This window comes from Triticum aestivum, chromosome 7B (assembly GCF_018294505.1).
Source record: "Triticum aestivum cultivar Chinese Spring chromosome 7B, IWGSC CS RefSeq v2.1, whole genome shotgun sequence".
Classification (NCBI taxonomy): Eukaryota; Viridiplantae; Streptophyta; class Magnoliopsida; order Poales; family Poaceae; genus Triticum; species Triticum aestivum.
In genome coordinates, this window is record NC_057813.1 from 9,585,186 (window position 1) to 9,657,274 (window position 72,089).

Consider the following 72,089-nt stretch of genomic DNA (forward strand, 5'->3'; position numbering starts at 1 on the left):
GGGTTCGTCCGCCGGCCGTGTTGGCCGGCTGCCCTAAAGAGTCTTTTTCCCGATCCTTTGATCCGGGTTTGTCTCTCTCGCCAGTCGTTTTGATCGGCGTCTACTTTTTGGTTTCCCGATCTTTTCTTGATCGGTTTGCGTCGCCCACCGCCGCCGTCGACACCTCGCGCCTCTACTCCGACATCGGCGCAACTGGTCGGCTACTTCACCAACCCGGCGGCCTCGCGTGACTGGCAGCTCTCAAGGCCGTCGTCCATGCGCCGACCCGCCCATCGATCTACGCCGGCCGTCACCGCCCTGCTCCGATCGGGACTCCTGCATCACCCCGACCCGGCGGCCTCGCGCCATGCGGCGGCCAATCATAGCCGCCCCGCCGCCCGCCGCCGCCGGCTTCATCTCGGACTCCGCCGCCACCACGCCTCCACCGAGCGGCGTCCCCGACCTCGTGCGCGATCGGCTTGATCACCCGCTCGCCGCCGTGATCCGCCTCATCTACGCCGCGCGACCGCCCTGGCCCGTCAGTTACGCGCGCCTCCGCAGGTCCCGTGAAGATCGTCTCCGAGTTCAGCGCGCCCCTCCGCCGATCGAGCAACGGGCTGCCGCTGCGTCGCCTCGTCGGGCCGCAGCGCCGCCGCCCCATGGTTCTTCTCCCGACTGCACCGACCCGCGTCACCGCTGCGTCGCCCCTTCGGGCCGTAGTGCCGCAGCCCACGGTCTACCGCCACCCCGAGGCCGTCCGCTCCAGGCCGTCCCCGTGGCTGCACCGACCCTCGCGCCGCCGCTGCGTCGCCCCGTCGGGCCGTAGCGAGCGTGGCACGCGGTCCACGTCGCCGTCTCGAGGCCGTCCACGCGGTTGCACCACCCCGCGCTTCGCCGTTGTGCCGCCCCTTCGGGCTGTAGCACCGCGGCCCGCGGTCCCTGTGACCGTCCCGAGGTCTTTCGTCGTCACCCCGACCTGCCCGCCGCCGCTGCGTCGCCCCTTCGGGTCGTAGCGCCGCGGCCCGCGGTCCACCGCCGTTCCCGCGCGTCGACTTCCTGTGGCATGCGCCGCACCACCTCCTTTGGCGCGGGAACGCCACCGTCCGCGCCGGTCTTCGTCACGCTGTCGGGTTCTTCGCCTACTTCGACCATCGTCGCCGCGCTCCTGACCTAGCCGCCGCCGCCGCCGTCAGGCCGCCGCCGCCGCTCTTCTTTTGTAGCCGCCGCCGCAGCCGCCCGTCCACCTCCTTCGTCTTCGTCAAGCACCAGCCCGTCGCCAGCGTCGTCGTCATCTACCCCGACCGCTTCATTTACTCCGATAACCGCGGGCGACATTGGCCCCGTGCCGATTGGCGCCGCAACCGTCGTCGAGTCCTTCTCTGCTGGCCTCTCCGACTTCTTCGACATGGCGTACAGCTCGTGCAGGTCCCTGTCTACGCATGCCCGATGCTGGCAACACCGCCGTGTGCCTTCGTCCACGACGTGTCCCCGGGCCCGGCAAGCCTGGTGCAGCGCTTCGTCAACTTCGTCTTCGTCCGTCTACGCATGCCCGGTGCTGGCAACACCGACGCGTGCCTTCGTCTACGATGTGTCCCCGGGGTTGGCAACCCCGGCGTGACGCGTCGTCAACATCATCTACTTCCTGACGCATCACTACTTCGACACCACTGCGCCCACGACTAACTCGGCGCCTCCTTGCGCCCGCGGCTCCACGGCGACTTTCTCGACACCGGCTACCCCGACTCGACATCGACCACGGCATTCTTCGCACGGCTACCACGACCACGGCTCCACCACCCACGCTCTCGGCTACCTCGACAAACGGCACAAAGGACTATCGCCTTGCTTTAGCAACCTCGTCGGTTGCCACTCCAGCCACGACTCCGCGATGCGTCGACCATTACGACTGTGGGGGAGTGTCCGTCGGCTTGCCTTCGGATTCTTCTCCAGTCTCACTGTCTGCGTCGCTACCGTTGTGACTGCGGGGGGATGTTGAGTATAATGTTTATTAGGAAAGACGAGATAGACTAGGATTTGTTCTGACTTGTCTTGTACTCCAAGTAGATCATTGTACTCCTATATATATGCCCACGAGGCTCAAGCAATACACAACAACTATTCCACCAATCCCTCTCTCCCTTCTAACAAGGAGCCTGCTCTTTAGTCCCGGGTCCAGCCACTAACTGGGACTAAAGGGCAACAGGCCCTTTGGTCCCGGTTCGTGTCTGGAACCGGGACCAAAGGGGTCATACGAACCGGGACTAATGACCCCCGAGGCCCGGCCGGCGCCCTGGCCTCACGAACCTGGACTGATGCACTCATTGATCCCGGTTCGTAGGAGAACCAGGATTAATGCCTTTTTCTGGCTGGAGCAAAGTCCTGTTTTCTGCTAGTGGTACAAGTTGCACCGCTTATCTATACCACGAAATAATACATGAATAACTTAGAATAACAAGATGAAGCCTAGGCATCACTTGGGCTGCATTTCCCTAAAAAAACAAAACTTAGGCTGCACAGAGCCTAAATATTTCGAGGCTCATATGGGCTGTGCACCAACTGTTCGCTGCTTCTCACATGCATGCAACAATGAAACATTGGCAATATTTTTCAGATATAATTAGCGAAGGACAAAGCTGCAAATGACGTGACATTTTCTGTCCATAGAATGAGAATAATCACGAGCGCTTATTTAATGGCAATCAATATGTAGCGTTTTGGACTGAGCCCTCTTTTGGACTTCCGGAGCTGTACCTAGACCTAGCGATTGCATTAACGTTGAAGTCATATTCAACGAAAGCAAATCTGCCAAGTTAAAAGTTGCCGTCAATCACGAATCAAGTAGGGAAAGAGACTTCTTAACAGTATCCTCCAATGATTTTCTTCTAAAAGTTGCTCGAGAGGGAGCTAATTAATACTTCCTCCGTCACAAAATAATAGTATATTTTAGATATTTCAATCTCTACTCCTAATGGAGCAGTTGGTAGTCTCGCTTCCAGGTTTTTTTTCGTCCCATCATTTTCGTCCGGTTTTTTTTCGTAGGTTAACCGTCGTAGATTTTTTTCGATGTTGGTTTCTTATTCATCGGTTTATTTACCCCTCAGCTCTTTCCTTGCAAATCAGCACTTTCCAAACGTGCACGCAATCACGGATCTAAATTTACTAACTTATCCAAATCAACCGATACCTTCCATTATTGCAAATTTTTTTAGGAAACAAATAATAGATTTTAAGGAAACAAATAAAAGATTTTAAAGACGCATCATACTTTACTAACAATCACTAAAAATCAAATCTAAATTAATTAACCTTACCTTAAATCACTCAATCACTTTAATTAGAAAACATTTTCTTTCCTAACTGCACCCCGCTTAGTGCGCACATAACAATCCGAAGTAATTAGAGTCACATGATTGAATCCATTTATTTAGAGCGACATGATTGCGTTTCGGGATGGAGGTCATGATTTCGTCGAGGTCGTTGCTGCCTCCTACACTCAGGGTGTGTCGCCGAGATCGAGGCGAGCATGAGGAGCTGTGGCCACCGCCATGGTCACCCCATCGCAGGGGATGGAGCACGCCGTCGGCCTACAGCTTGTGGAGATCACTGTTGCTCTTCAGGTCGCGTGGTGACCGGATCTTGCCGATGTGTCCCTCCCCGACGACCTCCTCTTCGCCCGGTTGGCTGGCATGGATCTCGCCACTACTGCCCTCAACTTCTCTGCCTCGAGCTCGACGGTCAGCCACCATGGATCCCCCAGCTGGAGGGTCACGTGAACCAGCCGTCCTCCCATGCTGCAGCGGCAAGAATGTGACATGGCTCTCCGTACACGAAGAGTGGAGTTCGGTCAAGTACTTATATACTTGGCCTCTACTGCTGATCCATGTACATGGAGAAGAACAGGCAACCGCTCATTCATGCTTCGTTCCACTCCTTTGCGCTACATTACTGGAGGTGACATTTTTCTATCTCTCTATGTTGTAACAAGCCTGCTGTCTGCATAGTTAATGGATTTTTTATTTAAATTTATCGCTGCTTAGTGCTTTGTTGCAATTGTTCACCCAAGATTCTTATATATAATCTGAGCGTATGTAGGCATACTTAGCTTTGCTATTCCATTTTTTTCTGGCGCATAGAAATAAGAGTATTGTCCAGGTTAGGTATTCAATTGAGTATGGTATTTGGATTGCTATCAGAATGTCTTTTCTATGCATGTGATTTCTCATATCTGATTATAATATTTGTGAAGTCGTGCATTGCACGTGCACTTGGAAGCGGGCCCGTGGCCCGCGTTGGACGGCGCCGACGCCGACCCAAACCACCTCGTCCGCGTATTCTTGGAGTTGTGGCTGGTCGATTTACATGATTCATATTGTTATGTACTAGCGTGTATGTGTGAAATAGATGGATTATGGTCCCGTACCCAATAAGATGGATATGTGTGTGTGTTAGAGCGAGAGGGAGACGGGGATAGAGAGTGAGGAAGAGGGAGGGAGAGTGTGGTTCTGTGTGTGTGTGAAGATTTGATGGTAAAAAAAGTCGCCAATGTCGTAATATTGAACTCTTAAAGTTAATGTGGCCCCGTTGCAACGCACGGGTGTTCTTCTAGTATTTACTACATACAAACTAAACTGATTGAACAAACACACAAAAACGTGTTTATATACATCTGACCCATACAAAAGTTAGAACATCTTATATTTGTGAACGGATGGAGTATTTTTCAAAAAAATTACGATGAACTTTAATATATTAATAATATGGATAAGATACAGATTACACGCGGACTAAGGCCCTGTTCGGTACCCCTCCGCTCCACCAACTTCGGGAGCGGAGTTGGTGGAGCTGCTGCACAAATCGAAGGAGTTGCGGTTTTCCCGCTCCGCAGATTCCCGGAGCGGCTGATTACCGAACAGGCCTTAAGTTTCTAAATATTGTTTCCGAGTAAACAAGTCCTACTTGCGATGATCTTTATTCCAAAAATCATTACAAGCTAGATTATTCTTCTGTTTACTCTTTGTGAAATTAAAAAAAGGAAAAAAGAAAAGAAAAAGAAACACAAATATGCCCACCACAAGTCTTGCAAGTCATCTTATTCGATGCTCTTTGTTAGGCGCCATAATTAAGCCGATTTCTCAATCAGCTCGTGGAATCCTGAAAAGGGACTAAGCATTTTTATCTGTTCACTTTATGGAAAACAAATTATGGACACGATTATTGAAGCATCTGGCATGAACAAAGTTTGGAGCACGCATGTTTTCTCGAGGTACGTACCGATAGCAGTCGAAGTCGTGGGTGGTCGGGAGGAAGGAGATACGGACGCCGCACCTGGCAGGGAGCGTGGCGGCGCGGCGAGTGAGCACCTTACCGGCGGCGACCATCTCCTTGTGGATGCACGCGCAGAGGGCGCGCCGCCGGTCAAAGGTCGGCGCCATGTCCCTGATGTCGGCGAGCCCCCTGCAGCAGCGCGGCGAGAGCTTGTCCTCCACGCCGGCGATGTACCCGGTGCAGTCGCCGAACGCCGTCTGTGCGACGGCGCAGTCGTTGTCTGCCGGCCCCGCTTTGACGCCGCGCAGGCCGCCGAGCATGAAGAGTAGCGAGGCGGCGGCGGCCAGCGCTGCGAGGTAGCGGGTAGGCGTCATGGTGGTTGCGCTGCACTTGTAGGATACGACTACGACTACGAGACCGACTACGAGTGCGTGTCGACGTGCGCACGGTATTTATAGGGAATGTTCTCGGGCGGAGATGGGAACGTTTATCTTCTGCTGGATCGGCGCGACGAGTGGCACTGGATATTATGGAATTTCGGCAATTTTCTTCTTCGCTTGGAACGCCAAGATTTCACAGTATCCTTTCTCAGTTTCTCTCTTCGAAAAGGCGCAATATATTAAGAGTGAATTTCATTTATTAGCTTCTAATTTCAGGTCTGTGTCGGCAATTACCCATTTAGTAGTTTTGCACATTTACCCCATTTAAACAAACTTGTGACATTATTTTTTCTTTCTGCAAAACTTTCGATCTATTCAGTTTCAATCATGACAATACAAAGAATTTCAGAAATAATAAAAGTTACATCCAGATCTATAGGCTACCTAGCGATGATTACAAGCATTGAAACGAGCTGCCATCATCGCCCTTTCCTCGTCGGAGCCAGGTAAAACTTGTTGTCGTAGACAATCGGGAAGTCGTTGTGCTAAGGCCCCATAGGACCAGCGCACCGGAATAGCAACCGCCGCTCATGAAGAGGTGCGTAGGTCGAAAGGATCTAACCTGAAGACACGTGAACGTAGACGAGTGAAGATCAGATCCAGGTAGATCCACCAAAGACAACGATCGAAAAGAATCCTACAAGATCCGTCGGAGAAATACCTTCACACACGCCCTCCACGATGCTAGACGCACCATCGGGACGAGGACGCTAGGCAGGGAGAACCGCATTCCATCTTCTGACGAGTCGCCGCCGTCTCACCATCCCGTGCAGGACACAACCCTAACAAAACTCAAAGAAACCCACTACGGCCCCATGGACCTAAGGCCACTCGAGACGAGGCGGACGGGTGGCGACAATGGAAGGTGGAGGAACCCTAAGCTTTTGTGGAGAGGAGGCAGCCGCTACATGTGGAGGCTACAACTAACATGTGCCATTAGTTGCCCCATTTATTTATTTTGATTTTCAATGTTTACTGTGTATGCCCCGTTGACCGGTTTATTTTATTATTTGATTATTTTTTATTTCTGCTCTTGTTTTGGCAAGGATGGGTCCTACCTGTCAGTGAGCGAGATAAAAAAGAGTGAAAGAAATACTCAAGGCCTAGCATTCAAACATAAGACCTCCTACACCTGGTCAAGTCGCAGACGCCACTATTACAAACGAACATTCGTGTGTTTTGAAATAGGCTGCATCCTATAGATTTTTTTTTCTTTTTTTACTCAATTTGTATTTTTTATTTTTGCGTGTTTTCAGTTTTTCTATTTTTATGATTTCTTTTTTGTCATATAAATGACGACTTTTTAATTACATGTTGGACATTTTAGGTATACAGGTTGAACATTTAATCTAATACATGTTTTTTTATCTAATCTGAATACATGTTGAGCATTGGTTTTAATAAACAAGGAACATTTTTAAACACACGACATCGAATACATGGAAACATTTTGATTACGTGTTACAACATTTTTCTAAATGATGCAAACATTTTTGTATATTACAATCTTTTCTAAAATTGAGATAATTAAATTTGATATTCCCTGAAAGAAAAGTCAAGAAAAAATTTGAAAACATTTTTTACGTGTTACAACACTATTATAAATGGTAAAAACATTTTTGATTTTTTCTAAAAGTGAGCGAACAAATTTAGATATTCAATGAACATTTCTTTAAATGTCATGAAACATATTTTTAAATATACAAACATTTTTTTGTGTGCTACAACATTTTTCTAAATGGCATAAATTTTTTTAAGGGTAATGATTTTTCTAAAATTGGGAACGAAATGTTTATGCCAATTCATTCCATAAACATTTTAAACTATGTTATGAATTTTATAAAATTGGGAACAAATTTTTTATGCCATTTCATTCGATAAACATTTTTTAAGTGTCATGAAAAATATTTTTAACATGTGGACATTCTATAAATGTTATGAACAATTTTGATTGCATGGATATTTTTTTCCAAATTAACCAAGCATTAAATTTTACATTGTCATGAACACTTTCGATAAAATGTAATGATCATGTTTTTTAACATGTGCACTTTTTAAAATTTGACACCATTTTGTGAATGGAATGAACAGTTTCTTAAATTGCACGAACAAGGTTTTACATTTCATGAGCATTTTCTTAATGTAGAGTGAGCATTTTTATAATTCATGTAAATTATTTTTTGAAATATATGTTCATAGTGTTTCAAACTATAAATAATTTTAAAAAGAGAGCAAAAAAAAATAAAAGTTACTAAAGAAGGAAACTAACTACTTTTTTTAACACAGTATAGACGCAAGCGCTCATACATACGTGAACACACTCAGCCCCATGAATGCACACACTTACACGCACTCGCTACCCCTATGAGCACCTTTAAGTGACTAAGCCGGCATATCATCTTGAGAAGGCCGAGAAGACGCTGCCCTAGAGGCGAAGCAAGCTACTGCCACACCTAGGGTTATGTGTCGCTTGTAGTGAGAGGTATTACCTCTCCCCTACAGCAACACGGCTACTGTGTGGCCCAAATCCTGTAGCTTCTCAATTTTTTCCTGTAGTTTTTTTTAGTTTTTTTTCAAATTTTTTTGCATCGATTTCTCAGGTTTTTTTCCTACTGTTTTCTTTAGGTTTCCTGTTCCATTTTTATTTTTCTTTATTTTCGTTTTTTTGTTTCTTTCTCTGGTTTTCACGTGTTTTCTTCAGATTTTTTCTTTTTTCTTTTTATTTTATAATACTTGTCATTTGTTTCAAATATGTTGTACATTATTATATACATCAAGAAATACTTTATGCATGTATACTAGTTTTCAAAGGCATAATTAACATTTTTTAAAATTATTTCTTGATTTTTATTTGATTATACACATTGTACATTTGTGGTATACATATAAAGATTTTTATAGACGTTTAACATTGTTTAATTACATGATTTTTAAATATTTGTTTTTGAACTTTTCTTAGTATGTGCTCAACATTTTTCAAAAAACATGTTAAAACGATTTTTTAATGATAAACTCATTTTATTCTCGCTATGTGTATATTTGTTTTTTTAACATTGTATTGTTTAAGAAAACAAAAACAAAATATTGAAACTCGTGAACATTATTTTATAAATATAACGTACATTTTTTTGAATGGTCGAAAACATTTTTGTTGTACACAAACATTTTTGTACATTGTGTGGACATTTTTTAATGGTGTTTACTTTTTAAATTTTTTCACCATGCTAAATATAATTTATGTAAATATAATTTTTGGGGTATATGAATTTACAATTTTTTTTAGAAAATTGAGAAAAAAGAATGAAAACAAAGAAATCCGAATTAACCTGGATGCCATGGTCCAACTGGAACGCTCGATGTGGGCGAGTGTCTGCTTGGTCTCGTACAACATAGCCGCGCCTCTAGTGTCTCGCTAAAGACATAGGCCTGTTTGTTTGGGCTTTTGCTTCTGCTTTTACAATTTTTCCACTTTGACAAAAAAGCCATAAAAGTTTCTAAATAGGTGCTTTTGAAGCTTTTATAGATTTTGGAGCCAAATATTGTTATATTAATTCATCAAAAGCCATAAAAGCTCCAAAAGCACCTATTTAGGAGCTATTCAAAAGCCATGAAAACTCAAAAAAAAAACACCTATTTAGGATATTTTATGGCTTTTTGACCAAAGTGAAAAAGCTGCAAAAATATAAGCAAAAGCGTAAACAAACAGGGCCTTGATCTTGACAAACCTCCCTGCTCGAATTTCTGGTTGAGACGAATCACAGCACTCATAAGTCACACTTTGTAGTAATTTCTGAATTCTTGTTTTACGGCATAACGTTGTAAGTAGAAATCCACGAAACCAAACGTTAAGTTTCTTTTTCAAACCCACAATGAATGTGAAGCCAAAGCGAAAAGGAGATTCTTCTAAACCAAACGTGGGTCATCAATCATCACGAGGCAAAACGAAAAGGAGATATGAAGTTTGCGTCGATTTTTATTGCTGCAGTAACTGAGCAGCAAAACATATTCTTCTGCCCACACTCGTCGCAAAAGAAAGGGAAGGGCAAAATAATCCAAGCCCCGCAAGCTTTTCGTGCCTTCTCTTCGATCGGTTCGGCCGTGATATATATGGTTCCTTCGGGCTCACAGATCCTGCAACGGAATTTTATTTCAGTCAAGAACAGAGTTTGATTCCTTGTTACACTAGGGTGGTATATATTATACAGACGAGCGTACGTACCGGGAGGCGGGAGCAGTTGAAGTAGAAGTTGGTCGGGAGGAAGTCGACGCCAAAGCCGCACGCGGTGCGGAGGAGCTGGCCGCGGCGGGGGATCACCCGGCCGCCGGCGATCATGACCAAGTGCACACACTCGCAGAGCTCCCGCCGCTGGTCCGCGGTGGTCGCAAGTCCTTGATGATGCCGAGCCCCTTGCAGCAGCGGGGAGTGACCTCGGCGCCCTCGAGACCGGCGACGTAGCCGGCTCAGCCGCAGAACGCGAACCGCGTGAGGGATGTAAGTGGCAAATAAATGATGTCCGCAATTCCGTTTAGTTAGTTTTTACTAGTTTGATAGTTCATTTGTCTCAAACAAACAAAAAACCTTTTTGAACTATCATATCATAAATGGATTTTAAACGGGATTAAACGGGACCCGGTTGACATCCCTACGCGCGACGCGTCAGTCAATCGTGTCCGCCCCCGCCTCGGCGCCCCGAGCAGGGGGAACGCCACGACGGCGGCGGCAGTCGCCGTCGCGAGGTGGCAGGCAGGCGCCATGCGGGGTCGAGTTGCACGCACCTGTGTTGAGGTTGATGGATGGATACAGAGATACTCCCTCTGTTCTAAAATAGATGACTCAACTTTATACTAACTTTAGTACAAAGTTAGTACGAAGTTGGGTCATCTATTTTGAAACGGAGGGAGTAGGAGGGAGCGAGTGTGCATGCGTGTGTGTGTGTGTGGCGACGAGACGTGCAAAGTTGGGACACGGGAGTACTGTATTTATAGGTCCAGGGAGATGGGGAACGTTTCTTCTCTGCGTAATAACGTACCCATGGATTGATTTTCACACGTTGGCTGCAGTAATTTTTATGCGTCAATTTTTCTTTAGGGTTAATGTCGCTGCTTTATTTTTATGCGTCAGTTACAAAACTTACTTTCAAGTCTTAATCAAGTGATATAACATGTACTCCCTTTGTACCTAAATATAAGTCTTTTTAGACATTTCAAATGGACTATAACATACGGATGTATGTAAACATATTCTAGAGTGTAGATTCACTCATTTTGCTCTGTATGTAGTCATTTGTTGGAATTCCTAGAAAGACTTATATTTGGGAACAGAGGAAGTAAAAGAGAAGAAGAAAAAATTGCATGGATCTTAATGTAAAATCTCACGAATAAAGTATAAGTCTCACTCCACCGAGCTTTAGCAACACTATAACTGGTTACCTGGGTAGGGTATCGTAATGGGAGTTTACTGCCTCGTTCTTTTTTTTAGTGCGAAATGCGTTTCCAACTAGCAGTAAATTGCCAAAAGAACAATACGCCTTGCTCTGTGATACACATTGTGTTTTCTACCAGCAAAAATATAAAATGATTAACTGAATTCAAATAGAATTTTAAGTTCCTGCAGATCCTTTGTTGGTGCATGAGTAGTGTTTATGTTTAGGTATAGATTACTCAAACAAAGGTCTTCTCAGGACAGCACAAATACTCCCTCCGTTCCATTCCATAATATAAGAACGTTTTTGACACTAGTTCTTATATTATGGGACGGAGGGAGTATATTTTATGCCCCATTTACAGGAGTGTGCGACGTGTATTACTCACCACAAACAAAAAACGATCAAGCATACATACTGGCTAGATAGCTCTGTATCAAGGTACTCTGAAATATCAACCGAGGAACATATATCAATTTTATACTGGCGTGAGCAAAACAGCTGAATTTTATGTTTCTTGCTTTTTCAAATAAAAATTGCATTCATTATTCTCAGATATATTTTTTATAATAATACAAGGAGGAATAGCCCTGAGCTGGAAAATTTCTCATCAAGCACGGAAAAGAATTTTCTGATAACAGATAAAAAAGATGGAAGATGAAGATAGAGCGTTTCGGTGCCCAGACTCATCTGCACCCGGTTAGAAAAAATTCATACAAAATTCATGCTTATCCTCCTTCTCACCCTCGCCGGCGATGGCCTCGGTGTTCACACAAAACAACAAAAAACGTGTGTTGAATATGGTTAATTCTAAGGCGTCTCTCTCCTCCCTCTCTCTCTCTCTCTCTCTCCCCTCTCTCTCTCTCGCTCGCTTTCTCTCACTCTCGCGATGAGAAATTTGTTGTTTTCCCTTGCGACATTTTTCAGAGGTATGCACGTGTAGTTATCGATGTTTTCTTTTCCGTATATGGTTATAGTGGGGTATTTATTTGCAATCCGGATCGCCGCCGGTATGAAAAAACGGATCTTGCGCTATAAATTATAAGTTTGCTTCCATAACAATATTTTAAAAATATTTAACAAGTAAAATTAACATCATATTTAGATTCCACGCATTTTTCTAATAAAATTTCATATATAATATGTTAAAATCGAAGTTACGGTTTAAAAGATACATATAATTTAGAAAATTATTTGGTTTGACTCAAATATATTCCAAAATAATATTTAAAAATACTTAACAGGTAAAAATAATATCATATTCATATTCTACATATTTTTCTAATCAAATTTCATATATAACATGTTCAAATCGAAGTTACGGTTTAAAAGGTATGGATGATTTTAAAAAGCATCTGTTTGACTTAAATATGATCCGCGGATGAATTACCTAAACATGAGGGGGGTTTTCAAAAAATGTAAAATAACGGTTCGGGTGTGACTTAAATCCGGACGGCGGGTTGATTTCAAGAAAAGATAGGGACTTTTGTGTAAAATACAAAAATAGCGCTTTGTTTTAACTTAAAACGGGACTGCGGGTTGAATTCTCTGAAATAGAGGGACTTTTCTGAAAAAATGCCATGACGGACGAAAGAAACCCAATTTGCTTTATTATTAGGTAAAGATAAAGAGGTAAAGATTGTAGGGGCCTTTGCGACACCTCTATTCCTGAAGAATCTTCTGGCCTCGATCTGTCTGCAAATAATCACAAGCAACTATAATTTAATAAATTCAGCACATATACATAACCGTTTCAGCATGCACAGAGCAATGATACACATTATCCCATTAAAACTCAACCACCATCTTGTGTGCATGCTGAGCTTCTACTATACAGCTAGCTTGGGTGAGTCAAAACAATTCCAGCATGCAAGTAATCTATATTCCATAATAAGAACAGAAACATATCAGGCGAAGGTACCGGAATTAAAAAAACAAAGCAAGTCTATACTGTTGTCTTCTATCAAAATTAAATATATGTGACAAAATATCACACAACAATTTGCGCACAAAATAACATGGATGCTCTAGTAGAACTGAAGTATACTGATGCTCCAACAGGAAGAGTGCACTCTACAAGGTAGGAACTCCTAAATACTCCCTCTGTAAACTAATATAAGAGCATTTAGATCACTAAAGTAGTGATCTAAACACTCTTATATTAGTTTACGGAGGGAGTAGTTGTGAATCTTTTAACATAAGTAGTAACAAGCCACTAAACTGTACATAGGGGAGGGTACTGTTAACAACTTGGATTGTCCCAAACTGCAGCTAATGAAAGTGCAGCTGCGGTGGACAGTAAAAAAGAGGAAGGACTTTTTTTCTCTACAACACATTTTATATCCTCTCTCTTTTGCTTCTTTATTTCCTTTTACTCTCAACTGAACCACACTGTAACTAAACTGCAACTCTGCAAGCCCAATTTTCTGTATCACACAGGAGCAGATCATATGTGACATCTTCTTTCTTCACTCTTTTTTTTTTTGGAGAAAAGTTCTTTCTTCAATCTGAACTGAACAACACCACGCACTGAACTACGCCCAAGTTCCTGTCTCACGAGAGCAGGTCACGCTGTGTAGAGCACTCAGAATAGGTGAGGCAGAACGGGAAGGCAACAAGGGTTGACGCGGCCTGCTAGCTGCGGCATAGAGCTGGGTAGGAGGGAGAAGGCTGGTGGGGAGGAATAGATAGTTAGTGAAAGAGGACATGCCCTTTAGAGCGAATTAAGACTGAAAAAAGTTTAATTATCTTTGGGATTAGTTTTAGTGGGAATAAAAGAGCTACATCTGCAGTTATGTTTAGAATATAATGGCTTCATTGTTTTCCTAATTCCCAATTCAATTTTTTGCCAAAGCAACAGGCAGGTTTGTTCAGAGCTTCTACGGAAAGAGAAATCAAAGTGGGGAAATATTAGTGATTACTCTTGATATGCTGCTACCATTAACCGTCGACCGTCAGCAAGGTTCTTGACCATCAGTACCATAACAAGAATCTATATTTCCTCTCTCATCAAGCATATAATTTAGGTCAGAATTTGAGATATATTTACCAATGCATGGCTGTTGTATATGGACCTGAACCAAAATCACATCAGATTTAATGCTGTTCCTATGGTTTATCTGTCAAATGTATAGATAGCTCGAAAACTTTAAAGATGACAGGCTTATGGTTTTGGGTGCAGGATACAGATTGCTGCAAGTGTCATGCCTAACATCAACGATGGAATTATCTATTTAATCACAACAGTACTCTACATCCTATAATATTATTAGTTCTCACAGAACTAATGACAACCCGTATAACCAAAATTTCCCTCCTAGGTTGGTAAATCCCCATGTAACTTCCTTTCTAACATAAATGCATCTTGTGTGCTCCAGCAAATCATAGGGCCAAGGCATAGGCGAGCTCGAGCCAGCTCAATTGAGAGATCAACAACACAACAGAGGAAACCAGATCAAGTAAATTGCATGGAACAGGGGATTCTTATCCTATCGGGCGATGCAGTTACCTCTTGCTCATATGACCAACCCATTCGGCTGGGGGAGAGGATGACAGGGGCCAAGCTGGTAACTGAGAAGGGAGCTCCGCAGCCGCAGACCTACCCTTAACGGTTAACGCCAGTGGCGGATCTAAGATTTGAAAACAGGGTGGTCCACCTAATTATTATTTTTGACAACAAATATGACATGTGAACGTTCTAACTAACTTTTTTTAGGGGAATTCTAACTAACTACCAATACCATATGGAAATAGATCGATATGGTCTTACAAACATACTAAAATTCTCAATTAAGTCTCAGTTTTGCATAAAAGAAGACTTACAAACATTCTAACTAATTTACTTTCTACTCCCTCCGTTCCAAAATAGATGACAACCATAATGACATAACTGGCCACAAATTATGTACCGGATGGTGGGTGGCAAAGGGAAGAGCAAACCCTAAATCAAAAATTGGGGAACCACTGAATGGGCAGTGGACGAGCTGAAATGGTACCTCAAATCGACAAGGATTGTTGCTGGCTTGCTGCTGCCTGTCGGCCGAGCGCGTCCTGGGCGTCCGGCGGGCGGCTGCGCAGGCGGGGACAGCAAGCGGCGAGCGGCGAGGGGCGAGCCAGCGAGACGGCGAAATGGGGAGGTAGCGACGGGAAGCGAGGGGCTGGCTCGATGTGTCCCGGCGGCTAGGGGCTGGCTACGTGAGGTTTTTCTCGGCCTAGGCAGAGGTGGGTCGGGCCTCAGAATAGCTATTGGGCTTTTATTTTATTTTCTCTGGCCCATCTCTAATCAGATTTTTTTAAGCAAAATCTCTAATCAGATTTTTTTAGACACTAAATCTCTAATCAGATATGGTATTATAGTAGGCACTAGGCTGGAACAAAATTCGTCCTCCTGTAACTCCCCCCACGCCGCCTGCGACCAACCAGGCCAAATCGGCGCTAAGTGCGTGTATCTAGACGAAAACACAGTTTACAGTCCATAACTAATTGATAAAGGAAACTTAGCAGCAAGAAGCTAAGCATCAAAAGTACACGGCATTCATTTAGCACACTTTTTGGTAATATCTGAACTTTTTTTTGCAGGGATATTTGAATCGTTATATGTCCATAACATTTAAGTGATATAGTATATACTCTCTTCCACCAAACCAAAAGTGAAGTCAAGTTGGCATCACTTTACATAGCTTGCGATGATTTATTTATTTTGCTAAAGTATAACTGAAAAGACAAATCATTCTTCTTCACAGCTCATCGCAAAAGAAAGTGAAATGAAAGTAGTTCGAGTCCCGCAAGCTTTTCGTGTCTTCTCGTATTGGATTCCCTTTGTTTGGGTCGTGGAATGATTTGTTATTCAGTTCACCAGATCCTGCAAAGAAATTATTTCAGTAAGAACAGAGTTGACGGAAGCGGTGATTTTGGAGCCCGGTGCATTTGCAGCTAGGAGTGAACTGTACATTTAAATAAAATTGCAAAAAAAACTGTTTTTTTCATCAAAGATGCTCTAGTGCACCAGCTGCATGCAGAAATTCATAGTGAAATGACATTCAAGGAGCTTTCATCAAAAGTAAATTAGGTTGTGAAAGAAACTTTCAAAAAGAGTGCCACTTAACCCTTTTATTTTGTTGAGAGCTTCTCAAATGTCATTTAACCACAAAATTTTGCACACACTTAGCGCACTTGAGCGTATTGAATGCCAAAAACCTTATGATATTTTTGATTGTTTGCCATTTATTCTAAATTTACTGTTCATCAGAAGCATATGAGCTTCGACTCATATAGCAATTACCGAGAGTTGACTCCTTATTATAGTACTCCTCGTTATTTATTATAGCAAAGAAAGGGACATACTACCCTCTGTTTCTAAATATAAGTATATTTCAATACAGACTATGAAGTAAAATGAGTGAATATACATTCTAAAATATGTTTATATATATCTGTGGTTTTCATTGCAATCTCTATAAAAACTTATATTTAGAAATATTTAGAAACGGAGGGAGTAGATATATAGCGACTATATGTAGTAGAAACGAACACGTACCGGGAGCAGCGGTAGTTGTAGGAGGAGGATGGGAGGAAGCTGGCCCTGATGCCGCACCCGGCGCCGGTGCTGAGCATCGCAGTGTGGCGGGGGTTCAAGTTGCCGGCGGCGACCATGACCGAGCGCACGCACTCGCAGAGCTCCCGCCGTTGTTCCCTGGTGCTGGTGGTTGCCAAGTCGCTGATGGTGCGGAGCCCCTTGCAGCACCGGGGCTGGGGGAAGACCAGGAACGGGCCGTCCGCGAAGCTGGTGATGTAGTCGGTGCATTCGCCAAACGCGATCTGCGCGACGCGGCAGTCGCTCGTGTCCGCCCCCGCCTCGGCGCCACGGCCGCCGGCGAGCAGGAGGAGCGCCACGACGGCGGCGGCGGCCAGCGTCGCCGTCGCGAGGTGGCAGGCAGGCGCCATGCGTGGTTGGGTTGCACCTGTGCTGGGATTGCTGGATGGATGAAGAGATGTGAGCGAGCGAGTGTGGATTCGTGTGTGTGTGGCGACGAGACGAGAGGCGCGCGAAGTATTTGTAGGGAGGAGATCGAGACGTTCCAGCGGAGATTGGAAACGTTCTTCTCCGCGTAACGTACGTACCTATGGATTAATTTTCACGTTCGCAGGTTATGGAGCGCGAAGATTAACTATGCAACCGGCTATGGTAATGGGAGTTTACAGCGTCGTTTTATTTTCAGAATGCGTTTCCAACCAGCAGTGAATTCTCAGCTCTGTGTCACACATTGTGTTTTGCACCAGGGGAAATATAAAATGATTTTTTTTGCGAAAATGAAATATAAAATGATTAACCGAATTCAAATAGAATTTATCGATGCGTTTGGTTCACGGAAAAAAAGGGCGGCTTCCGATTACATCGGTTTCTGAAACCGCACCGAGGGTTTGTTTCGGCCACGATGGTTTTCATAAGCGGGCTTTCCGATATAGCGCTTCACGAATGTTAGAATAAATCCAAGACGCTCCGTCGATCTACCGAGGACTAAGCAATCACACAAGTATGACACCGAGATTTGTTAACGAGGTTCATCATCATGGCTACATCTCGGGGCCTGACTACGAGCGCTCCTCCCCGTGACACCGTCACAATACCGCACCCCGGCCGCTCGAGCGCCGGCACACGCCGCCAGCTCCCCCTGCGTGCCTGTGCTATTATGTTGACGTAGATTACATCGTGTGTCTATCCCCTCATATATAAGAGGGCTAGGATATAAGTGTCCTACTTGGACACGACTCCATATCCTATCTCCACACCGTACAACTGAGAGTCCAACTGTAACCTACCTTGTACAGCAATATTCGACACAACTCTAACAGCGAAATCGAAACCACCCAAATTGGTCGGGGTTAGAAATCGGGACTCGGATGAAGTAACCAAACGATCCACGTTTTATGCAAGAATATTCGGAAGCGGCACTTCCCGGATACGATACAGCAAATACGTTACCGGCACGGTACCAAATGCGTCGTTAAGTTCTTCAAACAGTTTGTTGGTGCATGAGTAATGTTTATTATTTTTAGATACTGTATGGGTACTGTTATTTTATAACCTCCAAAAAAATAAGAATAGTACTCTTATTTTGTATTAACTCCTTAGGATTACTTTTTTTTATGGAATGACAGTAGGTACTCACACATGTAGGGTGAAACTAGCAGAGCCCTCCTATTTGACACTCTTTGCGTCACCCGAGCATTTTCTTTCACTGCAATTTTTCTTTTCAGGATTTACAGCCGGGTTTCCTCCAAAACAATGCTTCTAGATTTTTTCTATATATTAAAAATATAGTACCGTAGGATTAAAAAATATTATGGAATTTTAAAATGCACACACAATTTTAAAATGTGCACGAATATTAAAGGAATATCCACAAAATTAGGGACAAAGTTAGAGAATTTAAAAATGTTTATGAATTCTGTTTTTCAAATATATATTTTTTACTTACTTTTACAAATGTTCACGAATTATTGAAATATGTTCTTGTAATTTAAGAAATTTTCGTGCATTTTAGAAAACAGTGGGAAAGTTCAAATATTCATGATTCTTTAAAATAAGTCACGAATCTTGCAATTTTTCTTTATATTTTAAAAAATTGTTTGTCAGTTTCAAAAGTATTTACAAATATTCAAAAGAAAGAAAGCAAAAAATAAAAATAAAAGTGTTCATCATACATCGTTAAAAATGTTCATGTATTTTTTACGGAAAAATTAAAAAAATAAAAGGATATAAAAGTAAATAAAACAAAATATTAGATAAAAATAAAGTAAAAAGATAAAATAAAAAATTGAAAAGGAAGGAAAAAAACTAAAATGGAAATGGAAAAAGAAAGAAAAAGAAATCAAGCTGAAGAAGAAGGAAACCCTATTTTAAGGAACCCTAAAAATTGTTCGAAGAAGTAAACCCTAGCCAAAGGAGCTTAGAAATTGTTTGAACAGAGACCACTAGTGAAAAAACAAGGAAAAAAATATATCTTCCGCCTTGCTTGGGCTCTCCTATGGTGGGTCGTGGGTGTGAATCTTCGACCTCTTGATGCAGTGACTGCCATATATGTTTTGTCCTGGGCATCAAGGGCAGCCAAGGATGTAGCCAGGTTTGGCTCATGTTGTATAAGGTACTTATATAGTAATTTATTGAAAAAAAAATAGAGTCCATGCTATTCATATTCTGCTAGCCCCGGTACGACGATGCCGAGCGTTATGATGTTGGGATGGAAGAGCCCGTTTGGCCTTTCCCACTTCCACTTGATCGCTCACCTCCGTAGTTACTGGGCAAGCACACCGTTGTGTTCCTCTTCGGCAGCTTGACCATGCCAACACATCGCCGCTTGCCAGGCACTGGAGTTCCATGGTCAACTTCCTTGGTTTTCCCTATTGCTCTTTGTTCCTAATACTAAATGTTTATTTTTGTATTGTTGTTTCTTAGTGTCTTAATATCCAATTCAATCTTTTTTCTTTAGTACTTTTTTCATCAACTCAAATCCGAGTGATGATGGCACCAATGCAACACAAAAGACCACAAATTCGAGTTTGTTGGAAAATACTGAAAGATTTGTATTCGTCTTTTAGTGCATACTAGAATTCTAGAAAGGACTAATGATCTATCGTAATGCTTACAATGAAAGGATGAGAACATTGTGCGTGATGTGGGCCTTAATGATACCACATCGAAAACAATCGAGGAAAAAAGAAAACAGTGGTTGGGATGATATTTTCGAGGAGGCATAGGGCTTTTGTCTTCTTCTTTTTTTTGACGGGAAAGCCTTCATGTCTGCTTTATTATCTCAAATCAAACTTACATCATTTGTGAAAGCATTGAGAATAAAACTAGGAGGTGTACATGACCACACCGTCTGTGGATTACCCCTCCCATAGCTAGCTAAATCACGGGCAACCATGTTTGTCTCTCTAAAACAATGTTCAATAGTGACCTTCCCGAAATCTTGTAGTAGACTACGACAATCGTCTAGAATTGGTGCAACCACCAGTGTGTACCCTTCATTCAACTTCAGAGCATCCGTGACGATCAAACTATCAGACTGAATCATGATTTTATCTTGTACATTACAATGTTGTGCCAATTATGGAAGATGAAATGCCAGTTATAGATCAGAAGGGTCGTGGCAGCCAGTTAGTAGCTTACTATGATCATTTCCATCTTGAAATATTTAATGTGGCGCTTGATCAAATTATTGTTGAGTTGAATAGTCATTTTGCTAAGAGATCTACTAAGCTGAGGTGCATATCTTGATCCGATAAATCTTTTGCCAACCATGAGAACGACAAATTAATTAACTGAACTTGCAAGAATGTACGCTCATGACTTCCCCCAACTACGTAGATTATTGAGAAGGGCGTTAGAGTTCAGCCATTCAGCACTCAACTGAGGCAGCCGCTTGTGCATGTGTAGCTTACTAGGTCTCGAGTCCCGGCTGGGGCACGCGGCAACGGCCTCATCCTGCGTAGCTCCTTCCTCTGCCACAGGTGCTCACGCAGGAGGAGCTCCTCGAGCAGCCAGTCGGGCACGACGTAGGCTATGAACCACGCGATCTGGTGCCGCAAGTTGGGCACGCAAAGCGCGCCGTGGCCTATCCAGCGCACCGCTGCGCGCGCGTAGTCGTCGGGCGTCGGCGTCAACGGCGCGAAGAGCTTGGCCTCCGAGAAGCCGGACGCCATCGCGCCGGTCACGAAGAACGGTGCCTACATATAGCATTGTTATTAGTGGCAGTGTGGGACCGTGGCAGTGCATATAGATTTAGTATGCATGGGAGGTGAATTTACTGTACCTGGCATTGCACATCGATTCCTTTGCTTCTATACTCGACGTGAAGGCACTTGGAGAACCGAGCAACGTAGCTGCATGGAGTGAAACAAAGTTGCTTCATGAGTGCTCTTTTGCCATGGAGTACGTACGTGCATATGCTTAGCTAGTGCTGCTGTACTTGGCAGTTGGCACGCCGTACCGTTTAGTGGCGGCGTACATGGTGTAGAGTGGCAAGGAGGGGAGGGCCTCCGATGACATCGAGCCGAAGTTCACCACAGCTCCCCTCCCGCGCTCCACCATGCCCGGAATCACCGCCGCCGTCACCTCGGTCAGCGCCAGCAGGTTCACCCGTATCATGTCCACCCACGCCTCCACGCCGGCGTCATGCAGGAACGCCGCGGGGGGCTCCAGCACCCCGGCGTTGTTCACCAGCACGCCTACGTCCAGCGCCTCCACGGTCTGCCGTAGCCGCCGCAGCGCCTCGTCGCCTGCCGGATATCCATTTTAGTAGTACATCAGATGAGCTTAGATGAATGATGGATGCATGCATTCTTGTGTGCGTAGTGTTAATTTCTCACCCTGAGCGGTGGAGACGAGCGACAGGTCCAACACGACGGTCTTGGTCTGGACGGCGGGAGCGGCCTTGGATATCGCCGAGGAGATGTCCCGCAGCTTGGCCGGGTTGCGGCCGACGAGGACGAGGTTCATCCCCCTGCGCGCGAGCTCCAGGGCCGTGGACCGCCCCATGCCGGATGTTGGCCCGGTGACGACGGCCCACGCGCCGTAGCGGCGTCGGAGGTCCTTGTGCCCGCGCAGGCAGAGGGCCAGGTGCGAGAGGAGGGGGAACGCCAAGGCGGCTACGTGGAGGGCGCCAAGAAGGGCCAGTGAGGCGAACCATGCCATCCTCCTCTCGACTCTCGACCACGAGTGTGTGTTGGTGCTACCAGCTCGTGCCTCAACTCCTCGTCTCAATTGGAAATTTATACACTACTAGTGCAAAAGTAAGTCAAGTTTATTCTAAAAAAAAACTTCTGAACTATTTTGATTTTTTTAATTATTAAAAAAATTCTTCATATAGATTATACATACAACCAGAAACCAAAGTGTATTTCCCCACAGCACCTGCCTTATAGTACGTCCCCCCAACAAGTCATGATACTGCTATATACAAGTCATAAAAAGAAAACAGCATGGTACGATACCTCAGCCATTTATTAGGTTTGATTCTATATGACCGACAACCCTCACCAATAAGCAAGACCTATTAACTCGATGGCATTCTCAGCCGATACTAATTGGAATTCTAGGACAATTGGATCTTTATTAAGGTCTTCAGTTTTCTTAGGGCACCTACAATGCGGACGCTTAGGCTAGTCATAGTGGAGAGTATCATATACTACTATCATGCATATAATACTAGTGCATGATACTACTTTCATGGTGCATAGTATCATAAAGTACTATCATAGATGATCATATTTATTGCCATGCATGACACAAAGTAGCATAACATTTAACATGATATGGTATCTACCTATGTTACTCTAGCCCTCTCTCTCTTCTTTAATTGTGTGCCACATAAGCATGTTTGCTAGTCCCAAGTATATGTTACCGGTTATGTTACCCCACTATGATCAAATACGAACCCGAATGTATGACAAATACGAAATAATGAATTGTGATGGAAAATTCCTCACCCTCATCATCTTACTTATTGATTGTGACATAGTTCTCTATCTCCGCATTTCCAAATGGTTATTGACGGGTCTTTTGTTTTCTGGGCGAGCTGCAGAGGTACTTTAAGTTGTAAAAAAGGCTTTAGTTATCAATCTGAACCGGGCATAGTTCTCAATTTTCACAACCTGTCGGTGTCATGCGAGGGCGTCATGTCAAGTTTCATGCTTTTCGGAGTTCGTTTGCATTTTTTGAAATGAAAAAAAAACATAAACTCCATGTTCTGGGTCGAGTCTTGAGATCCTTATGTTTGAAATTCCTTTTGTTTTCTTGGATAAGGCCTAAATATGGACTCAAGAACACAAATATGATTTATCAACCCAATTTTATCAATATTTTCTTGCATTTGATGTTAAAATTATTATTATATTGACTAACAATCTAGACATACACTTAATGTCTTATAAATATAAAAAAAGGACCACGAAAGATGCCAAATTTTGACATGGATCATGTAATGATGTATCTTGAGTGTATTTTTCTAAGGCCAGCAAATGAATTATCGGTCGTATCGCCTTGAACCCAACTCATTCCCTCTTGAAACCATGTCTCTTACTCCAAGGTGGTTCGGTTTTAGCAGTGTATGTCACAACTTTTGCAAAATCTTCTCAATTTTTTACATAGCCTTTAGGTGTCATGCGAGAGAACCATATCAAATTCCATGCTTTTTGGACTTTGTTTGTATTTTTTGAAATTAAAAAATAATATACTCCATGTTTGTGGTTGATTCTTGGCATCCTCATGTTTGAAATTCCTTTCCTTTTCTTGGATAAGACCTAACATGGACTCAAGAACACAAATAAGATTTATTGACCCAATTTTGCCAAGTTTAAATTTTAATTATATTCACTAAATGTCTTATGTCTAAATGTTCACTTAATGCCTATAAAGGAGATAGGGAGGTTGGAAGATAATAAATAAATGATGTAGAAAGAACAAAACATAGAGGAAAAAAATAATGCACAAAAGAAAAAGAAAACGGAAAAAAGAAGTGTTTGCCTAGTGAAAAAAGGCACTTGCCAAAGAGAAAGAAGAAGAAGAAAAAAACACTCGGCAAAGAATTTTTATGACGAGTGCCAAAAAGATGCACTTGATAAAGAGTTGTTTGCCGAGTGAAATGTTTACCTACTAGTGCCCGATGAACTGCACTCGGGAAACAACCTGATAGTACTGGGCACCATTTCAAATTCTGATTGCACCTGTAAGCAAGGGAGATTACTCTTGGATATGCCAATCAAAATTCTAATTGGGTGCGTTAATGACTAGTTGGTTGGATACTTCACTCTTAGATTTAGTGTTGCCATGTTACACACCCTTAGAAGTACCCAAGATTTACACACCCTTATCAGGTTGGTACTTCCAAGAGTACCAAAGTACCAGGTTAATAAGACAGTGAAGTATCAGGTTGGCATCCAGAAATAAGAAACCGAGGTACTACCGAGCTCTCTCAGAGTTTAGCGACTTCTGGCCGTCCGATCGTTTTCCTGATGTGTTCTCGGCCGTAGGATCTAGCTGCCGATCGATCTCGGTTGTCTGATCGAAACCGAGGCCGTTTCTATCAAAAATGTGCGCCCCGGTCATGCCACCGTGCGTAAATAGCCTGCCCCGCTGGGGGCATTTTCGTCATTTCACGCACTGGGGGTATAAAGGGTCGGCTCCCGTGGTGAACCCTGGCCGGCTCCTCTCCCGCTCGCGCCGCCTCCTCATCCCCACCCGGGCCTCCCTCTCCTCCTTCCCCGCCACCGCCTGACCTCCTCCCCACCCGCGCCTCCCTCTCCTCCTGACCCGCCGCCGCTCGGCCTCTTCCCCTCATGGCCTCCTCCTTCCACCCCTTCGATCTGGCGTCGCCCAAACCCTAACGCCCCGGTTCGGCCCCGGCTCCCACGGGAAGGAAGGAGGAATGGCGAGGCGAGGCAAAGGCGGCGGCGTATGGGACGCGGCGCAGGCGGCGTGGCCCAGGGGGTCGGCCTCCTCCTCCCCTACACCTCTCTCTACCCCCCAGTGCATAGTCGCGCCGCTCGTCTCTTCCTCTCCCGCGTCCGTCCCGGCGGCGGCGACGAATGTGCGAGTCCCTGTAGGAGGGAGAGAGAGAGAGAGAGAGAGAGAGAGAGAGAGAGAGAGAGAGAGAGAAAGAGAGAGAGGATGAGGGCCTCTTGCGCTCGCTTGTGACCCTCGGCCGTGGCTAGGGTTTCGGGCTAGGCATTGCCTTCGTCGCCGGCGCAGCTCTGGTGGACTCCGGCGGCTCCTCTTTGTCTCCTCCCTCGTCCCCACGCGAGGCAAAGAAGAAACGAAGCACCTCGCCTGACTCCTCAGAGCTCAGGCACTTTCGGCCGTCGGAACCACTTCTCCGGTAAGTAACTAGAGAAGTTTGGTCCTTGCTTAGCCATATAATCATAGGACAAATATGTCGTGGTTGCAGTTGTTTTCCAGGTGATGTTTTTAGGAGCTAGATTAAATTCAGTACAGTGATTTGGTCATCAACTGTGTGAAAATAGCTACAGATTTCTGTTTGAGATGGGGATATTTGCTAGATTAGCAAATGCACATTTCAGTATGATGTTATGTTGTGTTGTTAGCATGTAGAAATATTAGTATAAGCTCCGCAGAGAAGAAAAACCACGAATTTGTATGAGCTGGTTACATCATTTATTTGTGTTGTTTATGGTTGTAGTGATTGACGGCGACTAGGTTCTCAATACCGGTTCCGATGATTATTGAAGGCTATTATGTCAAAATTAGGATGTGCAAGTTGACGACGGTGACTATGGTTGTAGTGGTAACTGGTAGGGTATTTAGTCTTCTAAAATGATATGCATCATTGTTAGATGTCGAAATTAGGCAGTTCAACAAGAAACTTGATGGCAACATTCCTCCTAGGAATAATAAGGCATTCTTTATATAGTGGGAAAGCAAAGACATAATTGTTTCTTCTGGTTTATTGTTACTTCTTATATGTTGAGGCGCGACTAAATCATTTATGAAATGCCATAATAAACCTTTTATTTCTTACTATAGAAAGATAAAAAAAGGTTCACCATTATGCACAAAACAATCTGTCTTAAGGATTGACAATTAGGATTTGCAGGCATACTCAGCCATGGCACCTTGCTGAATGAAAATATTATTTTAGACTCCTGGTAATATATGCTTCCTTGCATTTGTTGCAATTTTTCCCACTTATGTCTTGCATTTATGGATTTTCCCCTATGGTGTAATTGTAGTTGCTGCTGTATGATGCTTTTGTGGCTTAGGGATTGATGCTACTCCCTTTAAGATTGTTGCTTCCTGATTTTTCTTACCAGGGGTTGTCATCTAAAGTTGATTTTTATAGGAATCAGGACCTGTTCTTTTTTTCTTCACCAGGAACTGGTTCCTGATTTGGCTGATGATCCTTCTCTTCCTATGGTACGCGGGCCGGAGTGTCAGTTTGATCATGTCGTTCTGTAGCTCAAAGGTTGATGACTACCATGAGGCACTGCCCAGTTAAGTCTACCACGCTGTAAGCTCCTCCATGTTATGTTCCTTCGGTTAATTCCTATACCACCAAATAATTCCTCTTCGTGGCTCACAGTATGGTTGTTGTGTTCGGCTGCACAGGGTTGTGATTAGGTTTGGTGTCGTGTTCGTTCCTGCAGTCATTGATGGGGTTGGCGCTGCTCCTCCTTTGGATTTGGCTGTTCCGTTCGTGTTCATCTCCTTCTCAGGTGATCTTCTTCACCGTCCACGGAGAGTATAAAATTTGTTCTTTGTCATAGATTGTTTTTTGTGGAGGCATGTCGTGTTGCTTCCCTGGATATATTCCTTTGGTTGTTTGATTTACTGTTGTGGTATAGCTAGCTACTCTGTTGTTTCCCTAGACTATTATTGTGCATTGCTCCATGTGATCCTTGAAAATAGACATCTTGAATGGATGCATGTGTGGTCAGCTGGGTTTGGTCCAATCATGCTTTTGATATGGAAATTAGGTTCATCCATATATGGAGGGGTACTATTTTAGATAGTTGTTTGATCTCTGTATGCTTTATAATATGAGATGTTGATGGCTTGTATTGTACTGCACATGACTATCAGTATTTCAGTGTTTCTTTACATATGTTTGAAGCAACTCTGATTCTAGCTATCCTTATGTTCATGTCATTCTTATTGTTTATATTGTTTGACATGTATTGTTTATAGCCTGTTGTGATAGCATATCTGAATGTTTATATTGTTTGACATGTATACCGTGCACAGAGTCACTTGGTTGTGTGATACGCTTGTGCTCGTCGGCGGGGCGGTGCAAGGCGCAACTCCGACACGGTTCCTCGCCGGTTGGACGGCATTCAGGCGCAACCCCAGTGCCCACTGAGTACTACCTCGGCTACAACCTCCCTTGGTGAGCTCCATCTTCCTCCTGCTCATCTGCTTCGGCTAGTGTATTGGACATGGCTGTGGCTATGTTGATGTGGTGCTCGTGTGGTTGATGCTCTATGCCCTACTCATGCATCGATTCCTACTTGAGCTCTGTAGTTGTGGATGCATGATATTCTAGGGTTTGCAGGCTGAGTTCATGTTTGGTTTCTATCATAGGAGTTCCTGCAATGATCTGGTTTACGTGTGGATGCCCTGGTCGTATAGCTATGCTCCTGGATTTGCTAAATTGATCAACAGTGTTTGTGCTAGGGCGGTGATGATTAACCTTGACTGAAATAAGTGTGCCTTTGAACAATCGAGGCACCTGTGGGTATCAAGCTGGATCCTCCCTCTTGTCTCTAGAATCCTTTTTGATCCTGTGATACTTGTTGTTCTGTCCTTGGATGGTCATTCTTGTTGAGTGATAACCAGGGAAGCTCCAATATATAAACAGATTGATCTGGTGATAAAATATGATGGGGGTAGGTTATACAATCGAGGAAAGGCGAATCTGAGCCCACTATCCTATCCAAAAAGAAGAAACGAAGCAGCCGTCAGACGCTCTCAGAGTTTAGCAACTTCTGGTCGTCGGATCATTTTCCTGATACGTTCTTGGCCGTAGGATCTAGTTGTCGATCGATCTCGGTCATCAGATCGAAATTGAGGCCGTTTCTATGAACAGTGCGCGCCCCGGTCGTGCCACCGCGTGTAAATAGCCTGCCCTGCAGGGGGCATTTTCGCCATTTCGTGCACTGGGGGTATAAAAGGCGGCTGCTCCCATGGAGATGACCTAGCCGCCTCTCTCCTCGGCTACAACCTCCCTTGGTGAGCTCCATCTTCCTCCTGCTCCTCTGCTTCGGCTACTGTATGGCACATGGCCGTGGCTATATTGATGTGGTGCTCGTCTGGTTGATGCTCCTGGATTTGTAGGCTGTTGTTCATGTTTAGTTGCTATCATAGGAGCGCATGTGATGCTCTGGTTTACATGTGGATGCCCTGGTCCAATAGCTATGCTCCTGGATTTGCTAAATTGATCAGTGGCATTTGTGTTAACCGTGGCTGAAATAAGTGTGCCTTTGAGCAATCCAGGCACTTGTGGGCTCTGCTTTCAAGGCGTCCCTAAGGCATCGCCTAGGCGACGCTTAGGCGTCAGGGCACCCTGCGAGGTTGAGGCGTCCACCTCGCCTTAGGTGGCTCTCTAAGGCGTCTGAGGCATCTGCCTAGGCGTCCAGGTGGTTGCTTTAGTCCATTTTGGATGCCTTAGCTTGCCAGGCAGGCAGGGGAGCTGTTTTAGGCGGGAAACTGGAATGATGTTGGCACCAACAGGTAAGAGGGGAGAGAGAGAGAGAGAGACATCCCCCAATCGACACACTCCTCCCCCTCCTTCTCTCCAGTGGCTCCTCTCCAGCAGATCTAGTTCCCCCTCTATAGCAGATCCTCTCCGGAAGCTCCTGCCCCTCCTCTGCAACGGCTCCTCCTCTCCAGCAGCTCCTCCTCCTCTTCCTCCTATCCTGTAGCTCCTCCTCCTCCTCCTGTCCAGAAGCTCCTCCTCCTCCTCTCCAGTACAACATCAACAAGCAACAGTAAGGTATACCTCCCTCTCCCTTCTCCCACACCCTCCTCTGCTCTCTTTCTTCTTTGTTGGACTGTTTTGTGCTAGCTGGTTGGTGGTTGCTGATGTCTACTACGCAACCTTCTCCTTGTAGACGTTGTTGGGCCTCCAAGTGCAGAGGTTTGTAGGACAGTAGCAAATTTCCGTCAAGTGGATGACCTAAAGTTTATCAATCCGTGGGAGGCGTAGGATGAAGATGGTCTCTCTCAACAACCCTGCAACCAAATAACAAAGAGTCTCTTGTGTCCCCAACACACCCAATACAATGGTAAATTGTATAGGTGCACTAGTTCGGCGAAGAGATGGTGATGCAAGTGCAATATGGATAGTAGATATGAGTTTTTGTAATCTGAAATTATAAAAACAGCAAGGTAACTAATGATAAAAGTGAGCGTAAACGGTATTGCAATGCTAGGAAACAAGGCCTAAGGTTCATACTTTCACTAGTGCAAGTTCTCTCAACAATAATAACATAATTGGATCATATAAGTATCCCTCAACATGCAACAAAGAGTCACTCCAAAGCCACTAATAGCGGAGAACAAACAAAGAGATTATGGTAGGGTACGAAACCATCTCAAAGTTATCCTTTCTGCTCGATCTATTCAAGAGTCCGTAGTAAAATAACATGAAGCTATTCTTTCCGTTCAATCTATCATAGAGTTCATACTAGAACAACACATTAAGACACAAATCAACCAAAACCCTAATCTCACCTAGATACTCCATTGTCACCTCAAGTATCCGTGGGCATGATTATACAATATGCCTCACACAATCTCAGATTCATCTATTCAACCAACACAAAGTACTTCAAAGAGTGCCCCAAAGTTTCCGAAGAGTCAAGACGAAAACATGTGCCAACCCCTATGCATAGGTTCATGGGCGGAACCCGCAAGTTGATCACCAAAACATACATGAAGTGGATCACGTGATATCCCATTGTCACCACAGATAAGCACGGCAAGACATACATCAAGTGTTCTCAAATCCTTAAAGACTCAATCCAATAAGATAACTTCAAAGGGAAAACTCAATCCATTACAAGAGAGTAGAGGGGGAGAAACATCATAAGATCCAACTATAATAGCAAAGCTCGTGATACATCAAGATCGTGCCATAGAGAGAACACGAGAGAGAGAGAGAGAGAGAGAGAGAGAGAGAGAGAAAGAGAGAGAGATCAAACACATAGCTACTGGTGTCGTGGTTCTAAGTCTGACAGTAGAATGGGGGGGTAGGTATGGAGAGGCAAGATCCTAGCTATGGAGCAGTTGTGAACACAAGGATGTATGAGTTCAGGCCCTTCTCGGAGGAAGTAACAGCCCTACATCTCGGAGCCCGGAGGCGGTCGACTGGATTATGTGTGTATGGATTACAGGGGTGCGAACCCTTTACACTGAGGAGGGGGGTGGCTTATATAGTGTCCGCCAGACCCCTCCGGCCCTCAGTAATGCAGGGTTTAAAGTACGTTAAGTCTAGGCGTTACTGGTAACGCCTCACATAAAGTGTCCTAAATGCCATAAAGACTACTTAATTACAGACCGTTATGATGCAGAGTGGTTCTTGATCTTCTAGTGGTCGAGTGAGTCTTCATGGTCGACTCCTTCGAGTCCGTCGAGTGAAGTCTTCTCTTGGTCGACTGGAAGGCAGTTTCTTCTGAGAGTGTCCTTGGGTAGGGTACTTGGATCAGGTCTATGACCCTACCCTAGGTACATGACTTCATCATTAGCCCCCGAATGGATCGAGGTTTGAGTGAGGAAGGAGTTGACAATATTTCCGACCTGCTTTTATGTTCTGGACATGTATTGTCTTGGACCAATAATCTCTTCGTTGATAATCACCAACTTTTCTTTCAGTCGCCTTGATCCATTCTCTTCTTTCGTCGAGTGAACTTTTGAACTTAGCAATCTCCGAGTGACGGATCGCAGGAAATCTCTCGTCTGACAGATCGATCTGCTGTTCGCGGATTTTGTGGGATCCGAATTTTGGGGAAGTGCACGAAGCGGGGCGGACCGCGGCGCTCGGATAGGATAAGGCATAGACGCCTCGATTCCCACGCCACCTTTTTCACCACGTATTGCGTACGCGCGACTGTTTCGGGATGTGATTGGATTGCCTGGGCCCACTTGTCATCCACTCGGAAGTGCTCTTATAAAGGCGCCCGGCGAGGGTTTTTGAACAGTATCTCTCCATTCTTCTCCCTGCCCTCTCCGCCTCGGCCCACTGCGCCCGCTCTCGCCTCCGCCCAATCGCTCCTCGTACGCTTTGCCGACAACAATGGTGAAGGAGAAGACGGCGGCGCTGGAGCGCGCGAAGAAGGCGACGGCGACGGGGAAGGCGAAAGGGAGAGCGACCAGTCGGGGCGGGTCTTCGTCAAGGTCCCGTCTGCCGCAAGGCTGGGTCCAAGGGGATTGGATCCGGTCGACCATCACCGAGAAAGATCTCACTGAGATGGCCAACGAGGGTTTGATCCCCCACGGAGCAGCGAGGCTCCCGGGGAACGAGTGGCAACCACAGCCGGAAGAGGGTGAGTGTGTTCTTCTGGCTACCCACGTCGACCGTGGATTTTCTCTGCCTCCGAGTGTTTTCTTCCGTGGTTTCTTGAATTTCTTTGGGGCGCAACTCCACCACTTCAACCCGAATTCCATCGCCTACCTTGCTGCCTTCGTGTCCATGTGCGAGAACTTCCTGGGTTGCCGACCGCATTGGGGTCTGTTCAAGCACATATTCACTTGTCGTTCTCAGACAGTGAAAAAGCGAGTCCAGACGATGATAAGACCAAGGTTATTTAGATGTGTGGAGGTCTGGGGATCCAGATGAGAAACAAGAGCACCTTTCCGGCCATGACTCTCCCTGAGTCGGTCAGAGGATGGCAGTCGACTTGGTTTTACTGCCAAAACGAGTCGACGTCGGGGCTGTCGAGTGGTCTCCCTCCGTTTACCATGGACCGAGCAAGCAAACCCTCTTCTGTGAAGGTGCTCCCTGAGGAGAAAGCCCAAGTGAAGATGTTGATGGAGCGTGTAGTCCAGTTAGTTCGGGAAGGAGTGACGGGTATGGACCTTCTGGAGGTCTTCCTTAGGCGACGCATCCAGCCTCTCCAGTACCGAGGCCATTGTATGTGGTTGTACTATGGAACCGAGGATGAAACTCGGGTCCATCCAGAAGTAGTCGACGATGCCACACTGGAGAGATGGATGGCCGCGGTCACTGGGAACAAAGACAACCCTTGAGAAGCCAGGAGGATTCCTCCACTCGACCATTCTAGCACTCCAGACAAGGTATGCCCACTTTATTTCCAATTGTGATCTTGCCATACTTATTCTGCTTCCGCTGCAAATAGGTCGATTGATCTTTATTTTGCTGTCTGTCAGGCCCTCACCAAACTATACTCGATGCCCAATGCAGCACAGACGCCGACTGAAGAAGGGGAAGCAAGTGGGGGCGAAAGCCAGGAAGAGTGGGACTCGGACGCTGCTGATGATGACGATGATGACGATTCTGATGGTGAGGAAGAAGAGGAGGAGGAGGAGGAGGAAGTTGTACCGCCTCGCATGGAAAGGCGATCGAAGCTCGTCCATGACCCTGCGACTGAACGTGGCAAGGGGGTCGCGACTGTCGTGCAGTCGACCAAGCGCCCTCGGACCACTTCTCCGGCGCCGACTGAGAAGGCTCTGAAGCAATCTCGAATGGCACCATCGAAGCCGGCGAAGGTCTTGCCGAAGATGAAGGTGTCGATCCCCACTATCTCAGGGTAATGATGTTGCTTGAGTTTTTTCGTTCCCATGAACTTATCTTTGGTCGACTCGTAAATCAACCGACTGTCTTTTGGAATCGCAGTGCTGCTACTTCTGACACCTCAGCTAAGGCTGACGATCATGAGATGGAAGACGCTGCCACTTCAAAACCTGGTATGACTCGTAATTCCGTCTTTTAGTCGATTGGCTCTTAGTCTCTAATTCTGATTCTTTTCTATGGCCCCATCCAATATCGTTATCACCCTTCCTGACGACGACGACGATGAGGAGCCGCTGAGCAAAGGAGGAGTAGGAAAGCGTCCGCTGGCAGGGTGACTCAAGACGTGCCAGCACCCGAGACACTGATCGCGGAGGAAGAGAACACCACTCGGCACACCGTATCTTTCGCGGTGCCGTTGACGAGTGCTCACCCCGCGTCGTCGAGTGCTGCACATCCTTCACTCTTCTCGACCCACTACGTCCCAGAGGACCAAGCCAGTGCTGCAAAGGAAGCGATACGCCAGGCGGGAGTCATGATGGAGAAGGTGAAGGCCATCCGGGAGGCTAGCCAGGCAGCCTATGACGCTAGTTCCGCTCTTCAAAGCAACATTCAGGTCAGTCGGTCATCGCCTGTTCTGTTAGGATATGATATCTGAAAATTCTTCTTTCTGAAATCCGTAGTAGTCCTACGCCCACTGGGTGTGTCGATTGAAATTCCGGGTTAGTGGGGGCACGCTGAGTGCACCCACTGGGTGTAGTCCCCAAGGCTATGGTGGACTGTTGGCAGTCGACCATAGGCTTTATAAGTTAAGTTCTTCTTTCATTCGACTAGGTCGAATGGATTTCTCAAACCGGTGGGGGCACGCTGAGTGCACCCACTGGGTGTAGTCCCCGAGACTGTGGTCGACTGCTGGCAGTTGACTACAGTCTGAAGAACACTTTCTATTTGTTTTTTTTGGTCGACTGGTCGACTCTATCTTGATAGAACTAGTGGGGGCACGCTGAGTGCACCCACTGGGTGTAGTCCCCGAGACTACGGTCGAATGTTTGTATTCGGCTGTAGTCTTAGAAACGTATGATTTTTCCTTAGTCACTCGGAAGTGAATTATCTTTGACATTTTGTCGATTGGTTCTTCGTAGAAATCCTGCGACCTTGCGGCTCGTTACACCGAGTTGGAGAACAAACATATCCAACTCGAGCTTGATCTGAAGCTGGTCCAGGAGAATTTGGCAAAGGCAAAGGAGGAGACCAAAGGTATGTTTGGTGAGGCCTCGACGACTGCTTTTGCCCCTCATTTGTTTCAAAGTCTGATCTTGCTGTAACTTTGCAGGCAAAGTGAAGGAAGCCCAGAAGAAAAAAGACCTTGAGCTAGCTGAGATGCAGAAGACAGCTTTAGAGAAGACCAAGCTCGCAGATGAGAAGTTGGCTTCGGTCACCAGGCTGGAAGAAGAGAACACCAATCTGAAAGCTGCTCTTGCTATTGCCAACAAGGAGGTCAGTCGACTGAAAAGCGATAAAGTTGTTCTGAATGAGAAGGTCAGTGAGTTGGCGGGGAAGAGGAATGATCTGGAGGCTTATCTGGGCGGACTCGCCAAAAAGTTGTTCCTCATGCTCGAAGGTAATCCTTTGAACCAAACAATTGTTTTTATAGTGAACTTTCCATTCGACCATCGCCTTGACTCGGCGATTGTACTTGCAGAGTTTTGCCAAAACTTTGAAGAGGAGACTGGTCGACTGGAACCAAACCTGGACCCCATCAACTCTCCGGTGAATGATGAAGTCGCCATGAACGTGTTCCGGCTCGAGTCTCGTGTTTCTGTTGTCATTGACTATCTTGCAAGGCTGAAGGTCGCCACTTCCCGCATTGACACTACGCTCTGGCCCAGGGAGACGCTCCAAAATGACCTCGAGTCTCTGATGACTCGACTAAACACAATCCCTGGTCGAGTGCAGGAGTGGAAGAAGTCTTCTGCCAGGTGCGGTGCAGATGTCGCTCTGTGTCTGGCTCGAGTCCATTGTAAGGATGCACAAGAAGACAAGTTGGCGGCTCTTCAGGTGGCCAATACCAAGAAGCATGATTTCCGGTCTTTCATGGAGACTTTCATCGCCACTGCCACTCGGATCGCGGATGGAATCGACCTTGATGAGTTTGTTGCGCCTTCCAGCCCTCCACAGGAGGGGTAAAAAACTTCTTGAGCTCGACACTTTAAATTTGCCTCGGTATGCCGAGTGATTTTGTAACCGATAAACCTTAATAGGCTTAGCGCCTGAGCACTTTCGGTTCCATTAGGTATTTATCCAAACTTGGATTCGACGTTTGAATATGCTTGCATTTGGTTTGAAATGTCTTTTGCAGGTTAAAGCGAGGTGCTTACTGCAATCGACTTATTCCCCAATTCACTTAGGCAGGCCTTGGGCTGCGGCTAAGCCCCCGAGTAGGAGGCATGCTCTCCACTCGGTAGGATTTTTCAAAACTTAGGCGAGCACTGGGCTGCAGCTAAGCCCCCGAGTGGGAGGTGTGTTCTCCACTCGGTAGGATTTTTATAACTTAGGCGAACACTGGGCTGCAGCTAAGCCCCCGAGTGGGAGGTCTGCTCCTCACTCGGTAGGATTTTCAACACTTAGGCGGGCATTGGGCTGCAGCTAAGCCTCCGAGTGGGAGGTCTGCTCTCCACTCGGTAGGATTTTTATAACTTAGGCGAACACTGGGCTGCAGCTAAGCCCCCGAGTGGGAGGTCTGCTCCTCACTCGGTAGGATTTTCAACACTTAGGCGAGCACTGGGCTGCAGCTAAGCCTCCGAGTGGGAGGTCTGCTCTCCACTCGGTAGGATTTATACGTTGTACTTGTGGCGTAGTTCGAAGGAGAGGGTCGCAGTCGACCTGCACCTCGTCTTCCTTGCTACCGCACGTTGTACTTGTGGCGTAGCTCGGAGAAGAGGGTCGCAGTCGACCTGCACCTCGTCTTTCTTGCTCCCGAACGTTGTACTTGTGGCGTAGCTCGGAGGAGAGGGTCGCAGTCGACCTGCACCTCGTCTTCCTTGCTACCGCACGTTGTACTTGTGGCGTAGCTCGGAGGAGAGGGTCACAGTCGACCTGCACCTCGTCCTCCTTGCGGAGCGCATGTAGAATTTGTACTTAGGCGAGTACTTAGACTGCAGCTAAGCCCCCGAGTGGGAGTCTGGCTCACCACTCGGTAGGATTTTATTGAATCTTAGGCGAGTACTTGGACTGCAGCTAAGCCCCCGAGTGGGAGTCTGGCTCACTACTCGGTAGGATTTTATTGAAACTTAGGCGAGTACTTGGACTGCAGCTAAGCCCCCGAGTGGGAGTCATGCTCTCCACTCGGTAGGATTTTATTGAAACTTAGGCGAAACGGATTCGCAGCTAAGCCCCCGAGTGGGAGGCTGGCTCACCACTCGGTAAGGATTTTCTACAAACTTAGGCGAAACGGATTCGCAGCTAAGTCACCCACTGAGGGGGAAATTTTACTGAACAAATAAAAGTGACAAAAATCATTGGGGAAATTATGACACTATTATCTTTCAAAACATGGACTACAGAAGTACTTTTATTACAATTCACCCGAGTGAAAACTTAAGTGTAAAATGGGCGGAGTAGCTCCGCGTTCCAAGCTCGGGGCTCGTCGATATTGTGCTTGACGTTGTAGAGACGGTACGCTCCATTGTGGAGAACCTTGGTGACGATGAAGGGTCCTTCCCAAGAAGGAGCAAGCTTGTGTTGTTTTTGCTGATCCACTCGGAGAACCAAATCTCCTTCCTGGAAGGCTCGACTCTTCACGTTTCTAGCGTGGAAGCGACGCAAGTCCTGTTGGTAGATGGTCGATCGGATCAGAGCCATCTCTCTTTCCTCCTCTAAAAGGTCGACTGCATCTTGCCGCGCTTGTTCCGCTTCAGCCTCGTTGTAGAGCTCAACACGAGGAGCATTGTGGAGCAGATCACTCGGCAAGACCGCTTCAGCTCCATAGACCAAGAAGAATGGAGTCCTTCCGGTCGACCGATTAGGCGTGGTCCTCAGACCCCAAAGCACCGAGGGAAGTTCATCGACCCATGCTCCAGCCGCATGCTTAAAGTCACGCATCAGTCGGGGTTTCAACCCTTTGAGGATCAGGCCATTGGCTCGCTCCGCTTGTCCATTCGACTATGGATGGGCGACCGAAGCGTAGTCGACTCGTGTGCCTTGAGAAGTGCAGAACTCTCTAAATTCCTCCGAGTCGAAGTTTGATCCATTGTCTGTGATGATGCTGTGCGGGACTCCATATCTGAATATCAGGTCCCTGATGAAGCTAACAGCAGTACCGGCGTCAAGGTTCTTGATGGGTTTAGCCTCAATCCACTTGGTGAACTTGTCGACTGCCACCAGCACATGCGTGAAACCGCTTCGACCTGTCCTCAAGGGGCCCACCATATCCAATCCCCATACTGCGAAGGGCCAGACGAGTGGTATAGTCTTCAGAGCTGACGCAGGCTTGTGTGACATGTTGGAATAAAGTTGGCATCCTTCGCAGTTGTCCACTATTTCCTTTGCCATCTCATTTGCCCTTGGCCAGTAAAATCCGGCTCGGTATGCTTTGGCCACGATGGTCCGAGAGGACGCATGATGGCCACAGGTCCCCGAGTGGATATCATCAAGGATGATTCGACCTTCTTCTGGTGTTATACACTTCTGACCAACTCCAGTCGCGCTCTCTCTGTACAACTGTCCTTTGATCACGGTAAAGGCCTTGGATCGACGGACGATCTGTCGAGCCTCTTCCTCGTCCTCCGGGAGCTCTTTTCTCAGGATATACGCGATGTATGGAACTGTCCAGTCGGGAGTGATCACTAAAACCTCCATGACCAAGTCGACCACTGCTGGGACTTCAACTTCAGTCGGATCTGTGGCACTCTTGGGCTGTGGGGCTTCTTCGGTGAAAGGATCTTCTTTGACTGACGGAGTATGGATATGCTCCAAAAATACACCACTCGGAATGGCTTCTCTCTTGGAACCTATCTTTGCCAGATCATCAGCCGCTTGATTTTTCAGTCGGGGTATATGATGGAGCTCTAACCCCTCAAACTTCTTTTCCAGCTTCCTCACTGCATTGCAGTATCCAGTCATGGCTGGGCTTCTTACGTCCCACTCCTTCATCACTTGGTTGACCACCAAATCTGAGTCGCCATAAACCATAAGGCGACGGACGCCGAGTGAAATGGCCATGCGCAACCCATACAAAAGGGCCTCATATTCTGCCTCATTGTTGGAGGAATCAAAGTGAATCTGGAGCACATATCTGAGCTTATCTCCTCTGGGGGAAACCAAAACAACCCCAGCACCGGAACCATTCAACATCTTAGAGCCGTCAAAAAACATGGTCCAATGCTCCGAGTGAACTTGAGCCGGCTACTGTTGTTCAATCCACTCGGCCAGGAAATCTGCTATAGCTTGGGACTTCATGGCTTTCTTTGCCTCAAACTTGATATCAAGGGGAAGAAGTTCAATCGCCCATTTTGCCACTCGACCAGTTGCATCTCTGTTGTGCAGAATCTCTGAAAGTGGAGCGTCGCTGACGACTGTAATGGAATGATCAGAGAAATAATGAGCAACCTTCTTCGTGGTCATGTAGATCCCATACACAAGCTTCTGATAATGAGGATATCTTTGCTTTGATGGAGTCAAAACTTTAGACAGATAGTACACTGGGCGCTGAACTTTGAAGGCTTTCCCTTCTTCTTCCCGCTTGACCGTAAGCACTGTACTGACGACTTGTCCTGTGGCTGCAATATAAAGCAACAGAGGCTCTTTGTTGATTGGAGCAACAAGCACCGGCTGGGTGGAGAGCAGAGCTTTTAGCTCGGCAAACGCTGCATCAGCTTTTGGAGTCCACTCGAACTTGTCTGCCTTCTTCATCAGTCGGTAAAGAGGCAATGCCTTTTCCCCGAGTCGTGAAATGAATCGGCTTAATGCGGCCAAGCATCCAGTAAGCTTCTGGACATCGTGCACCTGCACGGGGCGTTTCATTCGGAGTATAGTGCCAATTTTTTCTGGGTTAGCATCGATTCCTCGTTTGGAAACGAGAAAACCGAGTAACTTTCCACCAGGAACTCCGAATGTGCACTTTGATGGATTGAGCTTGATATCATACTTCCTGAGGTTGGCAAATGTTTCGGCGAGGTCTGTCAGCAGGTCGGAACCCTTTCGCGACTTGACCACGATATCATCCATATACGCTTCCACATTCCGACTGATTTGAGTGAGCAAACACTTCTGGATCATTCGCATGAACGTGGCTCCGGAATTCTTGAGGCCGAATGGCATGGCGATGTAGCAGAAGCACCCGAATGGAGTGATGAAAGCTGTTTTTATCTCATCGGGTCCGTACAGACGGATCTGATGGTACCCGGAATAGGCGTCTAGAAAAGACAATCTCTCGCATCCCGCAGTCGAGTCAACAATTTGATCAATGCGAGGGAGAGGAAAATGATATTTCGGGCAGGCCCGATTGATGTGCTTGAAATCAATGCACATTCAGAGTGAGTTGTCCTTCTTAGGAACCATGACGACATTGGAGAGCCACTCGGAGTGGTATATCTCTCGGATAAACCCTGCCGCCAATAGTCGAGCCACCTCCTCACCAATAGCTTTTCTCTTCTGGACGGCGGACCGTCGAAGATGTTCTTTGACTGGTTTTGCTGCTGAGTCGACTCTAAGGCGATGCTCAGCCAGTCCCCTGGGAACACCCGACATGTCAGCTAGCTTCCATGCAAAGATGTCCCAATTCTCACGGAGGAACTGGATGAGCGCTTCTTCCTATTTCGGGTCGAGTGTTGTGGAGATATGGGTCGGAGCTGCATTGGGGTCGGTCGGGTGAATGTGGACGGGCTTCGTCTCACCGGACGACTGAAATGCTGACTCCGTGGCAGGCTTCTTGGCTCGCAGCAATTCACTTGGATCTGCATTTTGCTTATATCCTTCCAGCTTGACCGCTGTCACCTGGGAATCGGCAATCTTTGAGCCTTTCTGGAAACACTCTTCTGCTTTTTTCCGATCACCAATGACAGTGATCACGCCTTTGGGGCCGGGCATCTTCAGTTTGAGGTATACGTAACATGGTCGAGCCATGAACCGTGCGTAAGCTGGTCTCCCCAAAATAGCGTGGTAAGCGCTCTGAAAATCCACGACCTCAAACGTCAGCTTCTCTTTGCGAAAATGCCGTCGAATCACCGAATACCACATCCAGAGCTATTTGGCCGAGTGACTCGGCTTTCTTTCCTGGTATAACTCCATGAAAACTCATGTTACTGGTGCTCAGTCGGGACATCGGAATGCCCATTCCTTTCAGCGTGTCCGCATACAATAAGTTCAGTCCACTACCTCCATCCATTAGCACCTTCGTCAGTCGGGTGCCTTCGACAACCGGGTCGACCACCAAAGCTTGCCTCCCAGGGGTGGCTATATGAGTCGGGTGATCGGATTGGTCGAATGTAATGGGAGTTGGGGACCATCTCAGATAACTGGGCGTCGCCGGGGCGACCATGTTCACCTCACGGTTAATATCCTTCAGTCGGCTCTTGATTTCCACATCCGCAAAGATCATCAGAGTGGAGTTAACATGAGGATATCCTCCCTCGCTGTCCTCCTTGTCTTCAGCTTTGTCCGACTCTTTTTCCTTGTCCTTGGGCTATTTACCTTGGAACTGCTGGATCAGGAGTCGACACTGTCGAGTGGTATGCTTCGGGTAGATGATATTACCCTCTTCGTCTTTCTTCGTGTGGATATGACACGGCATATCCATCACGTCATTTCCTTCTTTATCCTTCACCTTCTTGGGGTTCCAGGATCCTTTGGGTTTTCCCTTGAACTTGCCCTGAGTCACGGCCAGAGCCTCTCCAGGAGCCGCCGGTTCGGCCTTCCGCTTTTGCTTCCGACTGGAGTTTCCCTTCTCCGACTAACTCGGCTTGTACTTGCCACTGCGGAGTCGGTCCTCCTCTTCACCATTGGTGTACTTGGTGGCAATTTCCATCATCCGACTCAGGGTCATATCTCCGGTCCGCCCAAACTTCAAACTTAACTCTCTGTTCTTGACACCATCCTTGAAGGCGCAGACTGCCTGATGGTCAGACACGTTCTCCACGGTATGATGCAAAGTGATACATCTCTGAATATACTGTCTTAATGTCTCATTCGACTTCTGCACACAAACTTGCAGCTCTGTCAATCCAGCTGGTCGCTTGCAAGTTCCCTCAAATGTTCTGACAAACACTCGGGAAAGATCTTCCCAAGTGTAAATGCTGCTTGGAGTTAACTGATTCAACCATGCTCTGGCAGAACCTTCCAACATGAGCGGTAAGTGCTTCATGGCCACCTCATCATTCCCACCGCCAATCTGTACAGCCACTCGGTAGTCCTCAAGCCAAGTTTCAGGCTTAGACTCACCGGTGAACTTGCTTACTCCAGTCGCCAACCTGAAGTTGGGGGGAATCACCGCGTCTCTGATAGCCCTGCTGAAACATTCCGGACCTGAAACATGCACTCGGCTGCTAGTGGGCGCATCTCTGTCGGGGCCGCCTCGATGAGCCCTGTTCCGATCGACCAAGCCTTGCACGATGATGGATCACGCGTCGAAGCCTGGTTCCCGGGGGTCAACCGGAGCTCTTCGTCCCACACTGAGTTGACGCCTGTCGTCTTGCTGCCGAGGAGCGTAAGACCCACCTCTCAGGGGAGGAGTGGGCACTCGACGCCTATCATCACGATCGTATCGGTCACCATATTGGTCCCGTCGATTCTCGCGTCCTTCACGCCGTGGAGGCGATCTGGGGCTATGAGCCGACTGAACCGTATTCGCAGCAACGGATCGACTGTGAATTTTGTTGCGTGACTGCGACACAGCTGAATTCTAATCTCCTGCTGCCCGGAGCAAGTCTCTGATTTGCATCAAGCCTCTGCCAGCCTCCGACTGGGAGGGCTGAATGGACTCTGCTATACGGGTTGCAGCTGCTAAATTCTGAATCGGGGTTCGATATACCTGAGTCGGCGGGAAGAGTTGACGTCGACTGGAGTCGGGTACTCGTTGCCGCGAGCGCTCGTCGAGTGCTCGCTGAAGATTCTCCAGACGAGCGCGTTCAGCCAAGTTGGACAAACGTGCCTCCTCTAAGGCGCGAGCCTCGGGGGTTTCTCCTGTGATGGGAGTATGCAGGGCATCCATGTTCCTGCGGCGAAGCTCTTCCCTTTGCAGGGAATTAAGTGGCTTGGGTTGGTACTCCTGATGGACTTGAGCGGGGTCGCCTCCGTCGTCTACCCCGTCGCCGCGGGGGTAGCCGGGAGGACTACGAGGTCCATCGATCATCAAGACCTCCGCCGCTGGATCACTGCTATCGCACTCGGATGCAGTCTCCACGGAGCCAGTCGACAGATCGAACAGGCCGTAGAGGGATTCGTCGGGCTCGATTGCCGCGACTTGGGTGGTGGCCGTCTGGCGAGCCACCGCGTGCCTCACCCACCGCTGGAGTCTCGACCGACTAGATCGCTTGCGCTGGCGGGAAACAGGGAGGGTGGACGATAGGGGAGTCGACCGATATGGAGTCGACGGTTGCCGCAGCAAAATGCCGCGGACACATGCACAAAAATGCGTCGCACCGCGGACGGGGAGCGCATCAACGTCGAGTGGAGCCTCCTGGAGCCAAGCGGAGTCGTCGGCGATGAAGGTGAGAGCGCCGAGACGGATCTCGCGGCCCTCGACCAAAACTCCACCAGCAACCATGATGAAAGTAATCGGAAAAACTGCAACTTCTCCAAAAATCGCTAAGACACCTGCCCCACGGTGGGCGCCAACTGTCGTGGTTCTAAGTCTGACAGTAGAATGGGGGTAGGTATGGAGAGGCAAGATCCTAGCTATGTAGCAGTTGTGAACACAAGGATGTACGAGTTCAGGCCCTTCTCAGAGGAAGTAACAGCCCTACGTCTCGGAGCCCGGAGGCGGTCGATTGGATTATGTGTGTATGGATTACAGGGGTGCGAACCCTTTACACTGAGGAGGGGGGTGGCTTATATAGTGTCCGCCAGACCCCTCCGGCCCTCAGTAATGCAGGGTTTAAAGTACGTTAAGTCTAGGCGTTACTGGTAACGCCTCACATAAAGTGTCCTAAATGCCATAAAGACTACTTAATTACAGACCGTTATGATGCAGAGTGGTTCTTGATCTTCTAGTGGTCGAGTGAGTCTTCATGGTCGACTCCTTCGAGTCCGTCGAGTGAAGTCTTCTCTTGGTCGACTGGAAGGCAGTTTCTTCTGAGAGTGTCCTTAGGTAGGGTACTTGGATCAGGTCTATGACCCTACCCTAGGTACATGACTTCATCAACTGGTACATACCCTCAGCCCCGAGGGTGAACTACTCCCTCCTCGTCATGGAGAGCGCTGGGATGATGAAGATGGCCACCGGTGAGGGATTCCCCCTCCGGCAGGGTGCCGAAACGGGCTCCCAAGAGGTTTTTGGTGGCTACAGAGGCTTGCGGCGGCGGAACTCCCGATCTATTCTTGCTTTTGATGTTTTTAGGGTATATGGGAATATATAGGAGAAATAAGTCGGTCGGGGGAGCCTCGAGGGGCTCACGAGAGAGGGGGGTGCGCCCAGTAGGGGGGGGGGGCGCCCGCCACCCTCGTGGCCACCTCGAAGCTTCCTTGCCTTCAACTCCAAGTCTCTTGGATCACTTCCGTTCCAAAAATAACGCTCCCGAAGGTTTCATTCCGTTTGGACTCCGTTTGGACTCCGTTTGATATTCCTTTTCTTCAAAACACTGAAATAGGCAAGAAAACAACAATATGGGTTGGGCCTCCGGTTAATAGGTTAGTCCGAAAAATAATATAAAAGTGTATAATAAAGCCCATAAACATTCAAAACAGATAATAAAATAGCATGAATGCTTCATAAATTATAGATACGTTGGAGACGTATCAGCATCCCCAAGCTTAATTCCTGCTCGTCCTCGAGTAGGTAAATGATAAAAGAATTTATGAAGTGTGAATGCTAGCAGGTGCACAAGTTTGATCAATGATAATTTCAATCACCTATTCTAGCATGATTATATGTCATAACAGTAGTTCATCTCATAAAACTTCTCACGAACAAGTAACAAGCTATTCACTTGTTAAAGCATAGACCATAAACTTTCTTGAAAACTAGCAAACTTCATTCTTAGTCATCAAACAATTACAATTCATCTTATTTTCAGGTAGGGTCTATGTCAGAGCTTTGATTTAGCAAACTCCACATACTCAACTATCATATAGTCTTCTACAATTGCTAACACTCACGCAATACTTATGGTTATGGAGTTTTAATCGGACACTAAGAAAGATAGGGGCTTATAATTTCGCCTCCCAACGTATTCACCTTTGGGTGATGTCAACAATAATAGTTCATGCTAACTTACATCCAATTGGATATATATATATATATATATATATATATATATATATATATATATATATATATATCAGGATCTTTCCAACACGAGGTGCTTGCCAAGGGATAAAATAAAAAGGGAAAGGTAAAGATCACCTTGACTCTTGCATAATGTAAAGACATAAAGTAAAATATAGGCCCTTCGAAGAGGGAAGCAGAGGTTGTCATGTGCTTTTAGGGTTGGATGCACAAAATCTTAATGCGAAAGAACGTCACTTTATATTGCCACTTGTGATATAAACCTTTATTATGCAGTCCGTCTCTTTTATTACTTCCATATCACACGATCGTATAAAGCTTATTTTCTCCGCACTAATAAGTCATACATAATTAGAGAGCAATTTTTATTGCTTGCAACATGATAACTTACTTGAAGGATCTTACTCAATCCATAGGTAGGTATGGTGGACACTCATGGCAAAAACTGGGTTTAAGGATATTTGGAAGCACAAGTAGTATCTCTACTTGGTGCAAGGAATTTTGGATAGCATGACGGGGAAAGGCAAGCTCAACATGTTTGAATGATCCATGACAATATACTTTAACTGAGATGTGAGAAAACATAACCCATTATGTTGTCTTCCTTGTCCAACATCAACTCTTTAGCATGTCATACTTAATGAGTGCTCACAATTATAAAAGATGTCTAGGATAGTATATTTATATGTGAAATTTCTCTTCCTTCAATATTCTTTCATGAATTGTTCAAATAGCCAATACGATGTTTGCTAACCTTAATAAATTTACAACCTCTACTTCTTAGTTGTGAAGTCATTACTCCCCATGGGATAAGCAAATGAAACATATATAATTTCAGATTTATGACAATCAACTCATTCAACCACTTACTCATAGGATATAAGTGAAGCACACGAGTGATACGTCTCCGTCGTATCTATAATTTTTGATTGTTCCATGCCAATATTATTCAACTTTCATATACTTTTGGCAACTTTTTATACTATTTTTTGGGACTAACATATTGATCCAGTGCCCAGTGCCAGTTCCTGTCTGTTGCATGTTTTATGTTTCGCAGAAACCCCATATCAAACGGAGTCCAAACGGGATAAAAATGGACGGAGAATTATTTTGGAATATTTGTGATTTTTGGGAAGTAAAATCAACGCGAGACGGTACCCGAGGTGGCCACAAGACAGGGGCCCACGCCCACTCCAGGTGGGTGCGCCCCCCACCCTTCTGGGCCCCTCGTAAGGCGGTTGATGCCCTTCTTTGGCCGCAAGAAAGCTAATTTTTGGAAAAAGATCTGGGCGAAGGTTTCAATCCAATCGGAGTTACGGATCTCTGGATATAAAAGAAACGGTGCAAGCGCAGAATTCCAGAACGCAGAAACAGAGAGAGACAGAGAGACAGATCCAATTTCGGAGGGTCTCTCGCCCCTCCCACGCCATGGGAGCCAAGGACCAGAGGGGAAACCCTTCTCCTATCTAGGGAGAAGGTCAAGGAAGAAGAAGAAGAAGAAGAAGAAGAAGAAGGGGGATCTCCCCCCCTTGCTTCCGGTGGCGCCGGAACGCCGCCGGGGGCCATCATCATCACCGCGATCTACACCAACACCGCCGCCATCTTCACCAACATCTCCATCACCTCCCCCCATCTATATTCAGTGGTCTACTCTCCCGCAACCCGCTGTATCCTCTACTTGAACATGGTGCTTTATGCTTCATATTATTATCCAATGATGTGTTGCCATCCTATGATGTCTGAGTAGATTTTCGTTGTCCTATCGGTGATTGATGATTGCTATGATTGGTTTGAGTTGCATGTTTTATTATTGGTGTTGCCCTATGGTGCTCTCCATGTCGCGCAAGCGTGAGGGATTCCCGCTGTAGGGTTTGCAATATGTTTATGATTTGCTTATGGTGGGTGGTGTGAGTGACAGAAGCACAGACCCGAGTAAGTAGCTTGTTTGCTTATGGGATAAAAGGGACTTGATACTTTAATGCTATGGTTGGGTTTTACCTTAATGATCTTTAGTAGTTGCGGATGCTTGCTAGAGTTCCAATCATAAGTGCATATGATCCAAGAAGAGAAAGTGTGTTAGCTTATGCCTCTCCCTCAAATAGAATTGCAATAGTGATTACCAGTCTAGTAACATAGTCAATTGCTTAGGGACAATTTCACAACTCCTACCACCAATTTTCCACACTCACTATATTTACTTTATTGCTTCTTTATCTAAACAGCCCCTACTTTATATTTACGTGTTCTTTATTATCTTGCAAACCTATCCAACAACACCTACAAAGTACTTCTAGTTTCATACTTGTTCTAGGTAAAGCGAACACTAAGCATGCGTAGAGTCGTATCAGTGGCAGATAGGACTTGAGAGAATATTTGTTCTACCTTTAGCTCCTCGTTGGGTTCGACACTCTTACTTATCGAAAGAGGCTACAATTATCCCCTACACTTGTGGGTTATCAACGACTAAATGACAAACTACTCCAACAAGATATAAGTGAAGATCAATGAGTAGCTAAATAATTATGTAACTATGTGAAGACTCTCTCTCATTTAAGAATTTCAGATCTTGGTATTTTATTCAAACATCAAACAAAACAAAATAAAATGACATTGCAACCGTAGCACAAGTCATGTGAAGAAGCAAAAACTTATGTTCAACCGATACTAACCGATAGTTGTTGAAGAAGAAAGGTGGGATGCCTAACGGGCCATCATCAAGCTTAGATGCTTGATACTTCTTGAAATATTATCTTGGGGTGCCTTGGGCATCCCCAAGCTTGAACTTTTGTGTCTCCTTAATTCCTCTCATATCATGGTTTCTCTTTTATCAAAAGCTTCATCCACACCAAACTCAACAAGAACTCGTGAGATAGGTTAGTATAAACCAATGCAAAACCTTATCATTTTCTACTGTAACAAAACACTAAAATTATTATTCAACGTTGCATACTAAATTCCTCTGCATATTTAACACTCCTATCCTCAAATAGAATCATTAAACAAGCAAACATATGCAAACAATACAACCATAACAGCAATCTGCCAAAACAGTACAGTCTGTAAAGAATGCAAGATTCATCATACTTCCCTAACTCCAAAAATTATGAGAAAAATACCTCACTGTATAAGATTTATCAGAGCTCAATATGCAAAAAAATTCAACATTATACCATTCTCTGACTTTTCTAGGGAATTTTTGCAACAGCGGTAAACTTTCTATTTTCAAACAGCAACATGTATACTAGCAAAATAAGCATGGTAAAGGCTACCCTGGACATTTTTTATTGAAAATAAAGATGCAAAATATTAATCTAAATTACAGCAAGAAAATACTAACAAGAGAAAATGACGCTCCAAGCAAAACACATATCATGTGGTGAATAAAAATATAGCTCCAAGTAAAGTTACCGATAGACGAAGACGAAAGAGGGGATGCCATCCGGGGCATCCCCAAGCTCAGGCTCTTGGTTGTCCTTGAATATTACCTTGGGGTGCCTTGGGCATCCCCAATCTTAGGCTCTTGCCACTCCTTATTCCATAGTCCATCGAGTCTTCACCCAAAACTTGAAAACTTCACAACACAAAACTCAACAGAAAACTCGTAAGCTCCGTTAGTATAAGAAAATAAAACCACCACTTAGGTACTGTAATGAACTCATTCTAAATTCATATTGGTGTAATATCTACTGTATTACAACTTATATATGGTTCATATCCTCCGATACTACTCATAGATTCATCAAAATAAGCAAACAACACATAGAAAACATAATCTGTCAAAAACAGAACAGTCTGTAGTAATCTGTATCAAACGTATACTTCTGGAACTCCAAAAATCCTACCAAATTAGGAAGTCCTAAGAAATTTGTGTAAAAATCCAGATCAAAACGAATCAGATCAAAAGCACGTTTCTGTGAATTATCAAAACTAATTTACTGGGTGCAAAAGTTCCTGATTTTCAGCAGGATCAACACAACTATCACCGTAAGCTATCCTAAAGGTCCTACTTGGCACTTTATTGAAACAAAAGCTATAAAACATGATTACTAAAGTAACATATTCATGTGAACACACAAAAATAGTAAGGGTAAATATTGGGTTGTCTCCCAACAAGCGCTTTTCTTTAATGCCTTTCTAGCTAGGCATGATGATGACAATGATGCTCACATAAAAGATAAGAATTGAAACATAACGGGAGCATCATAAAGCATATAAATAGCACATTTAAGTCTAATCCACTTCCTATGCATATGGATTTTGTGAGCAAACAACTTATGGGAACAATAATCAACTAGCATAGGAGGGCAAAACAAGCATAACTTCAAGATTTTAAGCACATAGAGAGGAAACTTGATATTATTGCAATTCCTACAAGCATAAGTTCCTCCCTCATAATAATTTTCAGTAGCATCATGAATGAATTTAACAATATAACCAGCACCTAAAGCATTATTTTCATGATCTACAAGCATAGAAAATTTACTACTCTCCAGATAAGCAAAATTCTTCTTATTCGGAATAGTGGGAGTATCATAAGAGACTTGAATACTATAAATTGTTTCCACAATAAAAGAGTAATGTTCAGAAAAGGGGTAATCATAATCATGACAAGTTTTATAAATATAATCATCACTACTTTTTATAGCATAAGTTTCATCACAATAATCATCATAAGTAGCAACTTCGTTCTCATCATAATCGATTGAAACCTCTTCCAAGATAGTGGGATCATCACTAAATAAAGTTGACACTCTTCCAAATCCACTTTCATATTCATCACAATAAGATTCAACATCCTCCAAAATAGTGGGATCACTACTTCCTAAAGTTGACACTCTTCCAAACCCACTTTCATCAATATAATCATCATAGGTAAGAGGCATGCTATCATCATAACAACTTTGCATATCAAAACTTGGGATGCTAAAAATATCTTCTTCATTAAACATAGCATCCCCAAGCTTGGGACAAACATTAATTGCAGCAAATATATTCTCAAATATGTCATCCTCATCAAACCTAGCTTCCCCAAGCTTGGGCCCTTTCATATCATAAGCATAATCACTCTCATCATTAACAGTATGGATAGCACTAGTAGTATAGCAATTATCATCATCACAATGAGTAGTAGGAGCAACATCATTTGGGAGAGATACCTTTCTACCTTTGCTTCTCCATTTTCTCTTTTTATTCTTCACATTATGTGTGGGTTCAACCTTCTTCTTTGTGCTCCTTATTGATGGGATTGGTTGAATAGAAAGCTCCTCCTCGTTACCTGATTCATCATTAGAAATAATAAGAGGATAATGGAAAGTCTCTTCCCTTTCATTAGTATTCTCTTCATCTTCTATTTGCTTTCTTTTCTTTATGTAATTGGCAATATAAGAATTTTCAATGCAATTCACCGCACAATACAAATAAATCTTCTCTAGATCAATATCAAGAAAATTCTCAAGATTAAATTCTGGAATATGCTTGGTTGCACGTTTCAATTCTTCATAACCCAAAAGCAAACTAAGTTCATTATGATGTGCAAGGGAAATCAAATCATTACAATTTTTGGACACAATTCGATCATGAAACAATTTGCATCGGAGATTTAAATGACCATGTTCATTGCAAAGTTCACAAGTACGGCGGAGAAATTTTAAATTTTCAGCACTAACATTAAGCCTTTCTTGCAACCATTTAGTTTCTAAGTGCTTATGCCTCTTGCAATATCTATTTTCCCTATTTGGTGTGTACTTGCAAACCCAATTCACTCCACAAAAATCGACATGCTTATAAGATATATTTTCATCATGACTAGTGCAATCATCATTAGTACTATGGATATTCAAAGAGTTCATACTAACAACATTGCAATCATGCTCATCATTCAAAGATTTAGTACCAAGCATTTTAATACATTCTTCTTCTAGCACTTGAGCACAATTTTCCTTCTCATCATACTCACGAAAGATATTAAAAAGATGAATCGTATGAGACAAACTCAATTCCATTTTTTGTAGTTTTCTTTTATAGACTAAACTAGTGATAAAACAAGAAACAAAAAGATTCAATTGCAAGATCTAAAGATATACCTTCAAGCACTCACCTCCCCAGCAACGGCGCCAGAAAAGAGCTTGATGTCTACTATGCAACCTTCTCTTTGTAGACGTTGTTGGGCCTCCAAGTGCAGAGGTTTGTAGGACAGTAGCAAATTTCCCTCAAGTGGATGACCTAAGGTTTATCAATCCGTGGGAGGCGTAGGATGACGATGGTCTCTCTCAACAACCTTGCAACCAAATAACAAAGAGTCTCTTGTGTCCCCAACACACCCAATACAATGGTAAATTGTATAGGTGCACTAGTTCGGCGAAGAGATGGTGATGCAAGTGCAATATGGATAGTAGATATGAGTTTTTGTAATCTGAAATTATAAAAACAGCAAGGTAACTAATGATAAAAGTGAGCGTAAACGGTATTGCAATGCTAGGAAACAAGGTCTAAGGTTCATACTTTCACTAGTGCAAGTTCTATCAATAATAATAACATAATTGGATCATATAACTATCCCTCAACATGCAACAAAGAGTCATTCCAAGGCCACTAATAGCGGAGAACAAACGAAGAGATTATGGTAGGGTACGAAACCACCTCAAAGTTATCCTTTCTGCTCGATCTATTCAAGAGTCTGTAGTAAAATAACATGAAGCTATTCTTTCCGTTCAATCTATCATAGAGTTCATACTAGAATAACACCTTAAGACACAAATCAACCAAAACCCTAATGTCACCTAGATACTCCATTGTCACCTCAAGTATCCATGGGCATGATTATACAATATGCATCACACAATCTCAGATTCATCTATTCAACCAACACAAAGTACTTCAAAGAGTGCCCCAAAGTTTCTACCGGAGAGTCAAGACGAAAACGTGTGCCAACCCCTATGCATAGGTTCATGGGCAGAACCCGCAAGTTGATCACCAAAACATACATCAAGTGGATCACGTGATATCCCATTGTCACCACAGATAAGAACGGCAAGACATACATCAAGTGTTCTCAAATCCTTAAAGACTCAATCTGATAAGATAACTTCGAAGGGAAAACTCAATCGAGGGGGAGAAACATCATAAGATCCAACTATAATAGCAAAGCTCGCGATACATCAAGATCGTGCCATAGAGAGAACACGAGAGAGAGAGAGAGAGATCAAACACATAGCTACTGGTACATACCCTCAGCCCTGAGGGTGAACTACTCCCTCCTCGTCATGGAGAGCGCCGGGATGATGAAGATGGCCACCGGTAAGGGATTCCCCCTCCGACAGGGTGCCGGAACGGGCTCCCGAGAGGTTTTTGGTGGCTATAGAGGCTTGCGGCAGCGGAACTCCCGATCTATTGTTGTTTTCGATGTTTTTAGGGTATATGGGAATATATAGGCGAAAGAAGTCGGTCGGGGGAGCCTCGAGGGGCCCACGAGACAAGGGGCGCGCCCAGTAGGGGGGCGCCCCCCACCCTCGTGGCCACCTCGAAGCTTCCTTGCCTTCAACTCCAAGTCTCCTGAATCGCTTCCGCTCCAAAAATAACGCTCCCGAAGGTTTCATTCCGTTTGGACTCTGTTTGATATTCCTTTTCTTTGAAACACTGAAATAGGCAAGAAAACAGCAATATGGGCTGGGCCTCCGGTTAATAGGTTAGTCCCTAAAATAATATAAAAGTGTATAATAAAGCCCATAAACATTCAAAACAGATAATAAAATAGCATGAATGCTTCATAAATTATAGATACGTTGGAGACGTATCAATTGCTCACTTGTCTCTTATAGTGGTTAGTGCCTTAGTGGATGCCTGGATGCTAGTGATTAGTTTAATGATAGTGGGGTTAGTGCCTTAGTGGATGCTCCTTGGTTGAATAAAATAATGATGGCTCTTAGATTGATGGGTGGATTAGAATAAAGGCTAGTTGAATACTGATGCATGATGTGTTGCTCAACAATGGATTAGTTTAATGACTAGTTGAATGTTGATTAGTTTAATGGCTAGTTGATTATCGCTGTTTGCTACATCTGCATGGGTAGAGTAGTTTAGTTGCTGCCACAACAGCCTTTTCATATGTCTGGTACCCTTTTGTCTATCTAGTAAGTACTATATTGTTTGTTGCCTTGTTGCAATGGCAGCCCTTTTATCAGTTATGCTAATATTCCTTTGTGTTTGGTTGTTTGCTGCAGGTAGTAGAAGTGTAGCACCATGGATGGAATTGCAACAGCTGATGGGGGTGAGCCCACCTATGATCCAATGAAAGATCCAACAAGGAAGCCACAACGGTCAAATGATCCGGGATGGAACTATGGATATTGGTCTGAGCCTTGAAATCGGGATCTTGTTGTGTGCACTCTTTGTGGCAAGATTACTTCTAGAGGGATCAAGAGGCATAAAGAGCATCTTGCGGGCATCGGGGGAGATGCAATTGGTTGTCCTAAGGCCACCACACAATTGAGGAGAGAAATGGGAGCATATTTGGAGCAAAATAGGAGGATCAAGGGAGTAGTAGATGTAGATGATGCTCCTGATGTTGTGGAGGTGAGTTCAGTTGGAGCAAACATCGCCTCTAAAAGGCCAAGCTCAGGGACAGCAACCAAACAGAATAAGAAAGCGTTTATCACCAACATGCAAGGTAAAAAGAAGTCTGTTGCTGCTGCCGCCAATAGTTCCAAGCCAACTGTTGCCATGGTATGAAGAACACCTGAGGATCTTGTAGATGAAAGATACTCTGGGTGTTCTCAAAGCACCATGGAGTCCAGCACAAAGACTCTAGAAGAGAGGCATTATGTCAATATGCAATGGGCATTGTTCTTTTACGAGTGTGGCATTCCATTCAATGCTACAAGTAGTAGGCAGTTTGAGGTTGCAATTGAAGCCTCTTGTCAATATGGTTCAGGTTACAAGCCTCCTAGTGCACATGAGCTGAGAGAGCCATTGCTTAATGATTGTGTGAAGGAAACATGACTTTTGAGGAGGCAACACGAGGCAGCATGGAAAAAATATGGATGCACACTCATGTCGGATGGTTGGTCGGATAAAAGAGGACACCATTTGATTAACTTCCTTGTTAATAGTCCAAAGGTCACTTTCTTCTTGGAGTCAGTTGATGCCTCAAGTGTATGTCATGACGGTGATATGATAGCTGATTTGCTTGAGAAGAGAATTTTGGATGTTGGAAAAGAGAATGTGGTACAAGTTATCACCGATAATGGTGCTAATTACAAGAAAGCTTGCCACCTTCTAATGGAGAGGATGCCTACTCTATATTGGAGCCCGTGTGCATGTCATTGCTTGGACCTAATGTTGGAAGATATAGGAAAGTTGAAGGCATTTAAGAAGCCTATTGCAGGGGCTAGACGTGTCACAACTTTCATCTATAGACATGGAGGACTTCTTAGTCTAATGAGGAAGGCCACGGGTGGGGATCTTGTGAAACCAGCAGCCACTCGTTTTGCCACAGCCATCCTCACACTTAGGAGTTTGGTCAAGAACAAGGCCGCATTGAGGAGTTTATTTACATCTGATGAATGGGTTGGGAACAAGTTAGCAAAAACACAAGTTGGCTTGAATGTGCAAGAGATTATACGTTCAATGGAGTGGTGGAAGGCAATTGAGGACTGCCTTAGAGCTTCAACTCCACTTATTAGAGTTCTTAGAGTAGCGGATGGTGATGAGAAGCCTGCCATGCCAAAGATTAAAGCACTTATGATTTATGCAAAGGAGAGGATCAATCTAGGTTTCCCTTAACAAAACAAGAAACCATTGCTCAAGAAGATCTTGGCCATTGTTGACAAGCGTTGGGAGAATCAAATGGATCATCCATTGTATGGGGCTGCTCTATGTTTGAACCTAGAAAAGTTCTTTCCTATTGTAAGCAGAAATGATGATGCCTTAGTTGGGGAGCTTAGGAGCTGCTTTAATGATGTGCTTGCAAAAATGGTACCGGATGCCAATGTTCGAAAAAAGATTGATCAACAATCTGTGCTCTATGAGGGCCAGCGAGAAGGCTTTTCTATTCCATTGGCGCTCGAGACCATGAGCACAAGAAACCCTCGTAAGTCATATTAAATGCATCATGTTAATTTCAGCATGTTAATTCCAGTTCCAGCAATGTAATTTCTGTACAAACTCTTAATATGTGTCAGTTTTTATCATTTTAGTTGATTGGTGGAGTTCATTTGGTGGTCGGGCCATTGACCTAAAAAGGTTTGGAAAGCGCATTATAAGTCTTTGTGCTTCATCATCTGGTTGTGAGAGGAATTGGAGCACGTTTGAATTTGTAAGTCAACTAGTAAAGCAGTATTTGCGTTTGTACAGAAAAGGAACAGGTTTCACTTGTTGTAAGTCAACTAGTAAAGCAGTATTTGTGTTTGTAAGTCAATTTGTAAGTTATTTACTTATTTCACTTGTTGTTTCTACTTTGTAGATCCATACGAAGAAAAGGAATAGGTTACAATGGAAAAGGTTGAATGATCTTGTCTTTGTTTCATACAACTGGAAGAATATGCAACGGTTTCAAAAGAGGCGTGAGAAGGTGGGAGAGAATAGCTTTGAGGCTTTGGTCATTGAGGATTTTGATTGGGGCAATGAGTGGGTGGACCCATCACTATCACAACCTCAAGGTGCTCGAGGTTGTCCTGAAGACAATCAAGACATTACATAGGAGGATGTTGATGTGGCTATTGGTGCATCTTCAAACCTTCGAGGCCGCAATCTGCATAGGACATCAACTACACTTCGTAGGGGCCAGACAAATGTCCGTCTGCAACACTACGCACGCAAGAGACCTACTACAACACGACCTACAATTCCTGAAGAAGATGAGGCAGAGGAGGACTTGGAGCAAGAACAACACTCAAGTATGCCCAATGCAGAGGGGGAGGATTCAGACTACATTGAGGATGATGATGATGTGAGCAATGATGATCAAGAGCCAACTAATGTTGACCAAGATGGTGAAGACATCACCAATGCCAATGAGTTTGATGATGATGACTTTTGATTGAGACTTTGAGAGTGGAGAGACATGAGAGAGCTGAGTTGGCCACCTTTACCCCTTTTGCTATGCTGGAATTATCTATTATTCTGTTTGTCTTATGTGGACCTTCTTTATGTGGACTACTGGACTTGTGTCATTTGAATTGGTTAATGGTTATGTAATATGCCATGCATTGAAGATTGTAGTTGCACTCATACTTGCTATCTTTCTTTCCACTTTTGCTTGCTGCCTCACTTTTATTTCTATTTTTTTGTGGAATGTGCACTGGTAAGTGATACATTATTCTAACATATTTGTTCATGACTTCATGTTGATGCAGAATTCTGATGGGGAGAAAAGCAAGTGCAAAGAGGATGGGAATGGATGCTATATGGGCTCTACAACAATCAATTGGAAGGTGTGTATGGCTGTATGCCTAGTTGCTTTATGCCTACCAAATTCTACTTAATTATGTTGCTTACAAGTCTCTAAGGCATCGCCTCGCCTTATGCCTTAGCGCTTAGGCAGTGAGCCCCCCCCCCCCAGCGCCTCGCCTCGCCTTACCGCCTTAAAAACATAGGTCCTAGGATGGTCATTCTTGTTGAGTGATAACCAGGGTAGCTCCACTGTATAAACAGATTGATCTGTGATAAGAGATGACGGGGGTAGGTTATATGATTGAGGAAAACCGAATCTGAGCCCACTGTGCAATGAACCCTGAACCTTTTTTATTTGTATTTGAAGATGTTGCTTATTTATGATCCAGTGGCTTTCGTGCTGGGGCGATGATGATTAGCCGTGGCTGAAATAAGTGTGCCTTTGAGCAATCGAGGCACCTGTGGGTATCAAGTTGCATCCTCCCTCTTGTCTCTAGAATCCTTGTTGATCCTATGATACTTGTTGATATGTCTTTGGATGGTCATTCTTGTTGAGTGATAACCAGGCCGGCTTCACTGTATAAACAGATTGATCTGGTGATAAGAGATGGGGGGTAGGTTATATGATCGAGGAAAGTCAGATCTGAGCCCACTATGCATTGAACCCTGGATCATTTTTATTTGTATTTAAAGGTGTTGCTTATTTATGCTCCAGTGTTTATAGTTGTCTTATGTAAAGATTTCTTCTCTCTCATACCTTTATGGCATATGAGTTTTTCTTGATCTTTTATTGTTTGTTGTTGGTCCTTGATTTAATATGGTTAAGAGTAAGCTGCACTTTGTTATACTAGAAAGACATGCTCCCGACAAGCTAGTTGGATGTGCTTTGGTTACTGACATGGTTTGGTTAATGCCAGATTTAATTGGATGTTTAGTTTGGTTAAAAAGATGATGCCATGTGACATTCAGTATTTATGTCCAGGTCACAGATCATATGCAAATAAACTATTTAAATGGATATTGCAGTTCACACTCTCTCTGATGTTAGCTCTATTCTGTTGGATAAAAGTAATAGAGGCAACATGTATGCTGCATTGAGTTATTTTTTATATATAATGGATTATCTATGTATTCTCCAGTCATATGCTTTGTGCTTATGATATTTCTACTAAACCAATCGTGACACTTGATATATATGCATGGTTGTTGGCGACCGGATGCCACCACCGCCGCCAATGCCATCGTTTGATCTTACCGTTCTATGGCCCAAAGGTTGATGACTGCCATGAGGCACTACCCAATTAAATCTTCGTAAGTTGTTGAGCCTGAACTTTTCTTCTTAATTATTTTCATCTTATTAGCCTTGCCACATCATCTCTTAAAAATAATTTGAATCCATCAACTGTGTGCTCTGCCTATGCAATTCATTGAACCTTAAGATCAAAACATTCATAAGTTGTAGCCCAGTCTCCAACTACCTCTTGAATATTAACATTTTTGTTGGAAAAAGAAGAAAGATTGGATCATAGCTTGCACTAAATGAAAATGAAGTTTTTTTTACATTTTGTTTACTCACTGGGAGGGTCGCTATTTATATGCTTTGCTTCAACTTCTTCCGGATCACCATGGAAATCATTTGTACAGGAGCTCTGGAACAAGGAAAACAATAATCACAAGGATGGAGGTTTAACATGTATTCGGTTTGCCATCTGGTGTTTATTTAATTTATTGATGGTGTGACCAAAACCAGATTACATTTTCTAATGTTAGTATTGGAGTGTTATCTGCAATGGCATCTACTATATATATACTGAAAGTAGTTTTATTTATCTATAGAGCTTGATATATTTTCTAAAAGCACTTAATATGCTTCTATTTTTATCTATGACTGCTGAATTATTATATGACAAATTCATATACTATATATGACAAATTTTTCCTACTACCGGGTGTAGTTACTCCCACTTTTGTTTTATATATGTTCTAGGTAGTATCTATCATATCGGAGAGTATGTACGCGTAGTATATAGTATATTAGAATGTTTAGGTAGTTTATATACTACTTTTTTGGTAGTATATACCATATTGTTTGCATACTTTATTTCGCGTACAAATATGTACGTATTTCACAAATACAATAAAACTATAAGCTCACTTGCAATTTTTTCATATAACTCACTTTGGAGTATCTTAGATATAGTATATAAATATAATAAAAATAATAAATTGGAGTATATACTACCACATGGTAGTATATAAGAAATGGGTGTAGCTACACCCGGTAGTAGGATGCATTTTCCCTATATATATATGGCTTACTGATGCTCTTATGGTACTGAACAACATATTCTCATTTAGTGCACTATAGATTTAGATGCTCTTATGGTACATATGGCTTACTGGTGCTCTTATGGTACGGCACACTTCGGTGATTTGTTCCAATAAACATCAGAGTTCTATTTTTGTGCAACTGTACTCAAGCACACACAAAGCCTGCTTGATTGATTTCTTTATATACTAGCAGCAGTGTGTGTACGTGCGTGTCTCCTCTTCTTCTCTGCATGGATTGATCGATCCCCTACCTGTTTCTTTGATTCGGAGCAGCAGGAATCGTCCATGGATGAGGACGACCACCGAGACCTCCACAGCGACGTCAACGCCCCGCACATGGTCGAGCTGGACGGAAGAACGGTGCCTTGGTCACTCTCTATGATCGTGGTCGTCCGCACCAGTGTGGTGCAGCCGAGCTAGCCCAGCAACCATGTCGTGCACAAGGGCCAACTCCACCTCTATAGCTCCTCAGGTAAGCAGCAAACCATGGTCCTTTCAGTTTCCAGAGTTTTTTTGGGGGGTTTTATGGTGCTGATGCCTTCTCTTCTCCATTGAGCATCCTCAACAGGCAAGAAGAAGTGCCATCACTGGTATGAAACTCATGCCAGGGGAAGGGATTCCATCACTGTCTTTTGATCAGCAAGTGTAATCTCCATTCATGATCGTCCCTATTTAGCATTCATCAGCACAATGCCATCTTCAGTGCCCCTCTCTAGGCCCTCACTCTAAATTCTTTCAGTTTTAAGGAAGGAAACAATTTATATGCATTTATACAAAAAAATTCAATTTATTGCTGCTTTGCTATGACACTGTTTCTAGCTCTTGTTCATAGTGTTCGAGTTTACATAGTGTTAATGTTCACTAAATAGTATGAGAGGGTTGATTGATGCTATATATACAGCCAAGTTTCTACACACTTGCATCAGTTTGCAGATATTTCCAGTTAAAAGATTGTACTCTGCTCTGCTCTGAGCTGGGCATTCTATTTCTCTATAAAAAAAATTTGCTTGCTTTGTTTGTCAACCCTTGCTTATTTATTTTTTGTTCGTTTTGGATGCAGTAGGTGCCCTCCCTCCATGGACGAGGAGGACATTGACCTGGACCTTGACGACGACGACGTCCAACCCACACAAGGTCGTTGCCACCCAATAAACTTCTTTTCTTCTTCCATTCCAAGTTACCTCTGCTCTGTTTCTGCAATTCACTCATTGTTCACTAGCTATAGATCTGTATGCTTCTGTTGGTGGTGGTTGGTGAGGTGACGCTGGAAGGCGTGGAGGCGTCGACGATGAAAGAGAAAAAGAAGAGGACATACCGTACAGCTACCCACCGCTGCTCACCTCGATGGCTCGACCACCTCTGCTGTGCCGCCGACGACATAGGGGAGGCCGAGGTGATCATCGACGGTGCTCACCCCGACCCCCTTGGGATCTAGGGGAAGGGGCTATTGCGGCGGTGGCACTGGGAGAGGCGGCGGCGGCGCTCGGAGAGGAGGCACCTACTTTATTTCTACTTCCACTTTTCTTCTGCACCTATAGTTTCAATGCTTTATCTGCTCGTGGAGCTATGCTTCTGTTGCATTGGGCTAAGATTTGATTGCTTGAAGGTGTATGTCCAGGTGTAAGTGCAGACTCATTGTTGATGTTGAATACTGTGGAGTAAGAATGATCTGTCTCAGCAATTTTCTGGTTCAGGTCGTTGACATATTTGGGTTCTAGGTCACATAAATAAAATTTAGAGTTAACTGATCTGTCTCAGCAATTTTCTGCATTAGATATCTTTTTATGCTTAGTTTTTTTGTGAATTCTACAATTTGTAGCTTTGAGCTAAACTGACATTTTTTTTAGTCAACCTACATTCCTGGATGTTTTCAAACTGATAATATTTTCGTAAGTTTAGGTTTGCGCTTGGCTTTATCAGAATTAGAATATAGAAAATGTGTTGGAGAAGTGCCTATTTTGAAACTTCATTGCTTTAACCATTTGTTTTTATGAAATAATATTCAGTCAGTTTAAAATTATTTTCATGTAGATTGGATTTTGTTATAGGAACACTCAAAGAAACTAAAGTTTGATCATGGAAAGGTCCAGCTTAAATTTATTTATTTGTATTAACAAACTTTTCAGTGATCATAATTTAATAGCACATGCTAAACCTGAATTACTACTAACTTTGTATTACCCGCTTGATCAAAACGTTGGGACCGCCACCCTCGCGTCATGGCGCGAACCCAATCTAGTATCCAAGAGTGAAGTATCAATTGAAGTTACACACCCTTAGAAGTACCCAAGATTTAGTGTTGATCTTTCTTACGTGTTTCGCTCAGTTCACTGGTGGTTGGATACGTACAAAACCCTACCGACGCGGTCGTTCTCCTACTCCCTCTCTCCCCTCGCTGCCACCCAAGGACATGGTGATGTTATGAATGTTTCTCTGCCGCGGCGAGGTGGTGGTCTTGAATGACACAACTCATGAGGGATAATGGTGGTCATGAGAAAGTCTTAGCAGTTGCAAAAGTAAGCTTCTGTTATATGGAGGACGACTTACTCTCACCAATGTTGTTCTTAGTAGCCTACCGATTATCATATCCTCTTTCCTTGAAATGCCTAAAGAGGTGTTAAAAAAAGTTAGACTTTTACCATTTTAGGTTCTTCTGGCAATGCGAGGAGAAGAAGTGAAAGTACAAACTTGCTAAATGGATATTTTGTGCAGGCCTAAGGATCAAGGTGGGTTGTGCATTTAAAACCTTGTACGGGAAAACAAATGCTCACCCGACAAATGGGTGCAGAAGCTGCTTAAGGAGGAGGGTGTTTGGGAAGAGTTATTGCATAACATTGTACTCTAAAATGATATACCAAGTTGATGTGAAGTCTACTGAATCGCTGTTTTGGACGGAATTGATGGAGGTCAAGCATCATTTTTTATGAGAGGTTCGTTTATGGTTGGTGATGGCCAATCAATGAGTTTCTGCTAAGATACCTGGTTGGGTGACTTCCCATTAGCTCTTCAATATCCTACCCAATACAATATTTTGTTAAGGAAGGACTCCTTGGTGGCCTCTGTTTTGGGGGCTAGCCCATTGAATATTCAATTCTGTAGAGCTTTACTTGGTGACAAATGGACTATAGGTGGATCCATTTAGTTAGTAGGTTAGTGTCGATCAAGCTACCTAGAGGCTAAATATGTTCTGGTGTAGGTGAGCACCAATGATGTCTTCACAGTTCACTGTGAAGTATATGTATGCGGATCTTATGAATTCTAGGCCTATTTTCACATAAAGCATATACCAAAAAAGGTCCCTTCTAAAATAGAAGTCTTCGTGTGGTTCTTGTAGAGCGGGGTAGTTCTTACTGATGATAATCTTGCAAAGCGTAATTTGCAGGGTAACACAAAATGTTGTTTTTGTGATCAAGATGAAACAATTAGTTATTTGTTCCCGACGCTACATTAATTCAAAGCACAATTCACGATACTTTCAATATATCACCACCAACAAGTATATCAAATTTGTTTGAGAGTTGGCTGGGTGGTATACACCATAATTTGAAGGGGCAAATTTGTGTCGGATTTGTGTCATTCTTTAAGCGATTTGGAATTGCCGAAATATGAAATAGATACTCTGTCTTTTTGAGCTACTTTCTAGCCTCAAGATGAACTGTCATAAGAGTGGGCCTTTTTGCTTTGGTAGATCCAAAGAAAATGAAAACCAATATAGACACTTATTTGGCTGTGAGGTTGGCACACTCCTATTTACTTATCTTGGTATACCCATTCATCATCGTAAGTTCACTAACAAAGAATGGAAAGTTATTGAAGATCGGTTCAGAAAAAAGCTGAGTAGTTGGAAGGGTAAACTCATGTCATATGTGGCACAATTAACTCTTATCAATGCAGTTCTCACAAGTTTCCCGTGTTTATGTCGTCTTTTTTTAAATACCCAAATGGGTATTAAAGAGAGTTAAGAGACTTGATTTCTATCGATCTTGGTTCTTCTGGCAATGTGATGAGGACAAATGGAAGTATCGACTGGCTAAATGAGATGTCTTGTGTAGGCCTAAGGACCAAGGTGGGTTGGATATCGAAAACATGGAAATTAAAAATAGATGCTTGCTTAGCAAATGGCTATTTGAGTTAAAAAATGAGGAAGGTGTCTGGCAAGAGCTAGTTCACAATAAATATCTATATTCCACGGCCTTATCTAGCAGAAGCCAAACCAATTCTCTGTTTTGGAAGGGCTTGATTATTCTTCTTTCTTTATGAGAGGTTCATTTGAAGTTGGCGATGAACAATCCATGGTCTTTTGGAAAAATACCTTGCTAGGTGACAATCCGCTCATGGTTCAGTACCCATCATTGTATAATATAGTGCGCAAGAAAGATGACATAGTTCAACTGGTCCTTCGTTCAGCACCTCTCAACATCCAATTCAGGAGGGCCTTGATTGGTGATAAATGGACAACGTGGCTTCATTTAGTTCGTAGATTGATGTTGGTCAACCTATCTCATATGCCCGATGTTTACTATCAAGTCTATGTATGCAGATCTTATCACTAAGGGGCATGTGTTCCTGATGACTCGCAAGTATAGGGGATCAATCATAGTCCTTTCAACAAGTAAGAGTGTCGAACCCAACGAAGAGCAGAAGGAAATGACAAGTGATTTTCAGCAAGGTAATTTCTGCAAGTACTTAAATTGTCGGTAACAGGTAGTTTGATAGCAAGTAAATTTGTAACAAGCAAGTAACATTAACGGCAAATAAAGTGCAGCATGGTAGCCCAATCCTTTTTATAGCAAAGGACGGGCTGGAACGGTCTCTTATAATAAGCAAAGCATTCTTGAGGCCACACGGGAATTTCATCTAGTCACTTTCATCATGTTGGTTTGATTCCTGTTCGCTACTTTGATAATTTGATATAAGGGTGGACCGGTGCTTGGGTGTTGTTCTTACTTGAACAAGCCTCCCACTTATGATTAACCACCTCGCAAGCATCTGCAACTACGAGAAAATTATTAAGATAAAATCTAACCATAGCATTAAACATATGGATCCAAATCAGTCTCTTACGAAATAGCGCATAAACTAGGGTTTAAGCTTATGTCACTCTAGCAACCCATCTTCTGATAACTACTCCACAATGCATTCCCTTAGGCCCAAAGATAGTGAAGTGTCATGTAGTCGACGTTCACATAACACCATTAAGTGAATCACAACATATACATATCATCAAAATATCGAATGGATATCAAATTCACATGATTACTTGCAACATGACTTCTTCCGTGGCCTCAAGAACAAAGGTAACTACTCACAAATAATATTCATGCTCAAGATCAGAGGGGTATTAAATAGCATAATGGATCTGAACATATAAACTTCCACCAAATAAACCATATAGCAATCAACTACAAGATGTAATCAACACTACTAGTCAACCGAAGGTGCCAACCTAAGGTTCCGGTACAAAGATTGAACACAAGAGATGAGCTAGGGTTTAAGATGAGATGGTGTTGTTGAAGATGTTGATGAAGATTGGCCTCCCAAAGATGATAGTATTGTTGGTGATGACGATGCCTTTGATTTCCCCCTCCGGGAGGGAAGTTCCCCCGGTGGAATCGCTCCGCCGGAGGGCAAAAGTGCTCCTGCCCAAGTTCCGCCTCGAGACGGCGGCGCTCCATCCCGAAAGTCCTCCCCTTATTTTTTCTAGGTCAAAAGACCCTATGTACCAGAAGATGGGCACCGGAGGTGGGCTGCGCTGCCCACCACCCACCAGGGCGTGCCTGGGGGGCCTGGCGCGCCCTGGTGTCTTGTGGGCACCTGGCATCCCCCCTCTGGTAGTTATTTCCTCTAATATTTATTATATATTTCAAAATAATTCTCCGTAAAATTTCAGCTCATTTGGAGATGTGCAGAATAGGTATCTCTGAGATAGCTTTTTCAGGTCCAGAATTCCGGCTGCCAGCATTCTCCCTCTTTGTGTAAACCTTGCATATTATGAGAGAAAAGACATTAGAATTACTCCATAAGGTATTACTATGCATAAACACATTATAAATAATAGTACGAAAGCATGATGCAAAATGGACGTATTAGTTCCATAGAGAGCATATTTGGAAAATCAAAGTGTCTTTAAAGATTAAAAAAATGTGGTTTGTTCAGAGGGAGGTGATCCTCACCAAAGATAATTTTGCAAAAATTGGAAAGAATGTAAGAAGAGTTGTTTTATGACTAGGAAGAAACAATTCAACATCTTTTATTTCCTACCATTTTGCAGCTTTGATTTGGCGCACGTTTCATGTTACATATAATTTCCACCCTCAACAAGTATCCCAAATTTGTTTGGAAACTAGTTGGTTGGTATTAACAAAAAGTTTAAGGGTCATATCCGTGTAAGGGCTTGTGCCTTACTTTGGGTAATTTAGAATTGCCAGAATGACTGTGTTTTTAACAGGTCTCGCTCTATTAACTTTTTGCAACTTGTCTTCAGAGCCACAACATCAATCCTTATGTGGTCATCACTTCTGCGTGGGGACGCTGGGGAGCTCATGGCTTTTTAGTGCAAGCTTCTTGAGATGATTGCACAGGTGTTTTTCAACCGGTTTTGGTTGGCATGTCACTAATAGATTATGTGGTTAAGTCATGTAATATGTCTATTGTACCAATCAGTTGTGGTGTTTTTTTTTCTTTTCGTCGTGTTAGTTGATACTTTCTACTTTTCGAACCTATTTGTTTTCATTTAATAAAGATGGTTGAGTGGATCATGATGGTGCAGAGGCCGGGGTCTTTCCCTTTTTATCTTACTTTTTAGTTGTTATTCCCTAGAAAAACGTCCTATATTAGATAATATACGATTGTTTTCAATTTGACAGATGTCCAAGGCCTTACGTACGAGATATGCGGTTGTATCAACCAAGAGGCTTTTGTACACCACCTTCACGTACTAGTATCTTATCTATTCTATACCTACTAATAAAAAAATAGGTATTTTTAGTCCGTCATGCTATTTTATGGAAAACCCCCTGATGTTTCTTACATGAAACTCGCAGTACATATCAAATGTTTTTTAAAATACTCATATCTTCTAAAAAGTAAAAACACGTTATATATGGAATTTGATTAGAAAAATATATAGAATCTGAATGTGATGTTATTTTACCTGTTAACCATTTAAAAAAACTATATAGGGTGCAATCTTAATCAACAGTGTATTATTCATCTTTCTTTCATATCGGTAATGATCCGGATTGTGGATGAACATCTCAGCAAAATTAGGATTGGAGACGAAATTGAAGATCACTTGCCCGTTTCTTTGTACGTATTAAATCTACATGCAAGCCGTGTTTAAATAGAAGACCTGTAAAATTTTGAACTTGCACTTTTATAGGCAAAGACCATCTTTGTTTGGGTCGTAGCTACAAATACTTAGATTATACTTTTTTGTAAAATAAAAGCGTGTGTTATTCTTTTCTCCCGTTGTAGCGCACGGGCCCTCTTGCTAGTATAAATAATGGCACAAACATGTACTCTAGTTGCTAAATCATATCCGTTGCTTTCAACTGGATCGCTGGCCAGTGCGTCTAATCTACGGCTGTACTGTTGGCGTAGCCTCGCCCTTGACGCCACCAGCCTACGAGTACTCTCCGATCACCACATGTAAGAAGCTATACCAGGCCGCTGGATCAACTCCCTCCGACCGGAACACATGCGTATAGTACGAAGTGGCCGGCTAAAAACTCACGGGAGAACACAAGGCACCAGACTCGATTATAGCAACAGGGGCGTGTCGCTCCTGATCCTTTATTTCTCTTTTTCTGGCGCTCTTTACAACGTATATGACCGCATATATATATGGGCCAAACCGACCTGAAGCTAGCTAACCTAGCAATCCAAAACTGATTCAAACTAGGACTCCTAGTACTTGACGCTCATGTTGGCATGCAAGCCACGTCTTCAACTCTAATACGTAATTTGGATTAATCTCTAACAATCTCTCCCTAATCCAAACTTACCACATCTACGACTCGACTAAACATGTCATGTCTGTATGCTGAGTATGACCCGCCTGGAAACATGCAGCGCCTCCTTGCTCTACAATGTTGTGCCACCGTCATTGCTTAGCCGCTGCCTTGCACTCGGTCCGCACCATACTCCTTGTACTTGCTTGCAGTAGATCCACTCTCCACTGCTCGCACACCTCCTCGCTTTACAATGGCTTCACCTACCACCGTCCGCCTTCGGCATCACACCGAACCCATGCTAGCCGCAACCAGGACGCTCCACGAGGACATGGACATGACTCACGGAACACCGTGCACACCGCTTCAACCTGTGACTCCTTTGACAAGACGACAGAAAACACAATGACTATTTTTTCTTTTTCTTTTTTTCTTTTTCTATTTTTTTTTCTTTTTTTCTTTTTCTTTAGAACAATCTCGGATCATCCTCATCATCCTGGATGAGATTGCAATCCGCCAGATTTTTCTTCTTACCCCTCTTCTTTTCGGGACACTCATAAGCATGATGTCCTAGGTCTTGGCAATTGAAGCACTTGTCCTTGGATTTATCACGACGACGCTCTCTTGCTCTCCACTCTGATCTTGTCAACAAAAGTTGTTCGCCGTCTTGGTCGTCCTCGACATAGCCGTGCAATTGTTCCTCATGAACCTTCAACCTCCCCATGACTTCCTCCATAGTCATCGTCTTAAAATCGCCAAACTGCTCTATGGCAATGCAATCTGGAGAAATTTTGGCGGAACAGCTCGAAGGGTTTTCTTAACGGAGTTGTCTCCTCGAACTTTTCTCCAAGCCCTCGTATCCCATTGACGATGGTTGTCATCCGGAGAGCAAAGTCATCGATTGTTTTCGTGTCCTTCATCTTGAGCCTCTCGAACTCAGACTTGAGGGTTTGCAACCTCGCCTCCTTGATGCGATCGTCCCCAAGACGGTTCGTCTTTATCGCCTCCCAAGCTTCATGTGATGTCGTCTTCTCAGCAATGAAGGCGAACACATCATCTAGGATACTTTGATAGATAGCCGTCAACGCCTTCTGATCCATCGTGTCGTCCACCTTGCCGGAGACGGCCACCACCGCATCCCAAACTCCTTGTGCGCGCATCAACGCCTTCATCTTGACCGCCCAAATTGAGTAGTTGCTCTTCGTCAGCATCAGGTATTGGACAAACACGCTTCCTCCTTTTTCAGCCATGATCTTGACCGTCGCTCCGCAGTCACAGCGCTCACCCAACGATCTTGAACCTTGCTCTGATACCAAATGTTGGCGTAGCCTCGCCCTTGACGCCACCAGCCTACGAGTACTCTCCGATCACCACATGTACGAAGCTATACCAGGCCGCTGGATCAACTCCCTCCTGCCGGAACACACGCGTATACATACGAAGTGGCCGGCTAGAAACTCACGGGAGAACACAAGGCACCAGACTCGATTATAGCAACAGGGGCGTGTCGCTCCTGATCCTTTATTTCTCTTTTTCTGTGCTCTTTACAACGTATATGACCGCATATATATATGGGCCAAACCGACGTGAAGCTAGCTAACCTAGCAATTCAAAACTGATTCAAACTAGGACTTCTAGTACTCAGACGCTCACGTTGGCATGCAAGCCACGTCTCCAACTCTAATATGTAAGTTGGATTAATCTCTAACATGTACTACCAATTAAGAGGCTTTTGTAGCCCATGTCCGTGCGCAGCGGATGCTGATGCTGACAGGCACGGTTGCCGTCGACGCTGTGGCATCATCAACGGCTAATTGACTGAACCGCTAGCTAGCTACTTCGACAGTTCAACGTACTCACCTCATCATGGAGTCAAACGCCTGCGACAGCCGATCGACCTGTCGAACCAGTTTCCTGTTAGAACAAGAAACTGCAAGACCGTGCCTTTGTACTGCCACCTGCCGTCCTTCTGACATTGACATTTGGATGATCGGTACGTACGGAACATTGACAATATATAATGGCGATTTATTTTGATGTGTCGTGTCATCGACGTCCTTCTGGGATCTGACTTTACTTAATCTCCGTCCATTCTGTCATTCTGATCATTAGATCATTGAGATGGCAATGCTAAGCTCTCATGTGAGTACTCGGTCGGTGATTTCCTCAGCTAGTGGTATTTTTTTTTCCGAGAAGGGAGTGAATAGCATAAAACTACCACTTTTCGGATTAGGGTTTTAAAAAACTATCAGAAATTTATTTGTCACTAATAACTACCAAAATCATAGTCGGCTGTTTCAAAAAACCCAAACAAACCTTTTGCTTAGTTTTAAACCGTTTTTTGACAAACCTGGCCCGCCAGCCACGCGTGTAGGGGCGGAGACAATGCGGCTGTTAACGGCCATTACCAGACCAGTGCGGTCGGTCGAAACCAAACCGCTCAGTCAAAAATAGACCGAGGGGTAACTCTCTTCCTCACTCCCGTGCTCTCACTCCTCTCGCTCTCACTCTTCTCTCTGGTTGCCTAACTCGCCGCCGCTGCTGACAGCAATGGTCACCTTCCTTCCGCCATGCCTTCCTGGAACGATGGGTAATCGAGCTCACATGATGACTGTGACATCACCAGCATGGACCTGGGGCAGTGGGTATATGTTATTTCCTTGGCCACAGTTAGGGTTAGGGTTCTTGCTGAGGTAGGGTTACAGTTCTTGTTGAGTTAGGGTTAGTGCAATTGGGGATTGATCTGTTTTATTTAGGTGAGATTGGGGATTAAAAATATTGTTGCTGCTGTGGATGCAGGAGACCCCTAGCATCATTGTAGAGCCCCATCTATGTGGCTAACTCGAGGATTCTGAACCCAAATGCATGCTACATCACATGAAGCCTCTTAAGTGTGTGGCTTTTGAAGGAATTTGCACCGGAAGGCGTTTTCATGGTTGTCCAGTGCAGGTTATAGACCATCGTTTTCTCTCAATCTAGCACTAGATCTATTAATTACATCTGTGCATTTTCTAAACCCATGCATAAGGGCATCTCCAAAGAAGAACTGCACAGCTCTGGTATATTTTGCCGGGACCATTTTTGTTAATTTTTATCATCCAACGGGGACACTTACCTGTTCGCGGAGCGGTCCGACGTCCGCTTTCCGGTAAATCTGAGACAAATGAGGGGAGCTATGTGGGAGTCCTGGCATGCACTTGATCAATCCAAAGCCTCCGCGTGGTCGTCCTCTCTTTTCTCTCTTTTCTCTCTCTTCACATGCATGGTCCCCCTCTTCTCTTTCTCCTCACAACCGGACACCACACCATAATATTCCACCACATGCATGGTCCTCCTCCACTCTCTCTCTCCTCCCAAACAGATTAATTTGTAAATAGCATTGGATGGACGGCTCCGGTATCATGCCCACGGACCATGTCTGGACATAAAGACGGACATTTGTGGTGTCCATTTCTGGGTCAACGTTGGAGATGCCCTCACGCAGCAAATTTTACTGAATATGCCTTGTAGTATAAATCTAGTGCCGTGTTTTGAATGTGAAGAATTTGTATAAGAAGGATATGCATTAGTAGAACTGGTTATCGACTTGTGCACCCGCACGGCCTAGCTATTATAAGGATATATAATTATTAATAAAAATCTATTAAGATGTAAACTGGAAGAGTTAAATTGTAGATATCATACAATTGGTCAGATGTAAAGTTATTGAAAAAATGATAACACATAATAAACACATGTATTATAATCTTAATTATTGAATTCAGTGGATCCATTTTCCCATTATGTTGCACAAAGCACAATCATTGGCCTGAAGGAGGCCTTCATGTCATAGTAGCAAGATAAACATCTTAGTGAATTTTACGCCACCAATTAATGGATGGAGAGACTATGAATTAATTCGATCCATATGGCAAGATAAATATCTTCCTAGCTTATTTCAGATATATAACACAACGCAACAGAAGTTAGGAGAAAGATACACTACACACACCGACTACTAAAAAACAAAATTTAAGTGTGAGAAACATACCCCGCATAGGCTAGTTTTGTGTTTTCAAAAATTATTGGTGTGTGATTTTTTGCACAGACTCATAATACTTGATACGATTATTTTACCCCTCAAAAATTTAACTTTAGTTGATGTGGTTATGAAATACCCCTTTTTGAAATACACAACTATTTGCCTTGCCAACCCCTATCAGAAAAAACAAAGAAAAAACTGGCAGTTTCCCCTCCACTTGTAATGAACTTTGAGGACAGTTTCAATTAACAAGTAAGCAGTCGAATAACATAAGCAATATGCACATGTGACACATGATTGAACGTGAAAAAACTTCCTCAACTTGAGGAGTAAAAAAAAGCACGGTTGTGGACCGACCGGTCCACACAACTTCACTATGAGAACGGTGAGTACAAAGTCTTCTCTAGAACCTCTAGAGAGATTTACAACACACTCTCCACATTGCCAACTGACGGCAGTAACAACAACCACAAGAGGAAGCAGAGTTTGCACAGCTTCTGTCTCCTTTCGTATTTTACAAACTGCTATCTAACCGCTGAACCAAATAGCATCAAATTTGACAGACAAGTAGACACACGAGTTTCTGAGATTCCCTCAAAATTTCAGCTCAATCGAACATGATTTGCCTACCCAAACTGTCGGTCTCCCAAATAGCTATTCCATATTACTGATACGTTTTGTGGAAATCATATCGGAAATAGTTGCAGAATAGATGGAACGGAACCGGTGCGTTGCGCCATCACCTTCGGGAGTCCTATATATAACAGCTAGGGAACAGAGCCTTTGCGCATACGATCGATCGAGTAGCCAGCGTTCATGCATAGGGAAGCAGCAATGGACCCTGTGAGTGGTAGTCCATGGGCGTCAGTTCCAGGAAACCGACTGCTCCCGATCCGCGTGTCAACAGAACCTGCCGGCACCGAGTGGACGCAGGAGAACCCCGCGGAGGAGCCCGTGAGCCCTACAGCAAGAGCCATGGAAGATATAGGTATTTATATCGTCGTCACCATCGGCCTCGACACGCCGATAAACCTGAGCATCTTCCGAGCCGGTATCGAATCTCTGCTTGCCCGATGCCCGCGCTTGGGATGCATTCAAGTACGCACTCTTTCTGAAGGTTTTCAAGTCCGTACTCTTGTCACTCTCTACGGCTGCTTAACCGCGCGCTGGAAGAACATTCATGAGCTCCGTTTAATTACCATATGCACGACCATGCACGTACAGGTGGCGGACGGGTCAAGCAATGGAGGGGCGCGATGGGCGCGCACGGCTGTGAACGCCGAGGATCATATGATCGTCCCCAGGCTGGATGGCGCGGCCGTGGCCGCCGACCCAGACAAGGCCGTGGAGGACTACGTCGCCTCGCTGTCCACGCTGCCCATGGACCGCTCCCGCGCGCTTCTGGAGTTCCATCTCCTCGACTTCCCGACCTCCGAGGCGGCCTCCACCGTGGCGGTCCGGGTGCACCACGCCTACGGCGACGGCATGTCTCTAATGGCGCTTCTCATGATGTCCACGCGCAACGCCGCCGCCGACACGAAGGCTCGGCCAGCCACGCCTCCGCGTCGTCGTCGTCCTTCCCGCACGGGCGCCATCTACGCGTCGCGACGCCGGCCCCCGCTTTCCACGGGCGCCCTGGCGCTCGTCACGTGGGTCTGGTCGTACCTCGTGCTCGCGTGGAACACCGCGTCGGACGTTGCCTACTTCGCCGCCACGATTCTGTTCCTGAGTGACCCGCGCACCCTGTTCAAGCGTGCCGACGACGATGAGTTCCACGCCAAGCGCTTCGTCCACCGGAGTCTTAGCCTGGATGACGTCATGTTCCTCAAGAGCTCCATGAACTGCGTACGTATAATTAAGCTAAGCTAGCAGTTTAATTTGTTCATCAAATTATTATATTTTCCCCACGGACTGTTAACTTTCTTTCTTTTTTGCCGGGAACCACAGACCGTCAATGATGTGCTGGTTGCAGTGACTTCTGCTGCTCTATCAAGATATTACTTCCGCAAGTCCGGTAAGTACCTCAAGGGTAACAAGCAAGTGTTTAATGGTGCAACTGTTTTTACTAAACAGTTCTTTACTTAAACTTCAATGTCAGGTGACACTAACACTAGCAAAATCTGTTTGCGATCACTCCTTCCTGTCAACACAAGGCCAGCCACTAGCCTACAGGTAAGGTAAGATGTACTTACCTTTTCAGAAAATATATGCAATTAATGGATGCTAAATGCCATGCACCATCGATTTTCACCAACATATACCGCCTCTGTACCAAAATATAAGACGTTTTTGTAGGCTAAACTGGCCTAAAAAACGTCTTATATTTTGATACGGAGGGAGTATCTCTGAACATTGTCCGATGATATCACCATCATATTTCATAGATTACCAGTATTTTAACTTATTTTTCTGATTTTACCACTATGAACAGACATATGTTAATGTGATAGAATCTGATAAGAGGAACGAGGTGACATGGGGAAATAAACTGGGCTACATTATTCTTTCATTTTATCTGGCCATGCACGAAGATCCACTTGCATATATTCGCAAGGCAAAGAAGGTTCTTGATAGGAAAAAGAGGTCA

General features: G+C 44.5%; 4 protein-coding genes across 4 annotated transcripts in view; 1 reads left to right on the forward strand and 3 right to left on the reverse strand.

Moving 5' to 3' along the window:
- Positions 1 to 4,708: 4,708 nt before the first annotated feature.
- Positions 4,709 to 5,654, reverse strand: LOC123161402 (non-specific lipid-transfer protein A). The gene is made up of 2 exons (XM_044579243.1): positions 5,251 to 5,654; positions 4,709 to 5,130 (listed from the first exon to the last, which is right to left on the reverse strand). Exons 1-2 carry the CDS (start codon positions 5,616 to 5,618, stop codon positions 5,112 to 5,114), a joined length of 387 nt encoding a protein of 128 aa, XP_044435178.1. The 5' UTR covers positions 5,619 to 5,654; the 3' UTR covers positions 4,709 to 5,111.
- A 14,309-nt stretch (positions 5,655 to 19,963) lies between these two features.
- LOC123157542 (very-long-chain 3-oxoacyl-CoA reductase-like protein At1g24470) lies at positions 19,964 to 21,021 on the reverse strand. The gene is made up of 2 exons (XM_044575827.1): positions 20,923 to 21,021; positions 19,964 to 20,836 (listed from the first exon to the last, which is right to left on the reverse strand). The coding sequence occupies exons 1-2, from the start codon at positions 21,019 to 21,021 to the stop codon at positions 20,516 to 20,518; spliced, it is 420 nt and encodes a 139-aa protein (XP_044431762.1). The 3' UTR covers positions 19,964 to 20,515.
- A 38-nt stretch (positions 21,022 to 21,059) lies between these two features.
- Positions 21,060 to 21,834, reverse strand: LOC123157543 (very-long-chain 3-oxoacyl-CoA reductase 1-like). The gene is made up of 2 exons (XM_044575828.1): positions 21,479 to 21,834; positions 21,060 to 21,388 (listed from the first exon to the last, which is right to left on the reverse strand). The coding sequence occupies exons 1-2, from the start codon at positions 21,801 to 21,803 to the stop codon at positions 21,060 to 21,062; spliced, it is 654 nt and encodes a 217-aa protein (XP_044431763.1). The 5' UTR covers positions 21,804 to 21,834.
- A 48,362-nt stretch (positions 21,835 to 70,196) lies between these two features.
- LOC123161462 (wax ester synthase/diacylglycerol acyltransferase 11) overlaps positions 70,197 to 72,089 on the forward strand; it is a 5,381-nt gene continuing 3,488 nt past the window's right edge. The window contains exons 1-5 of the mRNA XM_044579290.1: positions 70,197 to 70,600; positions 70,727 to 71,347; positions 71,450 to 71,516; positions 71,601 to 71,674; positions 71,934 to 72,089. The exon at positions 71,934 to 72,089 is cut by the window's right edge and continues 60 nt beyond it. Coding sequence (XP_044435225.1) covers positions 70,319 to 70,600; positions 70,727 to 71,347; positions 71,450 to 71,516; positions 71,601 to 71,674; positions 71,934 to 72,089 — 1,200 coding nt within the window. The 5' untranslated portion in view covers positions 70,197 to 70,318. The remainder of the gene's footprint in view (positions 70,601 to 70,726; positions 71,348 to 71,449; positions 71,517 to 71,600; positions 71,675 to 71,933) is intronic.

Excerpts from the sequence above, each read along its gene's own strand:
- LOC123157542 (XM_044575827.1), bottom strand. The coding sequence starts at position 21,021 with ATGAAGCAACTTTGTTTCACTCCATGCAGCTACGTTGCTCGGTTCTCC. Across the intron at positions 20,837-20,922 it reads GAATCGATGTGCAATGCCAG|GCACCGTTCTTCGTGACCGG; the intron begins GTACAGTAAATT and ends TGCTATATGTAG.
- LOC123157543 (XM_044575828.1), bottom strand. The coding sequence starts at position 21,803 with ATGGCATGGTTCGCCTCACTGGCCCTTCTTGGCGCCCTCCACGTAGCC. Across the intron at positions 21,389-21,478 it reads GCTCGTCTCCACCGCTCAGG|GCGACGAGGCGCTGCGGCGG; the intron begins GTGAGAAATTAA and ends GATATCCGGCAG.
- LOC123161402 (XM_044579243.1), bottom strand. The coding sequence starts at position 5,618 with ATGACGCCTACCCGCTACCTCGCAGCGCTGGCCGCCGCCGCCTCGCTA.